The sequence below is a fragment of the Dermacentor andersoni genome, chromosome 1 (genome assembly GCF_023375885.2).
Source record: "Dermacentor andersoni chromosome 1, qqDerAnde1_hic_scaffold, whole genome shotgun sequence".
In the NCBI taxonomy this organism is placed as follows: Eukaryota; Metazoa; Arthropoda; class Arachnida; order Ixodida; family Ixodidae; genus Dermacentor; species Dermacentor andersoni.
The window spans coordinates 349,318,922-349,379,869 of NC_092814.1; the positions used below are offsets into that span (position 1 = coordinate 349,318,922).

A 60,948-nucleotide genomic window follows, 5' to 3' on the forward strand; every position below is an offset into this window, starting at 1 on the left:
GGAAATGATTTTGCTGTCACTTGGATTGTTTATCGAGCGGTAAACAACGCAGTCATCTGCGTACAATCCTAGGTTCGACTGGATGTTTTTAGCAATATATTTAATAAAAATCGCATTTTATTCGCAATTTATTAAACTGCGAGAGAGAGCTCTTTACAGTAAAAAAAAAATGAAAGAGAGGTTTGCTGGCGTAAAAGTGTTTTTGCCAGCATGCAAATCCGAAAGAGAGGGGAGATGCATACAGGAGGCCACCTTTATTTGTAGATACTGTGATGCGATTTATTCATCCATGTGTAGGTGGTTGTTATAACGATTCTGCTTACTTCACGACCAAGATCCGCCAAATGTGGGCGAAAATAAACATGAATGTCAAGCTCATGCCTAACGCGATAATAGGACTGGGCAATTTGATCGACTAAGCTCGCAGTATAGCTCTCAATATTTAAATCTTAATTTTTTTTTCACCCGATCACTCAATTAATCATCGAGTGTAAAGCCTCGAAATAACACAGTGGCTGTGAGAAACGGTGTAATGGAAAGTTGCGGATGGATTTTGACTAGACTTGGTTTACTAAGTGCACATGCGTATACTATAACTACGCACAGCAGTGTTCTTACACCTCCCCCCGATGGGATTGCGGCCGTCGTCGCCATGAATCGAACCCTTGACCTAGTGTTCAGAAAGCAGAATGTCATTGCCACACAGCCACCGCGACAGGTATTCCGACGATTCAATGAACTGTCACTGTATATGTGGGCGAAATGGGCTCAGTGTCCCCACACAACATTTCAGTGAAGTTGTCCCTGCTTTCTTCTTCTTTTTTTCAGTGTCCAGATAAAAACTATAATGTCTCTTTTGGCTGGCGAAACATTTTTTTTTTTTTTTCATCATTTTGCACTATTCCTTTTCTTCAACATTATTTTGCCTGCCGTCAGCGTAGACAGAAAAGCAAAGTAGAAAACGCTGATCAGAACGCGTCTCACGTGTGAATACATGTATGAGCACGACGTTCAATCGTTCCGTTGTCGGTTCGTGATCAGTGTGCAGTAAAACAAAGAAAAAGAACACACGTTTCATAACTTTCATAAGGTCATTGCTTCAAACGATAGGCGAATCAGAAAGCGCCACAACGCATTGCTGTTGCTTTCGACCTGCTCGCCTTTAAACTTGTGCTGATAGCACGTGGCGTGCTCCCAACATGCATGCAGCTGGCGAGCATCTACTATACCTGCGCGTGCATTAGTGAGCGCCAGCTGCACCCGACTCAACAAATATAGCGAATGAAAAGAAAACAGCGAGATTGAACTAGAAGTAGGAGGAGGCACGCGTGGTATTTAGAAGAACGGAGCCCTCTGCGTAACGGAAAAGGTTGACGTTAACGAAGAAACAGAAAACCGTCGTTCTCTCTCTCTCTCTCTCTCTCTCGGACATGGAGCTTCTGAATGGGATGATAGTGTTATTCGCTATGGAGGTGTTCGAACCATGTATTGTGAATATTTTTTTTTCTTTTGTTTCGTGCTAGCTCTTTCGCGGTAAGCAGGTCCTGCCTGGCCTCGTTCCGGGCCTCTTATTAGAGAAGAAAATCTCTCTCCGGTGGTGGGACTGCACCAGGGGCCACGAGCACAATATCCCCATGCTCCATATTCATTAGGCCACGGACGTATTCTTCTTTTTTTTCTCTCTTTTTATGTAACATGTAAAAGTAGCAACAGGCGTACAAACGTCTTTCGCGCAAGCGTAAGCTAAACTACTTCGAGAGGGTGCGTGCGCGTCACGTCCCATATAGCAACAATTTGCAATGAACAGCTACAGCACTTGCGTGCGCGGTAGAACGGCACCAGCCTTGCTGCTTCGTTCTTTCTTGCTTACGCGTAGTGGGTGTAACGGTTCTTGGGCGCTTCGTCGCAGGGTAAAACTGGTTCTGGAAGCTTGGTATGGAGATCTCGGAGCGAACGAATAGTTGTCATAGTAACAACTTAATTTCGGGCAAGTTGGCCCATGCGGATGGAATATTGACGCATTGCGATGAGACGCGGACAGAAACGGGGACCGCTCCGGTCCCTTCGTGTAATTTTTCTGTCGTCCGAGCACGCTGCGCCAACATATACCTTCAGCGATTGCGAAGAGTACTCAACTTAAGACTAATGCGCGCGTTGCTGCACCTGGGTTTCCGTTTCGGGACGCTGCGCCTATTTGCAGCGGCTGTCCGGACGAATCTCTCGGAAGGCGCGAAGAGTCCCCAGCGTGAATGCGCCCCAGTGCGCTCAAGTTCGCCGACGACTCGCAGCTGGACGACAAAATGGCGGACGTGGAAACCCTCGCGACGATAACCGCTTAGGTCGCAACGGTCAGCCACCGCTCGATCTGCTGCACCGCAGGAAATGTGACGGACGCGCGACCAACTTTGCCAAATCACTTCGCCTTTTGAACATCTCCAATTCGGCGTATAAGTTCAAAACTAAGGCAAATGACGTACCAGACGGCAGATATTAAATGCGGCACCTGTGCGACCTTGCGGGGTCACAGCCAAATTTCCAGCGACGCTATTTCTTTCCGGCAGTTGCATTGGTCGTTTCGGTTACCAGTAATTAAATCGCGCACTTTAAAACGTCGTTCGCTTATGAGTCGTAGCGTAAACTCAATTTATTGCAAATTTGTCGTCCTCGGCGGCGCATTTTGTTCTGTCAGGGCACCGGAATAAAATGGCGTATACGGCGCTCTTGTAGCGCAGTAGTTAACGCACGCTTGCACACTCTGTTTTACAAGCCCTTCAGACATGACGTTTCCAAGAAATGTGAAGTCAGTTCCACTCCCGATTCTCCCAGGACACCATGGAAACCTACGACGCGCCTCTTGTCGCACGTAAAAATTGCGAGAAAACGAGAATTCAGTAAATATTGCCAAAACTCATATTTGCACCAGAAACTTTCTCAACTTTTGGCACGCAATCCCTACATATACCCCGCCATTTTCACAGAATGTGAACTCAGTGTCGCGTACAGCTAGTTCTTCCCGGACCTTGAGAAACATTGCAGATTGCGGCCATGAAACGCTTTCGAGTACTCTCCTTAGAAATATTTTGCAAAGCCGGCAACCAATTGGCATTCTCCAAACTACACCTGCAGATAACCCAGAAAGCGTCCTCTCGAAGTTATTTCAGGATATTCATCAAACTTCATAAGCTGTTCGTTAAGTACGCTTCTCACGTTCTGGAACACTTGTTCGGGTAAATTTTCATAAAGGCTGTACATATCTTGCACAGTTCTAACGTTGTTATTACATCAGGAGCACGCAGCATCCCTGGTAATAAGCACGCTCGGTTTAATTATTCCACCATGCAGAGACTCTTTCGCTGCTGACAGAGGCGTCCACATTGAAAGCGAATGGCTGCGTTGCATCTTAGCCAAGAGGAAGGAACCTAATTTGCATTATTATTAGTTTTAGCACTTGAGGACACAGCATACCAATGCATTTGACCGTGTGCGTGATAGAGGGGAGAAAAAAAAAGTACTGTGAAGGCGACCCATATGCGGCAGCCGCCGCGGCCGCGAGCATAGCTCTTTTAACAGATAGCTCACTCATCTCCAATACATGGAGATGAGTGAAAGACACGTGGCTTGGCGTATGTCTAACAACTTAAACAAAGAAAAAGCGTGAGAAATGCCAAAATAGAGAAATTCTGGATGCCAAAACGCCGTGCATTCGTTTGTCCTCCTCCGAATGTTCACGAGCACGCGCACCAATGTCATGACCTCTTTCGAGCGACGCTAACGCGCCATTACCTTTTCCTTCTTCTGTCTTGAGCGCCTGCCAGGTTTCTCTCCCTAGTTTGCGTTAAACGCTAATGACTGTCCCCGTCTCGTCTCGAAGAAGCGACCATTGACAACGTTTCCAACGCGTACGCAAGCTTCCACAGGCTCAAGTCAATTGCTCAAAAAGCTGTCTGATCGCCTGTTCCAAATAACGAGGTTGCATGCACACGCGCAAGTCCCTTCCGCGTTGAGCGCCGGCCCGATTTCTTTGCCTCATTTGCTTTCGGCGCAGACGATCTATCTTCAGTGCAGCACAATGAGTCGAGCATTTACAAGCGTTTCCAGCGTGCAGCCCAGTTTCTGGGTGCAGTCCATAGCTGACACGTGCGTCTCTGTTCGGGAATCTTAGAAGACAATGCAGCGAATGTAATGTGCCATTTTCGGCAGCTCCTTTCGTAGCTGTGCCTGACGTAAGTAAATTTGTGGTAGTAAAACGACAGCCGAATGATCGACTGAGATTTGTTAATCGCCATCGCACTCAACTACTTTGGAGCACAAACTGCAACTGCGGAATAGGACGAAGCCGGTAAGCGCCTTATGCCAATGCACTTACCAGGATACGCAAGACTAGCATTGATTTATTTCGGCGTATTCTTCGTCAGACTCAAATCGCGAAGAATATTTGTCTTGCACTTGTATCGTTACACTTAGTCCCTCGATACCCGAGGGAGGCATGGGGGGAAATATTAGGCGGAAAGCAAAGCCATTTTCATATCGTAAAATTAAAATAGCGCACAAAGGGACGCAGGAAAGACAACACAAGCACTCGTGTTGTTCAGTCTTGTCCGCGTGTTTTTTCGCACGCCTTTAATTTTTCCTATATACCATGAACCAACTAGCCCAGCAGCAAACCTTGTGAAGCCATTGCCGTTTGCGCGCATCATTAGGGAAGTGATACATCTCGAACCTGGTGTATAGTTTCAGGATTTTTATTAAGTGTGCTCGCATTTAGCACTGACAGATGTCGATTTCGCAGTATATTAGCGATTTCAAAATTTTTTTTAAAATTTAACTTGTGAGGTTATCACACGTTTCCTGACGTCCGCTGACGCTATTAGTGCGTTGTCGAAAATGGCAAGTTCAGTCCCCTTTTAAAATTTAAAATCTGTCTCTTACAGTTTCAAAGACACGGTATACGATTCGCTAAAACATCCTGCTATATTGTCTAGTCTCCGAACCTTTTCAGCATAATTTGTAGGTAGAAATGGCAGTATATAATAAGTTATCATTGAAAAAGTTTGCCTTTAGCTGATTCAGTTTAGTTATTGCACGTACACGCGTTTCCGAACTACATCATTTTATTTGAGATGTTAACCACTTATCAGGTGTTGAAATCACCGTAATGTTAGGATTGTATCTATTAAGGTTAAGAGGAAGCTTCAGCTCGGGCCCAACTCTGATGCGACCTATTCAAATACATGTAGAACGCAAAAACGCTTTTCTGAGATAACCCTGTCACCGATTTTAAGGAAATGTGTTGTATTTGAGAGAGAAAGTTAAATTCTAGTGACTGTTGGAAGCGGAATTTCGATTTAGAGCCTGAATTTCGTTAAAAGAATTTTAAAGATTTCGCAAGTTCGAAAAAGATAGACATGCGAAGTTTATAAATTAATAGCTCTGCATCAAGAACAAATATCACGGTTCTGTAAGCGGCATCCGTTAGATCATTCAAAGCGGACTAATTCGATATGTTAATTGATATCTTACATGAATTTGTTACGTTTTGTACAAGGGTTCTGCAAAAGCTGCATTTCCATATCACTGAATTTTTTCAGATTCATGTGTAACATATTAATTTTGTCCGCTTTAGATGTACTATCAGATGCAATTCACAGAATTGTGCTATCATTCTTCCTTGCTGAGTTACAGAGTTGTAAACCTAATAGTTTCGTTATCGAAAATTTTATATTGTTGCCAAACCTTAATAAGAAATGAACGACCTAAATAAAATATTCGAAACCAACGGCCACAAGATCGTAAGTTTTTATTTCAAATGGAAGAAACCTAGTCAAATTTGATGCACTGGTTGTTGAGAGAAACGAATTCTCCTTTTACATGTACTTAGATAGGCGCACCCGAGCTAAAGATCATGCGCCGTGCGTCATTTTTGGTCACTGTTACGTTAGCAGACGGCAGTTATAGTAGCAGTTTACAAAATGACCAAAAGCCATAATAGAACCAGTCAATATTTGCCCACTTGTAGTCGAGTTTATTTTCTTATATTATTCAGGTGTTCTTTTTTATAATCTTTAGCGGTGTTCTCAGTACAAATGGTTGTAGTCCCAAATGCTTTCCAACACGGCAGCAAGCATGCTTTCTCGTTCATAATTTAAAACCAGCTCTTAATGAACAGATTTTTTACACATTAGAAGAGTAACTAACTAATAGCACATACGAAAATTCATTTCCCTTTTTCTTTTTCTGCTTTTTTTCTGTAGTGACCTGAGTTTGTGCATGCCTGCCAGTCTATTTCGGGATAATTAAAATGACCGTCAGATGTAACAGGATGCGTTAGGTGAGCGGAGTTCCACAAAATCTGAATGATTCGTTCATGTCACCGACTACATGTATAGCTTACTAGACACGTCAGGAGGACGCTACGCAATTCTTACTGCGTCGTTTGGTGCACAGGCGTGTGTTGCGTCGTACTTGAAAAGACAACAGTTTTCGAGAAAGTAGAGTTTATTTCTGGTGACAGAAGGCGAGCGATCGAGAAAGGTGACAACGTTATCGAAAGCAAAGCCCCAGGTTTAGGAAAGCGCGGATGATGTGTTTACCTCACCCGCCGTGGTTGCTCAGTGACTATGGTGTTGGGCTGCTGAGCACGAGGTCGCGGGATCGAATCCCGGCCACGGCGGCCGCATTTCGATGGGGGCGAAATGCGAAAACACCCGTGTACTTAGATTTAGGCGCACGTTAAAGAACCCCAGGTGGTCGAAATTTCCGGAGTCCTCCGCTACGGCGTGCCTCATAATCAGAAAGTGGTTTTGGCACGTAAAACCCCATAATTAAATGTGTTTACCTCGGCTTGTGTACAGTTCGCATAAAAACGAAATTCTTCCTAAATAGCCTATTTTAATAGCAGCAGCGCTACTGAGACGAAGACGCGAGGACGTACAAAGACGACATATAAATTGCACAATCACTTGAATATACGGTCAGATTTAACCTTCCATCCCGCTGGCGCTTTTGATTTCTCCTGATTAGGTACCGATCGTTTGTCGTTGCAAACTCGCTTATTGTTTTCCTCGTGTCGTTCCATTTGTCCGTTGACTGTACGGCAAAGCCTCTGAAGACTGTCTTATTCCTCCGAATTCTCTTATTTAGGTCAGCTGCAAGTACGTATATGGTTGGGATTGCTTCATCACGAGAGTTTCAAACCGAGCATGAGATAATTCAAAGATCTCATTTGCGCTGCTGACAGCCTCGCGGGCAAGTAGTCCGTGAGCTGAAAGCGTCAATCCTTCCGTATAGTATTTCATCGGCAGTCACCTCTCTGCGCCGGTTGTGGTTTTCGAATGTTCTGATATAGTATGCGCGATATTTTCACTTATTTTTATAATTATGCTCTGACGTGAGAATTTCTAGAATGACACACAACCTAATATCAGGATGTCACCTACTGATAAAATGCATGCGTTACTATATGACAGGTCACCCCGGCGCACGCTGTACAAAGCGTACTTAAGCGATCTTTTTTGTTTTTGTTTATTTCTTTCCTTTTTTTTTCTTCGATACCTGCCACAAAATGGGAGGTTTGGCCATGAGCCCGCTATCGCAAAATCACAGCTAACGCGCAAACTTTAATGGTGAAATGTACCATGGCATAGGCGTTGCAACGTGCCTTTTATTGTGTGCTACTATATACGCAGCCAGCATGATATACAGCGGCGCAGGATGTCGCACGTACTTTGGAACGCGTTACGCGTCGTTCTTTACCGACTGCACGCATGGCAACAGACGCACATTTATTGCGGTCTTCGTTACTTCCCTCTGATTACGAGAAACTAACACCATCAGCCTGCAAACCTGCCTCTCTCGAGCGCCTCCCCGCCACTAGTCGTAGTGCAGATTCTAGTTTGCCGTTGTGCACTAAGTTGATGAATCGCCTACTTTTTTTTTTTTTGGTGTTGCTTTCTTTTTTCGGCTGCCGCTTTTATTTTTGTGCTGAGGCGTATTTTATTGGAAGTTAGTAAAAAAAAAAAATGTTTACTTCTGAAGACCTGACGTTCCAGTTGAGGCTGCTGTATATTCAAAGCTTAATTTGTTGATAGAGGCAGTTGATAACAGTTGTTTAATTTTATTATGCTGAGAAAACGAACCAGGAAACTGACCCGTAAATATTACCTTAACGACGTGGATAGCAACGGAGAAAAGGATGATGAGTGCAAATTCAGAGATGCGGAAACATTGTACTGCATATGAGCAATGGAGGGGAAGCCAGAATAGGAACAAAATTGAAAGTTCAGTATAAAATCAGACGCATGAAACCTTATGGTTATTCAAAGTGCAGTCCAAAGTCACATCAGCATCTGAGAACGGAGTATTATAGAAAAAAAATTGCTCATGATTATTTGTCTGCAGCGAGTAAAAATAGCGCAGAAACCATTGAGCATCTTTTGTTGGCGCGTCGAAGTATCGATCGAGAAGTAAATGGTCTAGTTATGTTGTTCCAGGGCTTATATTTTGAATATATTCAGGAAAGATTATTGAATCTGCAGTGGGAAATAGTGAAAGACGACAGGAAACAGTTACATTATTGACACACTTACATCGTCAACTTTTTCCGGTGACCATTTTTCACCGTCTAATAACCGTTAAGTAATAAGGGCGTCATGTTACAATGTATGTTTTTTTTTTGGCACCTTCGAACATCTTTGTTTTGGAAAAGTTACAAAATTTGCTCCAGCTACGTCACTACAGAGGAATTATCTGCCCAGGCCCACATCATTGTGAAGAAAAACCAAACTCCCCCATCTCATTTCCTAAGATAAACTAAACACATAGATAACTTCTTATGATCACAAAGTTTACGGCACACGTCTATATTGAAGACATGATGAGGATCGTCCTAACAGTCTAATTATGTCTTTCTACGTTTCGAAATCAAAATAACTTCCGTCAAATTATTCCTTAAATTCGCCTCATTACGCAAGCGGAACGGTGAAGTGCGGCTCGGGCTGTGCAGCCTCTCTGGCACGTAGCGTGGCGGCGTCAAATGAAGCACCGCCACGCCGCGCTGCAGCAACTTGTCTCGTTAAAAAAAACTAAATTAAATTATGGGGTTTTACGCGCCAAAACCACTTCCTGATTATGAGGCACGCCGTAGTGGAGGGCTCCGGAAATTTCGACCACCTGGGGTTCTTTAACGTGCACCTAAATCTAAGTACACGGGTGTTTTCGCATTTCGCCCCCATAGAAATGCGGCCGCCGTAGCCGGGATTCGATCCCGCGACCTCGTGCTCAGCAGCCCAACACCATAGCCACTGAGCAACCACGGCGGTTAGCATGTCTCGTCCCGGCCACTGAAGTGATTGTGCGTCCAGCCGGGAGTAGTGCAGATCGCCCGTCGGAATCGACTCGTCGGAAGAGGAAAGCGCGACGGCAGCTTCATTTTAAGCCACGCTTCGACTTCGCAAGCGGCTTGTACAGCGAGTTGCGCTTCGCGTTGCCGCATGCGTAATTAAATAAATTTAACGGATAATTTGAGACCAGTCATTTCGGTCTACACGGCCATACTGAAATGCAAAAAACACGGAATTAGAGCTTTCTTTTGATAATTGCCTTTAACTTTCCAATATAAACGTCTACTGTAAAGTTTATTTAATAACTCAATTCATGTAATTAGTTTAATAAGTGAGTGTATTGCACGTGAAAATCGGTAGCTGGAATTTCATTACATATATAATAACCCTTTCTGTCGGGTATAGCGTGTATTTCACGTGACGGGTGCACAGCGAGCGGTTCGCTGGATGGATGGATGGATGGATGGATGGATGGATGGATGGATGGATGGATGGATGGATGGATGGATGGATGGATGGATGGATGGATGGATGGATGGATGGATGGATGGATGGATGGATGGATGGATGGATGGATGGATGGATGGATGGATGGATGGATGGATGGATGGATGGATGGATGGATGGATGGATGGATGGATGGATGGATGGATGGATGGATGGATGGATGGATGGATGGATGGATGGATGGATGGATGGATGGATGGATGGATGGATGGATGGATGGATGGATGGATGGATGGATGGATGGATGGATGGATGGATGGATGGATGGATGGATGGATGGATGGATGGATGGATGGATGGATGGATGGATGGATGGATGGATGGATGGATGGATGGATGGATGGATGGATGGATGGATGGATGGATGGATGGATGGATGGATGGATGGATGGATGGATGGATGGATGGATGGATGGATGGATGGATGGATGGATGGATGGATGGATGGATGGATGGATGGATGGATGGATGGATGGATGGATGGATGGATGGATGGATGGATGGATGGATGGATGGATGGATGGATGGATGGATGGATGGATGGATGGATGGATGGATGGATGGATGGATGGATGGATGGATGGATGGATGGATGGATGGATGGATGGATGGATGGATGGATGGATGGATGGATGGATGGATGGATGGATGGATGGATGGATGGATGGATGGATGGATGGATGGATGGATGGATGGATGGATGGATGGATGGATGGATGGATGGATGGATGGATGGATGGATGGATGGATGGATGGATGGATGGATGGATGGATGGATGGATGGATGGATGGATGGATGGATGGATGGATGGATGGATGGATGGATGGATGGATGGATGGATGGATGGATGGATGGATGGATGGATGGATGGATGGATGGATGGATGGATGGATGGATGGATGGATGGATGGATGGATGGATGGATGGATGGATGGATGGATGGATGGATGGATGGATGGATGGATGGATGGATGGATGGATGGATGGATGGATGGATGGATGGATGGATGGATGGATGGATGGATGGATGGATGGATGGATGGATGGATGGATGGATGGATGGATGGATGGATGGATGGATGGATGGATGGATGGATGGATGGATGGATGGATGGATGGATGGATGGATGGATGGATGGATGGATGGATGGATGGATGGATGGATGGATGGATGGATGGATGGATGGATGGATGGATGGATGGATGGATGGATGGATGGATGGATGGATGGATGGATGGATGGATGGATGGATGGATGGATGGATGGATGGATGGATGGATGGATGGATGGATGGATGGATGGATGGATGGATGGATGGATGGATGGATGGATGGATGGATGGATGGATGGATGGATGGATGGATGGATGGATGGATGGATGGATGGATGGATGGATGGATGGATGGATGGATGGATGGATGGATGGATGGATGGATGGATGGATGGATGGATGGATGGATGGATGGATGGATGGATGGATGGATGGATGGATGGATGGATGGATGGATGGATGGATGGATGGATGGATGGATGGATGGATGGATGGATGGATGGATGGATGGATGGATGGATGGATGGATGGATGGATGGATGGATGGATGGATGGATGGATGGATGGATGGATGGATGGATGGATGGATGGATGGATGGATGGATGGATGGATGGATGGATGGATGGATGGATGGATGGATGGATGGATGGATGGATGGATGGATGGATGGATGGATGGATGGATGGATGGATGGATGGATGGATGGATGGATGGATGGATGGATGGATGGATGGATGGATGGATGGATGGATGGATGGATGGATGGATGGATGGATGGATGGATGGATGGATGGATGGATGGATGGATGGATGGATGGATGGATGGATGGATGGATGGATGGATGGATGGATGGATGGATGGATGGATGGATGGATGGATGTTATGAGCATCCCCTTTTGAACGGGGCGGTGAGTGTCGCCACCAAGCTCTTTCTATTACACTGCCTAATGTTCTACCTATATTAAAGAAAGAAAAAAAAGAGAAAGAAAAAAAAACACGATGAACTCCCACAACCAAATTTTCTGACCCCCTATTACGAACTTTGCTTTTGTACATCTCCGTTTTCTGTCGTTTCCCTACTTTTCTTCCACCAATCTTCCTATCGCCTCTTACTAATCTCTATTGCGGACATGTTTACTCTTCCCCTGCTCTCGCGGAACCAAAGGGCATCAAGGAGGCCAGTGGTGCCTAAATCGACCGCTTGGCAGACGTGTTCACATTCTATTAAAACATGCTCCATCGTTTCCCTAGCTTCACCGCAGCAAAGTGTAGGGTCTTCACGCCACCTGGCGCACGCTCCTGGGCAGGCAGGTGGACACAATGGGAACGTCGCTTGTGCTCGCTCCCACAGCATAGCTAAACATACTTGGCCGCGCGCGCCCCTGAGGCGAGTCCGGGTTTGCAAGGCGCCACGCAACTCGGAAGATGGCAGTTGATAGCTAGCCATCCTCGCTATTGCGGCGTTTTGCTGTCTTCCCGGTGCCAGTCTCCTATAGATGCTCACGTGGCAATACGGCGCGTACGTAAGCCCCCCTCGCTAAGTTCACAAATTCCCACAATGTGCTGCTTGTAGTTGCCAAATCCGTATGCTCTCACTGCTCGCCCATCATACGGTGGAAGACAGAGTCGCCGAGAAGTGGTTGTTGTACGGCACGCTGTAAGTTACAAAGCGCTCGTATGAGAACGTCCGGAATGAAAGTTACCTAAAACCAGCGCTAATACCTGTGAGCGGCGCCAAATGCATTACTCAGCGCGCTCATATACCGCGCTCCATCGCGGTTGTTGCGTAGAATGCACAAGTGGCATCTTTCTACAGCACTGTTGGACGGGGCCGGAACCGACATGACTGCTGAGCGTCTTCCCGACCGGACCAGCGATGTCCAGCAGTGCAAGAACTCCAAGCAAGTCATGGACAAGTGTTGGGGTGTGCCAGTGACAATGGCCGCTGCCGCGTTCGTGGTCTTCATGCCCCTGGCGTGCTACGGACTCCTCTTCGTCTTATTCATAGAAAAGTTTTCTACCAACCGGGAAGGCGCTTCGTGGCCAGCCAGTGGCCTCGAAATCACCGCACACCTCTCAGGCAAGCCGACGAGTTTTGCTTTTTTGCTTGCTCTTTATATCAGAAATTTTACAAAGGATTGTATTGGCGTTCTTACTCAAATATACTGGGTGCGTTTCTTTTTTTTTTCCATATAAAGTTCCTTTTTTAAGTTGCGCTGTGGCGGATAGCACAATTATATCCTTGAACCAGTCGAAGAGGCGGACATTGCAAAATCAATTAAACTGCATCATCGGCTAATTAACAAAATTTTACGAAATCAGCTTAAACCTAATTATTGCGCGTATGGCAATTTACGAATTTTACCTGGTGAGCTTACAAGGCATGTCACTTGGAACGAATTCTCAGAATTGCATTGGTCTCGAGATATGCGTCCTGGCGTTGACCTGCACTGTTGTTCCATTTACAGTTTTAACAAAGCGCCGTTTTATGCATCGAGACACAGAAGAGAACTGCAATCACAGTGTATTTATTCGCACAGTTTGGGAATGGATAGCTGGAAACTGGTGTCACCCGCACGGTTTTTCCCAACCATGATGCGCCTTGCGAATTCACCGGCTATGTAACCGGCTATATGTAAATACATATAGGTTACAGAAAATACAGAAACAGGTCATTCGTATCATTGCGCATGCCCCGTTTAGTGCTCACACTCAACCTCTTTTCGAATCATTAAAAGTAACACCAATTAATGACCTATACAATTCATTGCTAAGTAAACGATATGAAAGAAAACGGAAAAATCATGACGCATTCTTTGATGACACAGCTAACTTACGGCCCAAAGCTAATTACTACCCAACACGTAACAACGACGTCTGGTATGTGCCATCCTTTCGTACTAATTATGGTCGTCAAATGCTCCGACATATAATTCCAACTCTTCTTAATCGACGCAATGAGCACTGAGGACCTAACGATATGGTTTTCTTTTCGCTTTTTGTTTTTACTGCAAGTTTGCGCCTCCTTTCTCCCTTTTTCTTTTCTTATTGTTATTCTTCGTTTTGCATTCTTTAGTGTTCCTGAGCTTTTCGTGTTAATTCTGCCGCCTTCATTTATTTGTTATTACAAGAGGATGTTCACTAATTTTTATTGAATGTGATGTTTACCTATGCACTGTAGTCTTTTTTTTTTTTATTGTTCTGTCCGTGTTCTGTTGCTGCCGGTTTTTTATGTACGGGGGTGCGCCCCTCTGTCAAGCCAGTCATAGGCTTTTTGGGTGCACCCCTAACATCTCTGATGTTGAAATAAAGGTATTTGTATTTGTATGTACAATTCGTAGATTGCAATGGTGCCGTGAAATATAAAGTTCGAAAGCTAATCAGTGAAATATCGTTAAGTGGCCGATTATGCATTTCAATTTCACGTGCAAATGTGTCGGCGTCATTGCGTAATCCCGCTCAAGGACAAGAACGGTGCCATCTGCCAAATGCAAATTTTTGAAACTTTGTTTTAAGAGAACACCGGGCATATATTTTGTTGACTGGGGATTTGACGGAGCTCATAAGCCAGAAGAGAGAGAGAAGAAACTTTATTAATGAATGGCCGGCAGTTTCGTTGTGGTGGCCTCAGGTGGCGGCTCCAAGTCCTTGGACACGGGCGGCATCTTTGGCTTGCCGGACGGCCCAGAGCTGGTCTGCCAACTCTGAACTTTTGAGAGCCGCCTCCCAGCGGTGGCGACGCCGATGGAGAAGGTCCCCGGCGGGCCCCGCAGCTGGGGCGGCGTCGGGGAGAAGCGAGCTCGAGGCTTCCCGTACTGTGGTAACGGCCGCGATTACGGACGCGTCGCGAACGGATGTGGTCCCATTACCGTGGTTGCCGGCACATTCCCAGAGCATATGTCGCAGCGTTGCTCGCTGTCCGCAAGCTTTACATGCATCTGTTGGATATAAACCTGGGTAGATGTGATGTAGGACCGCGGGGCTAGGGTAGCTGTCTGTCTGGAGCAAGCGTAAAGTTACGGCCTCATTCCTGTTTAACTTGTCGTGTGGTGGCGGGAATGTGCGTCTTTGGAGTCTGTAGTGTTGGGTGAGATCTCTGAACGTGGTCAGGCGATCGCCCCACGCCCATTGTGATTCTTGTTGCCGCATTTCTGTTGTAGTGTCCCGATCAGGCAGATCCGATGCCCCGCTCTCGGGGGCGGGGGCGGCGGCCACATAATCTACGGCGGCTCGGCGTGTGAGACCTCGAGCCGTGGTGTGGGCCGCCTCGTTGCCCGCGAGTGGGACATCGGTGTGTGCCGGGGTCCAGAGGAGGAAAACTGTAGAATTTTGGGGTTGCGAGGGCGATGACGAGTCGCCGTCGTCATAAATTTGGAGTATGCGGACCGCTTCCCGCGAGACGCGACCGCGCGCGAAGCCGCGAATTTCCGCCTGCGAGTCGCTGATCACGATCGCAGCGCTAGGCACCGTGGCCAGTGCTAGGGCTATTGCGGCTTCTTCGGCCGCCTCCGTGTGTCCCGTGGTCACTGTAGCGCTCGCGAGGCACTTTCCCGTGCGGTCTACAACCGCGATCGCGTGTGCGCTTTTCTCTCCTTCATATCGCGCAGCGTCTACGTACACCGCCTCGTTGCTGTTGCCAAACTAATAATAAATAAGCCAGAAGCCAAATAATAATAAATAAGCCAGAAGAAAATGCTATGTTGTGTGTGTGCTGATGTATACAGATATGCCACATAATACGAAAGAACGAAAAAAAAATAAAGAACGGAAATGACTCGTATTCTTGAAAGTGAAAATCCTCTCATCCCATATATGTGACTACCAGCTGCCACCCAGCTACGGCAACCATGTAGCTTGAAATCGCGTGTGTCCGCCATTGGACATTGGCACTACGCCGCGCGCATTGCTGTAGATGTACAGCACCAGTTGCAAAGGAGAACAAACTTTCTTGAAGAGAGTGCAGATAACGTAATTCCTTGCCGGCACCGCAGCAGTGGTGCTGGCTGCTAATATCAGAAAACGTGCGGTAACCCCTGATGTAGAAATGACCTGATATTGACTGATTATATTTTTGCTCATTTGCTTTTGCGCACGTGCCGCAATTGCGTAAGTATTAAGCCTCTGTCAGTGCTCAAGGCACGTTCAGTCCGCATTGTGAAAATCCCGCTATTTCCCCTCATTACACCTTCTTTCTCCCTCAAGACGGTAGCACAGCTTACGAGATATCGTTCCCGAAATTTCCTGAAAAATGGGCTGGTGTTCCCGTCATTTCTTTAATTTGTAGCATTATACGGCGCGCCGGTCCAAACATTTAATGGGAAGCCAAAAATTACCTTTCCCAATACGCGCAGTTTAAGCCCTTTCTGTGCGCGCTTCCTAGATGCGATCAAGATTACAGTGGCGAAATTTCTAGTGACGCAACTTCTAAATAAAATGAAAATCAATTACGTATGTCCGCGATAAGAACAATCTACATTCTACAAGCCCGCGTCGGCTTTCGCCGTTCCCCATACGCGACACGTAGAGAGGAGACGTTAAACCTAGGCCAGAAAGGCCCATGCCTATACTAAAATGGGGACAACAAGCCATAGGGCATGCCCTGGCAAGCACCCTACCTACGAGGATGGCAGGGGACTAAAGGTGGCACCAAAACGAGGAGATGCGCCACTCGTGCGCTAAATCATGCACACGCAGCCTTCCCCATCCGCTGCCTGTGACGACATTAAAGGGTTCATTATGCCCTGCCGGGCATCACGCAAAAAAATTAAGCGGTACCTCCTTGAATAGAAACTTTCGAAGATATGCATTACATGGCGGCCGCCGTGGTGCGGAATGTATATGTTCGGCACTGTAAATATGTGAATTTCTGTGCTCGTACTGCTCACGCATATATAAATGAATAAATAACGCATACTACCATCAGCACAACCCCTCCACACATCATTACCACGCATTACCACATTCCACACTACGCCGACGGCCACATAATGCTACGCATATCTTGGACATGTTCCCGTTCAGGGAAGTTACGCTTCACTTTATTTTTTTTTCGGAACAAGGCCCTACCTTGCGCACTGCAGGACAGAACTACGCAGAACACCAGTGTCTTTTAGAGGTGTTCTTTTCTTTTTATGCTATCTCCACACTGGTGAAATTCTTAGGTACATGCAATGTGGACATACACCTTGAGTACCGAATGGCTCAGATTCTACCATTTCATTGTGTGCCATGCCGTAGTTAATTATTAGAGTCATAATTGAAGTTTAGTTCTTTAACCGATAAGTAATTGAATAAGGTAATGTGTCTTCATCGCACGCTGGTGGTGTTGACAGAAACCGAGATTACTGCTAAACTGTAAGTTCATTTTCGCATGTGATAGGGAGTGCGGAGTGCACGTGCGAACTGAAATAACCAACGGTGAGAATAGATATCGGGCAGTTCCACAGTGTCAAATACATTTATCTCGTTGCTATTGCTTGGCGCAACAAAGACTGGACGGTTAAATAAAGGAATACATTAGCAAGTATACACTGGGCATCGGCTGAACCTGCCTATTGTGACGTTTCCATTGCTCGTGCGAAATGAACAGCACATAACTGCCGTACGTAATTCAAGCTCGCAATACTTGGCTAGTTTTACGCCAGTTTTGTACGAGCCCTCCCCGCCCCCCCCCCCCCCCCCCGATCGCCCCCACCCCCTAAAAAAGCACGTAAAATGTCAGCGCCGCTTCCTCTTCCGGTAATGCAATCCGAAAAACTGGGGGGCCAACAACCACGGGCTCAGATGATGACGAATATTAGCTAATATCATAGTTTCAATCCCTCCTGCATAGCTATAGGAGACGTAACTGTAGGCCAACAGAGTAAAGCGACGCTTTTTGGCTCAATGGCTGCGCATACTGATTGCACAGAAAGGAACAGCGCGAACAGGCACAATCCAGTCTTTGTTTTTAAGCTCGTTATTTCTTTCTGCGAAATTTGAGGCCAGACAGCTTGCCCGTGTCGCCTGCCAAAACCACGTGGCCGTCGCATCGTCGTCTATATGTCACGCTGCACCGACGCCAGCAATCGGCATTTGCGAAATACCGTATATTTCCACGACGTTGCCTGCCAGCTTCTTCGTCCCGGAAGCCAGACAGGCCGCCCGCCGAGTCGGTACAGCCTTTCTTCACGTACTACGGCTCCCTCCACTCCTGGCTTAATGCCGCGATCACTCACAAGGCGAACGCGAGCTCTTGCAGGCGAGAGGAAGACGAGAAAAAAAAAACTAGTCATGCGAATCGCTCTACAGCACGCGTTTTATCTGAGAGAGAGAAAAAAAAAAACGAAAGAACAAGCAAAGAAGAAAAGTAACGCAACAATGGCATGGACTGCGATGCGCGCTGTAGGCGAAGAGAGGAGGAAGGAAGAAAAAAAAAGGCGATGCACTGTTGCGACATAGCACGCGTTTGAAGGTGCGTCGTGCCAAACTAAATAGAGAAAATTGGCTTTGATTTAGAACGCGTGCCCATTGTCGACAGGGTCCTTTTGTGGGCCGTGCCAAGTAGGTTGCAAAAAAATGCTTCTGGAGTGCAGATGACGCTCCAATATGTACTGCAGCCGAAGACGCCATCTTACCATGGGAATCAAAGGCCATTCGGTGGCTAGCTCATAGGAAGTTTATACGCTGCTCATTCGCAATAATGTGCAAACTCCGCGTCTTCACGAAACCTAAAACCGGCTTCGAGAGGATAGATGAACACTGACAACTTTTATTAGCACGAAGTTCCCATGCAACTCAAAAAGACAATGTTAGCCTCCAGCAGCGGGCTGTTATTATTTGAATTTTTTAGAGAACATTTCTCAGGTCTGCAGTAAATTTGTGAATAACAAATGAACGCACGCTTTGCGCAAGGACTGCGAGGTGCGGCCTCATTTTTACCATGAAAAAAGAAAGAGCTTGAGCATGGCTGTGCCTGTCCTCACAGGTCTCTGCAACGACTGCACTCCAGTAATTATTTTTTGTAATCGCCTTAAACGTCTCTTGCTTAGCATGTCACACAAGCGGGAGTTGTTCATTGTCGCGTTAGCGTTGGTTTTGTGTTGTTCTATGGTGGTATGGTGGAAAGGCGTTTTTAAGTCATGCCGGGTTTCTCGGTAGCTCCTATGTAAATACATGGGAAAGAAAAAAAAACGTTTTTCTCGGCATCCACTACACACCAAAGTCGATACGGATTGTTGCATCGAAATGAAACACTTAAAATATATCGACAGTTCGAAGCATAGTTTTTATTTATATCGCCAATGTATTTACAAAAATAGTTGAAACGCACTTAATTGTAAGAGAAAAAAAAACAGACGTCAAATATCTAACTCAGCAACAGAAATGATATCACAATTCTGCAAATTGCACCTTAAAGATGCATCTACAGTGGACAAAAGTGAAGCTATATATGTCGGTCTGGAAATATCTCTACATTGAGTGTAGCACTCATGTAGAACCCTCGTAAATATTGTGACAGTATAACGTAAGCTGTAGGCGCATATATCAAGTTTGTCCGCTTGTGACTGCACAACAGATGTGAAGTAGCAAGCCCTGCATATAGCAAGACCGATATCTTCAGTTTTCCTTAAGCTCTTTCTTAGTAACAGATGCAGTTTACAGCGATGTCGTCTTTTTATGCAGATTTACGCAATTATAAACACTGTGCCTCCATTTTTCTTTTACTCGTTTATTTTCGGGAATCATTTCGAAAGTCATCAAGCACTATACATCAAAATTCTGCTTTCTGTTGTCGGCATAATTAAGCATTCTCCTTTCTTAAATGCGATCGCTTTCATTTGAATCGATCCAGCAGTTGTCTAGCAAGAGCCTTTCTCATTTTCACATGTACTTAAATAGAGAAACCGAAGTTAGCTCCGAGGTGAAACTTCCTCTTAATGACATTGCATGCATATCGCAGTGCGTAAAATCCACTCCGCTACTTCACAAAGTCTAAATTTTGCATTGCATAAAATATATCACGTTAGTGTAGGGCGTTTAAATTTACTTATTATCAATAATAGGCATCATCTAGTATCATCGGGCTCTCTTAGGACAGCCTTTATTGGGCTTTAGAAAACTATTGTGTAGTTGTTCTGTTCTTTAGAAATGCTCCTGAGAATGCGGCATCCCTCTCTCTCTCTCTCTCTCTCTCTCTCTCTCTCTCTCTCTCTCTCACACACACACACGCACACACACACACACACACACACACACACACACACTTGGGGCATTCCTGTACATCAAGTAATTGCCTGTGCGATGATGATGCTCAACCCGTGTGCAACCACTTGCAGCGCTCTTCGTGTATGCGCTGCAACGCCGCATCAAGATGCACACCATCGTCTTGCTGAGCACCCTCGTCTCCTTTGTGGGCATCGTGGCTTCCGCATACTCCCCCGACATCGCGTGGATGACGGTCACCTTCGGCGCGGCGTACGGTGAGAGTTGACCCTACCTGTTTTCGCTCGGGTGAGCGTGTCGGTATAGAGGTATAGTGCACTGGAAAGGGTTACTGTATTCAGGGAGGGCCCATGGCTGAGGCTCCTTTTTATAGACGTCACTAGGTGGCCCCACTTCAGCAGGGGCTGTGCGGAAGCTGCCGTGTTTCTCCCGACATGCTCTGCGTTACGCCGGTCGGGCTTGCGAATGTTTGCAGCTTTATATTTATTCAAGGCCCTGGCATGCTCCGAGGTGGAGTATTGCGTGAGGCGGTCTAAGAAAGGCTAAACGTATGGAAATGGAGAGCGAGCCAACTCGTTACATAAAATTGAGCAGTATGAGATAAAGTGTTATACAATAGTCAGCCGTGTAAGTCGCATTTGCTGCTTACACATTGTTAGGCTGCAGAAAATCAACAACTGTGGAAATGCACATACAATTCTTCCAATTGCGTGTCACACATAAAAAGAAAATTATAAATGAAAGCCTATTCCTTCGTATGCAGATTTCGCTCAGACAATAATACATGGAGATTCTGTAAAGAGACTGGCTACTTGATTTCTATAAGTCTCAGGGTCAACACTCTATTGGAGATAGCAAATGTAATCAATAATGAAATGTTTGTTTGCCTAATTACTCAAGTATTTAGGTAATACGAGTAATGCAAACCAACATCACACTTAGTTTTACTTAGTTAATTGTTATATTACTCAATTCACTAATTCATTTGAAATTATTTCAGTAATATAATGAATGAGTCAATGAATTTTTATTACACTTTGCACTTACATGAGTTTTTTCAAAGTTGTATGGTTAAGAGTATTTCTGTGCTTTATATTGCATTCATATCTTTATATAGCGGCAACAACCCCTGTGTATAATTCAAACTGGAACACCTCAGGGAAAACCAAGTCCAAGTCTTTAAACGAATGCGTCGTTTGAACTACATAACCTACACACAAAGAATCACTAACCACACAAAGTTGGACACGCACGCCAGCGGCGCACTACCAGCACAACTGACAACGGCGAGAATGAGCGGCGGTCCAACCTTATGCGACGGATGTTGGCGGCGGCGCTGCTGTCGCGTGGGCTGGCATCCAAGCGCCGGACCTTTCCACACTTTCCGCCTGACGGCAATGTATGGCGCGTGCCGTCCCTGAACACCCTTCGAGTGCACTGTAATATAGGTACCGCTTGGCTTCAGTAAGCATTATGCCAATGTACGGCGGTGATCACAACTTCTATTTTATCAAATATAACAAATCTATTATAGTACTGTTGTGAGTGGCACCTTAGTTCAATTAGGACTTATGAATGTTATCCACATCCTGCTCCGGGTCCCTAAACTATATAATCCAAAAAAAAGCTTCCACGTTTTGAAGCTTATCTTGTCGTGAAACCATAATCGTCACCTACATTGACTGCCCTTCATTTCTTTAACGCCCTGCGCGCCCATGCAGTACTTTCAGTTCACCAATGGCATGGGAGTTATCAGCGTGACATAGCATTCTGGACAGGAAAGTAGCGAGAGCAGAGTTCTCAAGCGGGAAACGCATGAAAGACAGATTACGATTATTATTGCTCAGGTACGTACAAGATACACTCCAAAGGGTGTAAGCTAGTTACAGATTGTACACTCTTAGGCAAAGTTACACCCTTTGGCTTGCCCCTTCTGCCACACAACAATAATCGTTATCTGCCTTGATGCGTTTCCTTTCTTTAATGCTGCGAGCCCGGTACTTTCCAGTAACGAACGGCACGCGCGTTATCAGCATAGAACAGTTTACACCCTTTGGAGTGCCCCTTCTGATAACGCGCGTGCCGTTCGTTACTGGAAAGTTCCGGGCTCGCAGCGTTAAAGAAAGGAAACGCATCAAGGCAGATAACGATTATTGTTGTGTGGCAGAAGGGGCAAGCCAAAGGGTGTAACTTTGCCTAAGAGTGTATGGCGAGCTACACTCTTCAAAATGTTTGCACCCTTTGGAGTTTATCCCGTCCCGCAACGATAATCGTCATCTGCCTTGCTTGCGTTTCGTTTCTTGAAAACTCGGCGCTCGCTGCTTTCCTGTAGAGAATGTTATGTCCCATTGATAACGCGCATGTCGTTCATGGCTTGGAAGTACCGAGCTCGCAGCGTTAAAAAAAGAAAAGGTGCGCAAGACAGATGATGATTATCGTTGTGGGACAAGATAAGCCTCAAAGGGTGCAAAGTTTTTGAACAGTGTAAACTAAGAGGTTAATAATGAAAGGACCGAGCAACACACTTCTAGGCAAAGTTACACCCTTTGGGGTGTATCTCTTTCACACAACAATAATCGGGATCTGCCTTGCTTGCGCTTCCTTTCTTGAAAACGCCGCGCCCGCTACTTTCCTGTCAGGAATGTATGCCATGCTGATAACGCGCATGCCGCTATTTACTGGGAAGTACCGGGCTCACCGCGTTAACGAAAGGAAATGTGGACAAGACAAATGACGATAATCTTTATGTGGCAAAAGAGTGTAATTTTGCTTAATAGTGCACTTTTAAGCAAAATTACACCCTTTGGGTCGTATCTTGCCCCGCAACAATAATCGTCATCTGTGTTGTCCGCAGTTCCTTCCTTTAACGCTGCGAGCCCGGTACTTCCAACTCACGAACGGCATGCGCGCTATCAGCATGACAGAGCATTCTCGATAGGAAAGTAGCGAGCGCCGCGTTTTCAAGAAAGGAAACTCAAGCAAGACATGACGATTATTGTTGTGTGGCAAGATACGACCCAAAGGGTGTAAATTTGTTTAAGAGTGCCGTGCAACGAACGAAGGCAGAAACGAGATAGGCGCAAGCTACAGACTTTGAAGATCGCAGTGTAGCTTAGAAATCAAACGTGAGTATATTATAAAGGTAAGCAGGTAGCGCGTGGAATTGCGTGGACCACGTACTGCATGGACGAGAGAAGCTCTAGCCCATTGGAACAACAGAAAGTGGGACAAGGGACGTGAAACAGAGGCCAGCTAAGCAGATTCAAATGGGATTAGGAAAGTGCACAAAGGGAGTTGGGCTCATGCAGGGCAGTGGTAATTGGATACCTCAGGAAAATTCTCTGGCCCTTCAGCCGACATAATACTACCAATAGTACTAATGTTGCCAGTACAAGTCCATGAGGCTGATACTTGGAAGATAAAAGAGAAGCCTGAGAGAAGGCTAACAATGGCGCAGCGACCAATGGAAGGGAAAAAATGACAGGCGTAACATTAAAAGACAGGAAGATAGCGGTCAGGATTGGAGAGCTAACCGGGGTAGCCTATATCTTCTAGCTGAAGTTAAGTGCAATGAATGTAGTTGTGCAAGGTCATGTAATGCGTAGAGCAGAAAACCGTTGGTCAGTTGGAATCACAGAATGGGTGTCTAGGTAAAGGAAGCGCAGTCGTGGAGGGCAGAGAACAAGGTGGTGTGATGAAATTAGAATTTTTTTAGGCATGAAATGGAACAAGCTGGCGCAAGACGGGTAACTGGAGACCGATGGGAAAGGCCTTTGACCTGCAGCGGACATGAGATAGGTTGCTGCTGGTACGACCTAATAAGGAAATTAGTAATGAACAGTTTCATTATCAGTGCCATCCCTTCTCCTCTCAATGCTCGGATACGGCTTCTGCAATAGTGTTTATATAAATGACGCCAATGCCTGTTCGTTTAGAACCAAAATTTATTCACTAATTATTATTTTAGTTGTACTTTTCAAATAAATTAAACATCTGAATAATACTTAGTTGTTGCAAATATAATTTTAACGCATTCCAGAGAAGTTCTCCCAGAGTGAACGCCGTATTAGTTGCTTTATCCATGTTCTTGTTTTGATTAATTTCGCCGTATACGGCTGCTCATTGTCCCGTCATGCATGCTATTGCTACTTCCGTTCTGTTTGCTGCTGCTTTAAAATATTTACAGCTCAGCATTTTTCTCATTTACTAGTGGATCATGTCGCATCGTTATTTCCTTGAGTTCGGGATCTCCTCAGCATAAGTGAATGACCTTAAGGAACAAATGTGTTTCAGTGGTAGTGCGAGCTAAATGGACGTTCAACAGTAATTTGGCGATTCCAATAAACATTTTAAAAATTTGTAGCACTATCCTCGTTCTTTGTCATCTACATCACAGTTTAACTTAATCGACGTATGTTATTTTGTTTCGCATGAGCTCTACCCGATAATTTGTTCTTCGCAGGAGGTATGACTTTTCAAATACGAGCAGAAATTATTAAAAAACACATACAATGCGAGCGTTTCTTTTGGCAGCCTTGTATATGCTTGTCTTTCTTGAGATCCATTACCTTTTCGAAAGAACTGTTCGCTTAGGGCTTCTACAATATGATCAGGCTGTGCGCTAACTGCTTTTAACGGCGCATTACAGGGCAGAGGTCACGAGTCTGACGCGGCGCGTAGCCGCGAGCTTTCGCCTTCTGTTGTTCATTTCTTGACCGAGGTAGTTGGAGAAGTATGGGAGAGGCCTTTGTCCTGCAGTGGGCATAACCAGGCTGCTGCTGCTGCTGCTGCTGCTGCTGCTGATGATGATGATGATGATGATGATGATGATTTCTGTTTTTGCTTGTTAACACGCTGGAGCTCTGCCTGGTGGGGTCCTTGTTTTCTATTAGTTTCTGCTGTCACGTAAGTACTGACGTGAAAAACAGAGACAATGGAAGCTTAATTCCCTGGTCGCTAACTTTATTGATTGATTGATTATTTCACTGATTGATAATCGGTCACTTTATCGATCGGGTGGTTGATACCACCATACATATCTCGGTCATAATTTGGCTTTCTTTTTCTTTTCTTTTTTGCAGGATTAGGAATGGGGACATTCATAATATCAGCCGGCGTATATGTCCTATATTATTTCCAAAAATACCAAGCCATGGCAACATCCATCGTGTACATAGCGTGGGCATTGGCTGAACTCACCGGCCAGTTCGTGCTCGCTCACCTGACCGATGTGTACGGCCTCGAGGGGGCGCTGCTCCTCATCGGAGGACTCGTGATGCAGGCGACGCCCATCGTCCTGTTGGCGAGAAATCCGGGGGCGATCACGCTGCCGCCGTTGCGAGGAAAGTCTTACTCTTTCGAAAACGGCGACACCAAGCCTGGCTGTGTGTCTAACAAAAGCGACACGGTTTCGACTGAACAAAGGTGGGTGGGTGGGTGGGTGGGTGGATGGGTGGGTGGGTGGATGGATGGATGGATGGATGGATGGATGGATGGATGGATGGATGGATGGATGGATGGATGGATGGATGGATGGATGCATGCATGCATGCTATGAGCGTCCCCTTTGGGACGAGATGGTGGGTTGCGCCACCAAGCTCTTGTTATTATATTGCCTAATGTTCGACCTACGTTAAAAAATAAAAAAGGAAAGGAAAAAAACCCTACGATGAATTCCCATCACCAAACTTTCTGAATCCCTATTGTGAACTTTGTATTTGCACGCCTCCTTTGTTTGCCGTTTCCCTACTTTTCTTTCGGCAATCTTCGAATCGCCGCTTACTAATCTCGCCTACTGTGGACATGTTTACTTTCCCCCTGCTCTCGCTGAACCCAAGGGCTTCAAAGAGTCCAGTCGTGCCTAAATCAACCGCCGGGCAGACGTCTTCACATTCTAATAAAACATGCTCCATCGTTTCCCTAGCTTTAGCGCAGCAAGCACATGCTTTTTCTTCCTTCTTATATCTCGCTTCATAGGTGCGCGTTCTAAGGCATCCTGATCTCGCTTCGAAAAGTAATGAGTTTCCTATTGAGTTATCATAAATTACTTGGCATTACCGAGTAGCATTACTTAGCAGCGCCACTCGGCGTTAGGTTAGTTTGCTGTGCGATCCCTCCAAGCGCACGCAAGGTCAAGCGTGCACTGGAGCCAGTCTTTCCTACTACTTTTTACATGTGCATGGTTGTTTGGGCTGGGAATGTACAGGAGCATTATTTGCATTTGTTATGAGCCATAGAGAAATGTATTCGCAAGTTCCTGAAAAAAAGAAAGAAAAAGAAAGAGGCTGACGGCGCACCTAACTGGCGCCTGCGTAACGGAGTTGTGTGTGATGAAGTCGGAGAGAAAGTGTACCACTGCAGTGACAAGTATAGCGACCGCAGTTCAAATATGGAGCAGAAAATGAGAAAATATCAGGACCCGTTGACCACTCAATATCTGTGAGCATTGAAAAGTTTGCTCTAAAACACGGATCAACTGCGCCCACAGCGGCAAGCTAATGTCCGCCAGTTTCAATGCTGAAGTAAGAAGCCCCGTTAAAATTTTCCGGGCCTAAATTTAAAAAAAAGCTTTCCGTTCGTAAGGGCTGTTTGCGATTGCCCGGCCACGTTCGCGTAATATGTTTTGCCGCAACGAGTGACTGGCATCCGGTCTTACGAAAAGTGAAATGTATCGTAAGAACGTTTTGGGGAGTACTAGAACAGTTCGGTACAAGGCGTTTTTCAGGCAGGCAGATCATGCCGCATCAGTCCCAAGCGTGACGCAATGCGAATTTAGCCCAGGGCTTATTTCGAAACCTATTGTATGAGCAAACGGGCTCTAGGAGCCGTAAGCGCTCGTCGAATCCGTGGAGCCTTAATGTCTGTCGTGTTCTAACATCCTGAACCATGCACCGAATGCACAACCTTCCCTGTCGTAAAATTTAATTTGTCTTTGATCGGCCCGCTTCACGATTGTTACGTTCGGTATCCGGATTGACCGCCGCCTTACGTAATATATTTGGTATTTTGATTTGTCTGCGCGTTTATTATAAACCACTCCATTCTACGAACTGCTTTTGGTAAATAGACGAGGACTACCACAACAACGAACACGACGACGACGATGATGGTGATGATAGTGATGATGATGATTTTAAGGGCGTGCTGTTTGAAACGGGCGGTGACAATGGTCACCGAGCTTGAGGTATTCAGGTTTTACTGCATCTCCTGCAGTCTAGCGGCTTTGCTATCTCTACTTTATGTTCATTGTCTTCACTGAAACGTCTATCTCTATATATGTTTCCAGTTACCTTATTCAAAACTGCTGCCGTCTGTCGGCAGCGTGGCCCAACTAGATGACGGAGTCAATATTGAAGGATTAAGTGCGCTCGCCGTGATGCAACGTTTAAACGACCAGCACAGGTTCCTGTCGGACAGGATATTTTCTTCGTTTTTGTTGTTGTTGTTGTTGTTTTCACTTCTTGAGTAAGGAAAAAAAGTAAGGAGCATGTAAGCCACTGTCCGCAATTGCACAGAAGCGACCTCAGTAAGTTAGCTCTCTCTCTGATGAGCCGTTTTCCGTTTCCCCTGTGTCGACTAGCAAACCGCATAACCTGGAATTAGGAACTTAAAGTGGGGCTTCGTGAGTGCCGCACCTCACATCGACGCGGCGCCCCGTGAGCTTTAGTATTGCAAAGACGCAAGCAGTGACATAGTTCGCCAGATGCAACTAATAACTAATATGAGCCGAGTAAAGCGAGAAAATCATAAAACGCGTCCTGCAGGATCTAACCGAACAGGATCGGGCAAGACCGAACACTTTTCTCACTATAGCAAGTTTCTAACCACATTCTGCGGTTCCTTTGTGCCACCCCGTTCTGAAAATAGCAATTAAGGAACGACTTTCCGATCACTGATCATTTCAAGACGCGCTGATATAACAAGCTGAAAGCGGAGTCGGCGTTTGCACAACAATTAGACTATTCCAGTGGGCAACGCAGTTCATTCGCAAAACGTTTTCCCCTCCACAGGAACGCTTCAAAATGTCGGCGGTTTCCACACGCTTCCATTCGTCGCACGCAGTTTCGAGAGAGTTTTCGGCCGTGACAAAGAGCGCCGCACGAGGTATAGGCGTGTACAGACTATTTCTACCAGGCATTTTAGAACAATATCCTGTGCGATAAGTTGTTTGGGAGTATAAAGCACTTTCCCGTATGAACTGCGCCTGTTTTCAGCTCGCAGCCGTCAGTGGCGCTGATTATCGACGTCGTGCAAGGACGTCCATAATCCGTTACAGGAATACGTATTTTTACAAGGTTAATATACACGTTTTGAGCAGGATAAAGAAGAATATCAAGGAGATGTGTACAAATTGCTAGAACCAAAGCATGTATAGCATGCCTAATTAACACGAGGAGGCTAGGTGACTATTTGTCACCGAACCGTTTCAAAAGAATGCCAATAAATTTTAATCATCATAATAATAATTACTCACTATGGCACCCTACTCTGTGTTACTTCTAGTGCGTAGCTTTCTAGCCAGTGTGAAGCCTGGAACTAAGTAGGCTAGAAATGGAGCCTTTATCTGACGTAGTGAAGCAATTGCATGACTTCGACAGTCGCATTCTAAATCAGTGTGTGTCGTGTGGGTATAACAAACCCTGAGCCAAGATTCACAAAAGTTTCGGTTCGTGAGTGCCATTTGCCATTGGTCGTCACCCTTCGTTAATGATATGTCCAGCATCAGTACTGGCATGAATTTTTTTCTTGTGGAAACTTCAAGCGTAAGAGATTTTTGCGAATGCGGGCCCTGAATTATGCGCAACTCTGATGCAACTCTTCCCATGCCAACACTCCCCTCCTCGTAGCTCAGAGACATGACTTTGCAGAGCAATTGTAAGAGTGAATTACAAATGTGTCTTTCCAAACACTCCTGAACAGTTCAAGTGTCACGGACGAAGAAATACTTATTTTGGGGCCTTGAGCTGTCTGATGAGAATAAAATGAGCCATCACCGAGCTATGTCAACATTTTCGTATTTGCTGCACAATTCAGAAAGAAAGGTAATAGTGCAGGTGCCTATATTTTACGTTTGCTCGAGCGCTCTTTCTTAAGTGTTTTTTTTTTTAATTCGATGGTGGACTTCTGTTAATTCTGCTTTACGATGTTAGCATACTGTGCTCCCAGGTTTTCGTCGCCCTTGTTTGGTTGCGCCACGACCCTGGAATAAAATAAAAAATAGTCATTTGACTCAAACCAAGGTTCTGCTGCAGAAGAACAATTTTCCGATTGTTTTTGTTCAGAGGCAAATTTCTCGGAAAAATATGATGTCAGATAAGTCCACAAACTTAGTAGACATTGTTCAGGCTTGTAAATATCTATTTTTCTCGTTTCCGCTAACATCCTACCCCATTAACTGAGACTCAGAGCCACGTATTATATATAAGAGCATCCGTTAGAGATCATGCCGACCAATGAGTGGTTTACATATGTTACGTAAGAATGTTCGAAGCTGAACGTTTCCTCACGAGCCACAATGTAAACGAGTGACGAGCGATATTACATATTTTCTGTAAGCTACCAGCAACTTTAGAACACGGATGTGTTAAGCTCGGAATGTGGCACAAAGAAATCTAGCGCAAACGACACATTCACGTGTGATGACGTAGAAAATAAAAAAATGTAAAGACATCGCACAAAAGAAAACGAGAATGAGCCAAAAGCATGACAAGCTTTGCATTCGAAGTCATTGGCTATAAATTTACAAAGAGAAAGGATGAGCGAATGGCAGTAATCGTGATTTAATACATCGGCTGAGACTAGTTTACTTACGTATAGTTTGGCCTTAAGAAGCTATGGTAAGGATGGATATGGTGACATCTACACGTCTTCCGAAGCATTGCCACCGGCTTCGTACGCTGCTATTGTAAGCAGAGGCAGCGGAGGCCAGCTAATGCAAGCAATAGACACGTCGTCACCTCATCAAGCACTGGGGATTGCGGAAAGCCGCTGTGGATATATGTGACCCGAGCTTTCTGACTGGCAGCGTCTGCCTGAACGTGTCCTGGGAAAGACGTCCAGACAATGCGCACAGAGCACGCGAACATGTCGACCCTGCTGCATACACTTTGTCTGCGAAAGGCGGTACGCTGAAAACCTTGAGGAAGTCTTTACCGCTTAGGAGGACTCAATATATACAACAAAAAAATACGCGCTCGTATATCTAAACGTTTTTTTTTTTTTCCGCCTGACAGCTCCACGAGTCAAACTGAGCTTTCATCCAATGTCCAATGCAGGAGGAAGGCCTCTCCCGCAGATCTCAAATTACCCCAGTCTTGGGACCACTCGCTTCATCTTATGCTTTGAGCCTTATGAATAGAGCATTAATCAGCGCTAATCAAAAATAGCTTAAGATAGGTAACACATGAAAAATGCACAGGAGCGAAGCCGTAGTGAAGGGATCCGGATAAGTTTGGCTACCTGTGGTTTTTAACGTATACATACAAAGTACATTAGACAAGCGTTTTTGCATTCCTTCCTCATCAGAATACGGCCGCAGTGGTCGGGAATCGAAACCGCGGCCTAGTACTCAGCATCAAAATGGCATAGCCACTTGTCCACCACAGCGGGTACTCGGCGCTTATTTCTATGTCGGCTAACGTAGCAGATATTGATCCCAACTGATGCGCATTGTGCTTCTGATGTAAATATTTTACTACGTGTGATGTGTCTTCCACAAAAGGTCGGAGCGACAACAAGGTGCACAACCCGAAGAGGTGCCAGCGTCCTTGGAGGAGCCGTGCACCGTGAGGCATGCCCTGGGAATCTTCCGCGAGCCCAGCTTCTACGTCCTCGCGCTAACTGTGGCCGCCGGAGACTACACGATTTCCGAGTTCAGCAAGACTATCGTGGACTACGGCATCGACAAGGGCATCGACCTCGCCAGGGCGAGGCAGCTGATCACCTATTCACCCGTGGGACAGCTTCTGGGTCGCTTCCTGGTGCCGGCGCTGGCCGAAGTCACTCCGATCGGCCGGCGTCCGCTGTACGCGCTCAGCTTCGTACTGGCGGCCGCTTGCATGGCGGCGGTGCCGCACGTGTTCAGCTTTCCGGCCATGGTCGCACTGACCGTGGTGGAGGGGATTGCGGTGGGCTACATCATTCTCATCAAGCTGGTGCTCGTGGCCGACTTCCTGGGCGTCGAGCGAACGGCGGCCGCGTGCGGTGTCATCGGAGTGGTCACCATTCCGGTGTCCCTGGTCAGCCCACGAATAACGGGTGAGTGGAATGTTTGTCACTAGAGTTCGCGAAACGTTATAGGGCTTGTCCGCAAACCTAATGCGGTTTGCAAAATGCTCAAACCTACGCGAAGCGAGGCTTTTGTGAAGCGGCGAACTAAATCCCTGTAAAACCATATGTCACGCGTACGAGTCTGTTTATTGTCATTTTAGGCATCGTGAAATCTCGCGAAACTATTATATTTAGCAAAACACCACTCACACGCCATGTCCAAATGCAAAGAGCAATTCAGCTGGATGCCCACTGTGGCAATTTGAATTCAATTCTAATTCCAATGTCCTTAGAAGTGGCGACCAAGCCTGCCCCGCTAAGGATTCCAATGAATGACCATAGTTACTGAGTCTGGCGGAGTAGCGAAGTATTCGTGCGGTTACCCCAAAATTAGAAAAGTAACCGAAACCCGCGTCCGACGCGAACTTCACGCGACTACGCTGAGTTCGCAAATAACTGCTCTAAAAGTACCAAAGGGTTTTCAGCTTTCGTTGAAACCAGCTACTTTCCGAATGTCTAGCCGTAGCGTTAACAGATGGAACATCATATTAAGAAATGCCTCATTAGACCTAACACGCGTCGTTGTCCATCCCTACAAATCACCTTGCAAAGCACTAGTTAACACAGAACGACAACTGCGCGCCGTGCACTCCGTGAGTCTTTAAGAAATCGCTTTACCTAATATCTATGACCTAATACCTAATAACTATGAGGTAAGAAAGAAAGCTGAAATTTACTCAAAAAAGGCCAACCCACCGTGGTTGCTTAGCAGATTTGGCGTTGCGCTGGTAAGCACAATATCGCGAGATCAAATACCGGCCGCGGCGGCCGCATTTCGATGGGGTTAAATGCAAAAGCGCCCTTGTACCATGCATTGGGTGCCCGTTAAAGAAAGCTAGGTGGTTGAAATTAATCCGGAGTCATTCACTGTGGCGTGCCTAGTAATCAGATCGTGGTTTTGTCACGTAAAACGCGAGACCTTTTATTTCTAAAAAAATGTAGAAAAGTTACTCCTTGGCAAGGTTGTCCTTGCATCGCCTCCGCAACGTAAAATTCGTGCTTTCGTTCACACAAAACCACCTTCTAACAACATCGGAATATTTCAGCCCACTAACATAGTCAATGTTTCTAATGCGACTTTATCTGACCTGTAACTGCTGTATTCACTCGCGGTTTAAATTTTTGCCCGGTGACTGGCAGCTATAGGCAGTTGCAGCTAGGGAAGGACTTAGACAACTTCGCGAAACTTGAGGCTACAAGAATTTTTGTCGCGAACGGCCAGTGTCCAGTGACATGCGATGCCATGGGCACTGAACTCCGCATGCACAACGTAACAAATTTCTTGATTTGCACATTTTGGTACTAAAACGGGATATCCTGGCAGGCTTAATAAAAAACGTACCTTATTTAACCAAAACCTCTCAATTCTTGAAAATAAAGCCGTATAAACAGTACAATTAAGCTTGCACAGACATCATCCAGTCAGCCGATAAAGGTGCTGCTTCAGTGACAATATCGATGATTATGTTGCTGAAGCCCACAGTCGACTGCATGACAAAATTTATTTATGAGCGCCTTGACAACGATCCCGCGTATTATTTTGAGGAAATACTTGCTGCCAGCACCAGGGAACTAGTCAAAGACAACAAAATTATTGAAAAAGCGATAGGCTCCCTAGTCCCTCTCAGCCCCGTTCGGGGACGATTTCCAAACCTACTGAAAATGCACAAACCAAACAATCCATGTCGCTCTGTTGCGTCTGGTATCACAGAATCACTTTCCAGCTTCGTTGCCAGCATCCAATACGATAACTGCACCTACTCTTTGTATAAATGTAATAGACGCTAACCACTTCTGATCTGACATCATTGACTTAGACGCGCCTCTTCGTTCATTGCTTGTAGCACGAGACGTGACCTCGCTTTATGCTAGAATTGACGGTATAATAATGACGGCATCCAAGTGGCATTGCAGGCTCGTGACCATACGGTTCCAGATAAAACGATGAACAGCACTGCACTAGCCATATTACTAGAATCAATCCTGACGCTAAGCAACTACGATTTTGATGACACACGCTTTATGTAAGGAAGTGTAACCTCAATGGCAACGAAAATAAGACCTAACTATGCTAATGTAGTTATGGACCAATTTAAACAGATTTTTTTTTTGGCACACGTTTATGAAAACCATGCTGCTGCCAGCCTTTCATTGACGACGTATTTTCAACCTGGCACCATGTAGGTACAGAACTAGGGCCTTTTATTGTAGACTTCAACAATGCTCACCCGGTTATCGCTTTCTCGAAATCATACTCAAGCACATCAACCAGTCTCCGTCACGTCACAGGTACATGGGTTACCTCCATCCTACAGTAAGGGTCCTTCATCTATGCCTCAATCTACTGACCCTAGCAGGCATGAAGATTTACACATATCACTTCGGAGTCCAACCTCTGAGCCTTTGTCTCACAAGAAATATCCCTATCTCTTTTCACTATCTGCTGGAAGTGCTTTTAGGCAGTAAGGCAGTGCTTTTAGGCGGTAAGAGCTGTTGCTCAATCCTTCGCTTAGTGCTGTTACGTCTCTGACGTACGGGGTGATCATTCTTATGTTTCCCGAAATTTTTAACAATCACCTGCTTCAGATGACATAATTCTAGTCTTGTGCTGCAGTATTCGGAGAGGCGGACACTATTTTCACGATAAATTAAGACATATATTCAACTAATTAAATATTAGCTAGTTCACCGCCCGTATTGCAATTTAGGAATTGTAGCCGGTAAGTTTGCAAGGCGTATTCACTTGGAATGAATTTCCAGAATCACACCAGCATGGAGATATGCGCCTTCAAACTCGCCGTAAAACTGCGCTGTTTTAAAGAAAACGCTGTTTTATGCATTGAAGCAAAAAAGTAACTCGAACGCCCATGAATGTCGTCCCGCTCTTAGGGAATTAATATCGCGAAACTAGTGTAATCCTGGAAATTAATTTCGAGGGGATACGTGTTGGAAGCTCGCCGGCTACAATTCGTTAATTGCAATATGTGCCATAAAGTAATTAATTAGGAAGTTGATTAGTGAAAATTTTGTTTAGTTAGTTCAATATGTGTTTAGACTTTTTGCACTAGTAATGTCCGCCGCTTCGAATAATACCGCTCAAGGACAAGAATTACGCTATCTGACACAGGGTATTTTTTTTTAATTCCGTAAATCTTTTAAATGATCACCCTGTATGTATATAGCGGGCGGTTTGTTTTTAGAAGGCCCGAAATTTTAAATATAGCAGAATTCTAACCCTTTACCTAAATTGCTCAATGAGGTGGCCATTACTTCTATGATAAATCAAAATGCCTAGTTAACTAATTAACATAATTACCGTAACTAACTTCTTATTTAATGATTTTATGGCACGTATTTCAATCAACGAATTATAGTCGGTAAATTCGCAAGGCGTATCCATTTGGAATTACTTCTCTGTACTGCACCAGTTTCGAGATATTAATTTTCGATGTGGTCCAGCGAAATGCTTAGGCGGTCCAATTACTTGCCTGCTTCAATGCATGAAACAGCGTTTTCATAAAAGAATTAACTGGAACGCCAATGCATTTCGTCGGACACTTTGAAAATCACTATCTCGAAACTGGTGCAGTCCTGAGAATTCGTTTCAAGTGAACTCAACGGCTATAAACCGTAGACTTAAATGTGTCGTAATGCAACAAATTAAGAAAGTCTATTAGCGTAAATATGTTGATTATTTCACGAAGTATTTTGATCTCTCGCAGAACTAATGGCCGCCCCATCCAGTAATTTAGATCGCGGGTTAGAATTGTGCTATCTGCCACAGGCAATTTTTAAAAATTTTGAACCTTATAAAAAATATACCCGGTATACGGCAAGACACTAACCTCGGGTTACAAAACATAGGCAGTCGCCGTATACTACGTACACAGCAGCTGCGGACGCTAAGCTAAAACTGTGTGATGTCTCTAATGTTTACCGCATAAATGGCCGAGTAGCCTGAGCACTGATCTGGCATCTATATTTGCAACTGCAACATGCGTTTTCAATACAATTGTGCACTTTACATCGCCATGACGAAATTGTGCAAGAGAAAGTAACAAGTGACAGTAACTGCGGGTGATCGGAATGTTAGACGGGACGGGTCGCATCACTGGCCAGTCCTGTATATGGCACCGAGTAACTTGCTTTTCCATTTCTCAAGTACTCGTAGCGTCGGTCCGAGGATGATGCATACTATATAGTAGTCACTGAAAAAAGAGAACTGTAGGGTCGAATTACGAATAATGATTTTTCGCGTGACAGTGAAAAAACAGCGCATACGCGACAGATGACACTCTCAAAGTCGCCACTTAAAGCCAGTGATTATCATCCAAGACGTGCTCTATCGGCCTTTAGTTGTCGACTGAATGCATGTTACTCTCTACAAGCTGTCATGGAGGTATTTTAATTAGTAAACAGTATGCATAGCTCGAATTGACGCCCGAAAGCACTTTTCATTCAGAAATCCTATGGGCTACATCCGAACTGCTGCGTACGACAGTTATAGAAATTTCGGAGTTTCCTCACTTCGTCTCAAAATCAGTGATAAGTGCGTAAGGCGTGGAAGCAAGATGGACCAATGGGGAATTACGCGCGAGCAGCTCGAGAAACGGCCAGATAAGGAAATAAAAGAAAAGAAAAAACGAATTTGCGCGCGGGGGGGGGCGGGAACACCACGAGTGCACGACACAACGAGTTATACGCAAATATTCCTGTTGAGAAAATTAATATTCACAGACACAGCAGATGCCGTTCTATAGCTCGAGGTGCACAGCGGCGAGCTGCGGATGCGTATCCTCACGACGACAAAAAGAGCAAGCGCACTGTACAGACAAGCTTTAAATTACAAGTCATTGAATGACTGTATGTTCCAGTGTAATCGATCGGTTAATGCGCTCCACCTCCAGTGCCAGCCAACGGCCGCGCCGTCGCCTTGTCACTTTCTCGCAGCCGCAAAGACAGTCATTGAGTGGAATGGACTCTTTGAAAACACATTTTTGAGAGCGCTGCCTTCCGCGCGCACTCGATACGCTACAATTATCACCAAACTTTATGGCGCCGCCTCCAGACCCGCACCTCTTCCCTGCCCTTATTTCCTTTCCCGCGTCCTCCCGGGAGCAAACACCCCCTCCTGCGCTCAACGCGCTCGCCCCCATGCTACCCTTACCCACATTCTCAATGAATGCCCGCGGCGGACCCTCTCCGGCGAGGCCAGGAGCTCCTGACCATCTGGGAGGAATGGGAAACTGAACTGCACTCGACGGACCCGGCCAGGCCACTGACCCACGTCATGGAACTCCATGAATTCACAAACGTGTAGTGCAGTGGGGTCGTTTGGGTACCCTGGGACCTACGTGCCCGGATCCCTTGGTCAAATAAAGTTGTTCTTCTCTCTCTCTCGCGGCCCGCCTTCACTTCACATTCTTTTTCGTGTTTCGCGCCGAAACATTGGAACTGTGAAAAAAAAATGACTTGGGGAAAATGTATACCAAGCTGGGAACTGTTGCATACAATGTTTCCGGATACGCTGCACAATTCGACATTCTACGTCATACAGTTAGGCGAGTATGGTTATAAATTTAGGCAATTAGGTTTTACTAATTTTCCAACAACAGTGATAGAACGATTCACAAGTGTGCGCGAGGCGACTGCTAAGAAAACCTCGTTAGTCCGATCGTCCTGTCACGTAGTTCTTCTTTTTTTTCCGAGAAAGTAGTGCCAGTGAGCGCCACCTCTGTTCTGCGTAGTAAAATTAATATAAATTATTGCATAAAACCTGAGCATACATATAATACCTGCTCATAGGTGTCTCCACCGCCTCTTAATGGGATAGCCCGATTTTTTCCCCTCTATTTTCATTGATTTAGCCATTCGATATGCACAACTGAGTGTGTGCGCCTACGCTTGCCTATCGTCTGTAAGGGTTATGTGCCACCGTAACGCGGGAAGTACGGAATCCCTAAATGCAACAAGAGGTCTGTCGTACTTAGCTGTGCGTGCTCCTGTCATCGATATTGTTCTCTCGACATCGACTTCGTCCTAGTCATGGCAATGCTGCGTATAGGCCTCCGACACGGTGCATCTGTCTGATTTGGCGCTTGCGTTTCAACATAGCTTGCGAGAGGTGTAGTTGGTAAACATAAATAATGCGCGTAATTTAATTGGTGACCTTTCTGGTGGATAAACACATACTGTGCATGAGATTATACGTTACATGGTATGAAAGTAAACGCAATTGATTACGCCGCTCTTATTGTATTGCGTTTAATTAACTGATTCGCAAAGATTCGCTTCAAACAGATTCCAACACGTGTACTTGGTGTGATTTTTTTTTTACCGTATATGGTCCTTCCCACGCCGTGCTGCACCTTCGAGCACCACGAAAAATAGCATCAGGTTAAACTGGAGCGAAAACAACTCAGTATCAACCGGAACACCAGGCTGTGTTTTTCACGTTCGCCGGAGCTCGTGACGTCGGTTTCATTAAGACATCATGTGACAAGGATAGGCATATTTAGAAATAGTATGACTGTTGCCCGTTGCCGTGCACAGTAATCGGCACCCTTTTATGAAAACTCGCGAGGTCCTTGTTGTGGCGTAGTGCCACGTGAAATGATCGAGACGGTACTATACAAAATACATTTTCGTTTTGCACCCACGGTGTCCAATAGGGTACGATTATCTTTTGCACGGGGGAGTAGTAAAGGGTGGTGCAGGTGAATTCCAGGAAATAAGAGTACAATGCGCTACGCCAATTCACTCACTTGTGTTCCCTTTCTTATTTTTTGTTTCTTTCTTTCTTTCTTTCTTTTTAGTCATCCGAGCCACCATTTATACCGACCACAATTCACTGCACTTTTGTTTGCTTGTCTACTTTGCAGGAGTGTTTCGCGACATGGCAGGATCGTACGACGGCTTTTACCGGATGCTTGGAGCCGTCAACCTAGCCACCGCCGCTGTGTTCGCTGCTTTTATCTTGTGGAACTGGCGCCGCAAAACCGCCGAGCACAGCAAAGACAGCAATTCGGATAAGTGCTCGGCAACGGGGCTGTGAATCTGTTCGTCGAATGCGGAACTTTTCGGGTCGTCCGTTCCTGGCATTTCCCGCGCTTATAGGAAACAGAACCACCCCCTTCGGAGGAGTACCTAGGCTAGAACTTAGCACCGCCATTTAAGTGTGGGAAAGGTTAGTTAAATTGTGACGTCTCGACGACTGTGCGCGGGAGCGAGTGCACGGGCGACCTTGCACGCCCTCATTTTCTTTTTTTTTTTTTTTGTGACAGCGACGTTTCTACATTTCGTGTCTCTTTCGAGATTTTGTGCCCAATGTGACGCACTCGCGTACTCTCAACACGTCTCGAGTTTTCTGCGAGATATGCCTCCAAGGTGCAGGAAGTCTGTCTACAATGCTATAAAGAAGTGCGTGACCGATGGTGGAATCGAACATCTGTACTTCAACACCAAATTCCCAATGCTGTCACCATTAGACCACGATCTCAGGCACGCTTCTCTCGTGCCAAAGTCGCGCTTTGAAACGCCGGGCGTGTTAGTCAGCTACCCGTTTCTCGCATTTTGTACTCCTTATTCATGATCATCATCACTTGTTCTGAAAAAGAAAAAAAGAATCACACAAAAGTGTAGGCAAACATCTGGATCCCAAACCAACGGCTAGTTAGGATCTATTCAGTGCCATACGCAGTAAAAAAACACACTCACAAACAGGGCATACAGTGGGTACACCAGGATAGAAACAGAGCGGAATGTAGGTTAAGAAGGTACACTACAATACAAAGATGACATCAGGTGGGATACTAGGTTGTAGCAGAAAGGGAAACTAAAGTTATGCCATACCGGAAGTGTTAGTTATAAAATACGTTTCTGAAGAAACGTGGAAGTCGGCATTAGGTTTAATCTCAACACGAAGATTTTTACAAATGATAAATCCACCACTGCAAGTCCTTCTTTTCCCGCATACATTTTTCTATAGTGGGTGCAAGCAATTACCGTTGAGTGAGAGGGACAGTTAGGAACAGTACTCTAATGTATCACATAGCTGCGCTAAAATCTAATAATAAATCAAAATCAATACATGCTTGAAGCAACGAAAGAGACAGCAGCGACACTGACTGGAGCGCCTGGCTCGTCGACCGACAGCTCGTACTGGTGGACTGGGCGAAGAAAGCCAAGCAGGCCCAGGGCCTTACTTGAGCCCGATCCCTCAGCCACCTCCGCCCTTCTCCCTCTCCCTTTCAATAAAGTTTGTCACCACCACCACTAAAGAGATTTAACACTGGGACTGAAAAACTTCACGAACCCAACTGCCATTTTTTTGCAGTTATTCGATCAAAATATTGGCGACCAACACTACCCCAGTACGCAATACAGTAAGGCAGATGGCTAATAAGAATATAGCAATATAAATTAAACATAGTATATGGAATGTATAGTATTGGCAACATTCGTACAGTCGGTATCACACTTTGGATAATTTATTACACAGTGTGTCAATGTGACGTTTCCACCAAAAGCGTTCATCTAACATCACCCTCAAGTATTGAACATAATCTACGCGCTCAATAACTTTGGAGCGTATATTGAGCAACATATATATATATATATATATATATATATATATATATATATATATATATATATATATATTACTATTGTCAGTCAATGCTTTTTAAGCGCAATGAAAGACAATGTGCTTGATTTTCTTCATATTTACCGTAAGTTTGTTGGCCAATTGCGAAAGCCTCGACTGATGACTAATGTGCAAGATAAGAGCAGTGCCCTCGGCACATATCAGTCCTGTAAAATATTTCAACAGTAGGAAAATAATTTGCATACGACGAAAACACTATCGGGTCATGTAACGGACCCCTAGGGAATGCCTGTTTCCAAAGCACTGAATGTGGAGCGGGTGTTCGATAAAGAAACATGCTGCTCTCTTATTAATTCAGAATTCAGGCATGACACCACGGAAACCATGTAGCATCCTTAAACAAAATCACGCGCTTTTTTAATAATAAATGCAAAACTACGATTACCGTCATGCTGTCATTTAATCTTGAGTTTATCAAGTCTGTGAAGTACAAAACAGCTGTAGCAGGGGAGCCAGCTGACTACTTGTAAGAATAGATTCACGCTCTAGAAGTGTCATCACACGCTTCGCCGCCAGTTTTTCCAATACCGTATAACGCACCTTAAGACATAAATTGGACGATAGTTTTTGATGTTAGAGCGATCCCCGCTCTGATAAACTGGAGTGACCTCAGTTAATTTTATTAGTTCAGGGTACGTGGAAGTAAGAGACGAAAGAACAAGCATTTTGCTGGTGGGGCGGGGGGAGGGGGGGGGGGGCAAGGGTTCATAGAATCTTTAAAGAGTGCATTAATACTGACGGTGGAATACCACCGCCACATAATATGTACTTCGAAGGCATTCACTACTAAGACAAATTCAAAAGCAGTGATTTAAAAAAAACTGAATGAACTGTTCGTGCGTGATATCGGTGATGTGAATTGAATGGTTGGGCGTAATTTAATGAGGTCGGTACCAATGGATCAAAAATGTGTGTTAAAATACATAACTATGCTATCAGTTGATCTTCCCGAAGCTACCACATCTACATTGATGTAGTGGGCAGCAGCTGGTTTATGATAGGATGTTGTTTTGAGACCGTTTTTTTTTTTTTGTCTCCTTTAATCTGCCTCTCTTTCGAAGTGTGTGCATTTTAAGTTATTTTTCTGCCACCCCTTACCCCTTCCCCAGTGCAGGGTAGTTGGCAAACTGTTTATGTATCTTCCGGTTAACCTGCCTGCCTTTGCCATCTCATATATATATATATATATATATATATATATATTTGATAGCATAGGCAGCCAACAAAGACACCAAGGACAATGCAGGGGCCATTCCTTGTACTTACTAAATGTAATAAAGAAATGATAAATGGCCCACCAGTATTGCATGAAAACAGAAATTGTGATCACCAGTGTTGGAATCGCACCGCTGGCACGAGTTGTTGGGGTCTCGGTGCTGACGCCCGTTATTGCCAATGGGTCGCAAGCCCCAAGGGTAGCGTTGGCCTGGCGGCCTGGGGCACTGGAAGCATCCGAAGGTCCCGGCAAAGCAAGAGAAGACTGGTAACAGAACAACTTGTTTATTCTAACATAGCAAAAGAGCGGCCGGTCAGGTCGACCGAAGTGGAGACGGGAGAGCACGTAACTCAACAGTACAAATCGGAGCCTCTCTCCTGGCGTCCGGGGGCAGCTGCTCTTATACCCTCGGCGTCGCGGTCCAAAAGAGAAGGTCACGGGATGAAGGTCACGGGATGAAGGTCACGGGACGGCGGAGCATGACCCCACGACGGCGCGAACTGTCGAGCCGAGAGACCTGCTGAACCGAGTGTAGTGACGCATCGCCAACCTTCACTTGGGGAGCTCCGCTCCCCTGATGCCGCGCTTTGACAAGCGTGGGCACACACACACACACACACACGAAGACACGTGGCACTGAAACACGCCTGGACACGCTTGGCGGGTAGGCGTTGCGGCGGCGTCGGACGGGCCAAAATGTCCGCCGCTTTGAACAAAGCCCCGGCGTCCGTTGCAACCGCGCCGGCATTACCGCGCGTTGTAGGCGAAACGTAACAGACCGCCCCGCCGGGGGAAGGAGATCCCGAAGGTCAGGGGACTGCATCCGCTGTCCGGAGGGATGTCGCTCGATGATGCTCATAACCGAAGTTGGGCGTCCTTGGGCGTTTCTTGAGCGCAGCGCACAGAGAAGGCCTCGTTCTCACGTTCAGGTGCACACAGGACACTGCAAAGTGACTTCGGGAGAGTTGACATTTTTGTTCTCGTTTCCGGCAAGCGTTAGAACCACGCCAAAAGTCAACCGCTCAGTCAGCAAGCACGGCACAACCCTCACTAAGCCCTGCCAGGCTCTTTCCCCTTTTATACTGCTGCCTAGTTCCTTACAGTAGTTTAGCAGCACTCAGAACGCGTCCACAAATCGGAAAATTGCACTAGAAAGCACATCATCACTTTGAAACACTACACAAAAACAATAGGTTAAAAATCCTGCCTCAGGAAGAAAAACATCAGTAACAAGCAATTTTGAGGCTGATTCCCACGTTAGGGGCTTCGACTTAAGCCATCGGCGTTACCGTTGAGACTCCCCTTTTTGTAACGCACCTCAAAGGAATATTGTTGCAAAGCGAGGCTCCAGCGCAGGAGGCGGCCATTTTTGGGAGAGATGGTCTGCAGCCATTGGAGAGGGCAGTGATCCGTCTCAATGATAAACCTCGAGCCAGCTAGGTAACATGACAATTTCTGAACGGCCCACACGATACACGCACACTCTTTCTCGGTGGCGCTATACGCCTGCTCACGACTGGTCAGCTTACGACTAGCATACAGGACGGGGTGTTCTACTTCTCCATTTTCCCGTTGGCACAGTACAACGCCCATGCCTCGCTCACTAGCATCACACTGAACAACGAACCCTTTTGTGTAGTCGGGCGATCGTAGCACAGGCTGGCTTGTTAGGGCGCTCTTTAGGGCGCTAAAAGCTCTTTCCTTTGTCTCATCCCAGACGACTGTTTGCGGCTCTGTCTTTCTTAGAGCATCCGTCAAGGGAGCCGCGATATCAGAGTACCTGGGGATGTACCTCTGATAGTAGCCGGCGACACCTAAGAACGACCGAATATCGGTCTTCGTACGCGGTTGCGGGAAGTCTCGCACAGCGGCCACCTTTATTTCAGAGGGGCGGCGACGACCCCGACCAATCACGTGTCCGAGGTAGACAACCTCGGCCTGTGCTAACTGGCACTTGGGAGCCTTGACTGTCAAGCCCGCATCGCGCAGGCGGGTTAGCACTGCCCGCAAGTGGGCCATATGCTCAGGCCAGGATGCGGAGAATATCGCTACGTCGTCTAGATACGGTAAAGCGAATTCTTGCTGTCCCCGCAACACTTTATCCATGAGGCTTGAAAAGCAGTATGGCGCGTTCTTCAAACCAAAACTCAAAACTTTAGGACGGAATGTCCCCATTGGTGAAATGAACGCCGCATACCTACTAGCCTCTTCTGTAAGTGGAACCTGCCAATAACCCCTGACAAGATCTAGGGTGGAAATAAACTGAGCGCTACTCACTCTCTCAAGGCGCTCCTCGATGTTAGGGATCGGATAAATTTGATCCTTAGTGATGGAATTAAGCCTGCGGTAGTCGACGCAAGGACGAGGTTCCTTGCCCGGTACCTCAACTAAAATCAAAGGGGAGGTATAATCACTCTCACCCGCTTCAATAACACCGAGCTGTAGCATTTTCTTTACCTCAGCCTCCATAATATCGCTCTGGCGGGGTGACACCCGGTACGCCTTGGATCGTACTGGCTCTGGGGAGGTAAGTTCTATGTCATGAGTAAGGACAGAAGTCTTACCAGGCCTCTCAGAGAACAGACCTTGAAACTCTTGTAAGAGCTGGTGTAGTTCGGTTTTCTGCTCAGGCGACAGCGATGCTTTACTTATTAAGTCACTAATGACTTGATCGGTGTCTTTCCTGTTCGTCACTGAGCCTAGTCCCGGAAGCTCGACCGGAAGCTCTTCTAACTTTCCCGCATCGGGAATTTCCTCTCCAGTATCTGGTGCCTTTAACGCTACAGGCTCAATTTTATCCCGTTCGGGCGTGCTCTGAATACCAGCTTGCTGCGCCTCTGACCCTTTTTCATCGTTCAACAACGTCGGCCCCGCAACTACCGCCTTTGCAGCGAGCTCCCGAACCTTCGATCTGGTTAAGGCCTGAACGCTAGCCTCACCAAACAAAAGCCCCTTCTCGCGCAGGAGGTGATCGGACCTGTTCGAAAATAGGTACGGGTACTGGGGGGGGCAGCATAGATGACACTGCGGCCTCCGTCTCAAGTGCTCCGAAAGGTCCTTCAATAAGCACTTTTGCTACCGGCAGACACACGCTATGAGCTTCCACTGCTTGCTTGATCCATGCGCACTCGCCCGTGAACATATCGGGTTCTACGTAAGAGGGGTGAACTACATCCATTGTAGCTGCGGAATCGCGAAGCACTCGGCACTCTTTCCCGTTCACGAGGAGGTCTCGCATGTAAGGCTCGAGAAGCTTCATGTTCTCGTCAGTGCTGCATATAGACAAAAACACGACTTGTGTTTTTGTTTCTGGACACTGCGCCGAAAAGTGACCCGGCTTCTGGCACGTATAACAAACGCGCGCTTGCCTCATCTCGAACCGCTTTCTGCGTTCGGCTTCGGTTGCCGCCGTCTCCTTACGTTCGGTCGGACTGCTTTCACTCGCATCCGCACTACGTGTGTCCCCCTTTGCTCTCATGGGCGTGAACTTTGGCCTCTCAAACTTGGAGCCAAATTCACCCTTTTGACCGTCCTTAGCTCCACGAGCCCGACGCGTCACAAACTCCTCGGCTAACTCAGCGGCTCTAGCCACCGTACTAACGTCTGGCCTATCCAAGACCCAGTACCGCACGTTCTCAGGTAACCGACTATAAAACTGTTCTAGCCCGAAACACTGCAGAACTTTCTCGTGGTCACCAAACGCTTTCTCTTCTTTGAGCCACTCCTGCATGTTTGACATAAGCCTGTACGCAAACTCTGTATATGACTCACTTCTGCCTTTCTCATTTTCCCGAAACTTCCGACGGAACGCCTCCGCTGACAGCCGGTACTTTTTTAGCAGACTCGATTTCACTTTGTCGAAATCCTCTGCCTCCTCTCTCTCCAAGCGAGCGACTACGTCGGCCGCCTCGCCGGGTAGCAAAGTGAGCAAGCGCTGTGGCCACGTTTCCCGAGAGAACCCCTGCTTCTCGCACGTTCGCTCAAAGTTAACCAGGAACAAACCAATGTCCTCTCCAAGCTTAAACGGCCGCATCAGGTCAGTCATTTTGAACAATACTCGTTCTCCTGCACCGTCTGCCTGACTTCCATTACGAGCGCGTTCCATCTCTAACTCGAGACGCTTCATTTCCAAAGCGTGTTGACGGTCGCGCTCTTCTTTTTCTTTCTCTTTCTGTTCTTTTCGTTCACGCTCATCTTTCTCTTTCTGTTCTTTTCGTTCACGCTCATCTTTCTCTTTCTGTTCTTTAAGTTCACGCTCCTGTCTTTTTGCCGTCTCCCTCTCCTCAATGGTCTCAAGGCATTCCGACAGCTCGTCATCCTCAGCTTCTAACTCAAGAATAGCCCTTAGCAGTTCTGGTTTTCTGAGTTTGTCTGAGACATCCAGACCCAACTCTCTCGCAAGCTCCAACAATTTCGGTTTGCGCAACGACTTCAAATCCATGGCTGCTCTGAATGCTGCTTTCTCTACTGCCTACTATTGTCTTGCCGCAAACTAACCCGGTAGCAACGACAACCACAATTACCAGCTCTGTTTCTGACACTAACAAAAGCCTGGCAAAACTCAGAAGAAGAAAGTCCCGCACTCACCAAACCTTGCAGCCAAGACTTCAGCGCAGTCGTTCCGCTGCAGGCAACCAGTCATCACACAGGGCTCGTTGCGCTGCTCCCGGATGGTCGTTGTGCTGCTCAGCATACAGTCAACCGCATCTCTTCGCTGCTGGCCTCCGTTGTCGCGATCTCACCGCTGGCAACCAGATGTTGGAATCGCACCGCTGGCACGAGTTGTTGGGGTCTCGGTGCTGACGCCCGTTATTGCCAATGGGTCGCAAGCCCCAAGGGTAGCGTTGGCCTGGCGGCCTGGGGCACTGGAAGCATCCGAAGGTCCCGGCAAAGCAAGAGAAGACTGGTAACAGAACAACTTGTTTATTCTAACATAGCAAAAGAGCGGCCGGTCAGGTCGACCGAAGTGGAGACGGGAGAGCACGTAACTCAACAGTACAAATCGGAGCCTCTCTCCTGGCGTCCGGGGGCAGCTGCTCTTATACCCTCGGCGTCGCGGTCCAAAAGAGAAGGTCACGGGATGAAGGTCACGGGATGAAGGTCACGGGACGGCGGAGCATGACCCCACGACGGCGCGAACTGTCGAGCCGAGAGACCTGCTGAACCGAGTGTAGTGACGCATCGCCAACCTTCACTTGGGGAGCTCCGCTCCCCTGATGCCGCGCTTTGACAAGCGTGGGCACACACACACACGAAGACACGTGGCACTGAAACACGCCTGGACACGCTTGGCGGGTAGGCGTTGCGGCGGCGTCGGACGGGCCAAAATGTCCGCCGCTTTGAACAAAGCCCCGGCGTCCGTTGCAACCGCGCCGGCATTACCGCGCGTTGTAGGCGAAACGTAACACCAGATGTTTTCCTAGCGCTCAATACACTTCCTTATTGTATCAGTTTCTGTTAAATGGACTTTTTATGAAAAACAACTGACAAGTCATTCCACTCTGTGAAGATGGATGACCAACGAAGCCGTAGCACATCCCGAAGGATTAGACAACGGTATAAGCAATTACTTGCATGATTTGGTGATGGTAGTGACGACACCTTCGTGATTACTGTGATATACAATAACTGGTTGGATTACAACTTAGGCAGAATCTTGGCGAAAGTTGAATCTATACTCGACCGTTGTTGAGTAGTTGAGTGACTTGGATTGGTGTAAAAAAAAGAAGAAAGGGGGTTAACCGAGCACCCCTATTTTTATTAGCCATATCATAAGAAGCCAACAAACCTGGATTGGTGTGGCACTTCAAACCAAACTCTTCTATAGCACAAAATGAGTGAACCATTTTGATATACTGATATGCCATTAAAGAAAATGGAGAGTTCAAAAAGAACCAAACAATACCGTCCAGCGACTGATGTTGCTAAGCTGTCCAACAAGACGCATTACCCAGTTGGCGTCTGCTCGTCGCTCGAGACTGGGACCCTGGCCAACCGGCACAGGCGGTGTTGGCACAGGCGGTGTATCACATTGCTCCAAAACTAGGGAGCGGCTTCCCCTTGGCCGATGGGCGCCGTCATGCGCTTTCTGGAGTCTGGACATTCTGTTGCGCGGTGCCGACCAGCGAACACCAATTTTTTACTGCTAGGGAATGAACAGTTTTTTGTTTACGAAGACGTGTTTGTTTCTTGTCTGGTTTTCAAGTGTCCACATTGATGTCTCCAGCGATGATCACAGTGAAAGTGTCATCACGGCTAACCCACGCAAAGTGCGTGGTCATGAATTTCTCGATATCACGCCTGCATGTGCCTGGAGATATATACACATAGTGTTTCTCACAATTCCGTCTTTCGTTTGTACGGCACAGACATCCCCACAGTCGGTGAAATTGTCCTTTTTCGAGTAAAGAGTGTATAGGTTGAACAAACATTTTGTCCTTTGCGTTATTAAAGGGTCCCTCTCCAGGCCCCATAGCAAATTTTGGTTATACGCTGGTAGTTGTTCCGTGTCCTCTAGGGAGCGTTCTGCCGCAAAAATTTTTCAAATCGGCTGATTAATAGCCGAGCTAGAAATATTTCAGTGCCGCGAACCTATGATTTCGGTAGGCGGGCTCCACTGCCAAGCAAGAAGCTCTCTCCACCCGCCCCGTTCAGCCTACGCAAGCGAAATTCCTTCCCTGCGTTCTCCCATACCGAACCTCGTGGATCACGTGACGCATACGTCACAGACTCCGCCTTCATTCTTTTTTTTTTTTTTGCTCCTCGCTTTTTTTTTTCGGCGCTACGCACTTCCGCTGACGGCGTCACGCGCGAGCTGTTGTTAGGGTGCCTCGATGTCCTCCTCTCCCGCCGCTCCGTTCCGGAGCGGCGGGCGAGGAGGACATCGAGGCACCCTAGCTATTGTATCGTTCGCGCAGCGCACTATTTTGCGCGATGTGCACAAGGAAACATGACTAGCGGTATAATTCAATGCTACACGAATACTGCGGCAAAACAAGCGGATCGCAGAGCATGATCACGCGCTGGAATACGGTAGATATGGTGCGAAGTAAAACAAAAAAAACAGGCTGACATTCCGTTTGTGTGTCTTATTTCTCAACTTCAATTCGTCAATTCAAGCAACAGATCGCACAGATAACAGATGTTGTCTTGAATAATTCTCGAAGTCACGTGTCATCACGAGCAACGTCACACTGCCGACACGACTACTTGGGCGCAGGGGCACGAGTACGTCACCGTCCGGCTTGGAGCGCGGCGGCCGCGAGGAGAAGGAAAAACGGCGTTCGATTTGAAATTTCAGATCTTTCCGCGGCGCGTAGCGATGTAAAACTTTGCAGACACGGTCGTTATCGCGCAATGTATGCTCTGTGCTTGTCAGCTCAATATGACCAGACTTGGTGAGTGGCCCTTTAAGGCTGCCACCAGTTGTTCGGGGACGCGGTTTTGGCGACCTTCATCAGCGTCTGATTGGACCTCGAACCAGGTTGACCCTAGGAGAATGTTGGGCAGGGAAGACGAGGTGATGTAAAAACAATAGCAGAAGTTCAATGCATCGTTACGGTTGAGCAGTTCACTCCAAGACAAAAAGTACAAAAAACGTTCGACGTACGTACTCTTGCACGCAAAGGCGAGAAGTCCACGTGGCGTCTCGCTGGCCTTCTTATGACCTTCGCCATCCGGGCAACCTCATTCTCTCTTGCTCTCTGGTAGAGGGCCTTGTCAGCACACTGGTCAGCCCACACAGAGGAATGCGGAGAGAAAGCACTCACTGGCGCATTGGTGGTGAGCGTAGGTCACGTCGGGTCAACATGCTGGTCAGCCCACACATAGGAATTCGGAGAGAAACCACTTCCTGGCGTAGAGGGGGTGAGCGTAGGGCGAATGAGAGTGAGATTTGCATAATCCCGTCGCACGCACCTGACGGACAAGTCTTTTCATGTTGACGACAGCGACGAATAGGCACGTCGAGTCTCAAGCGCTTGGCATCCATTCCATTTATCGTTGCACACAGTGAACCCTAACAGCGTATATGGCAACGCCTCCAGCTCGCGAGTCAATGTGCTGTTCACAAACAATTCCAGTAAACCCATCGACTTGAAACAATGCATCTTGATTTATTTCAGTTATTATTATTATTATTATTATTATTATTATTATTATTATTATTATTATTATTATTATTATTATTATTATTATTATTGAGGGACTGCTTGAAGCCGGCTTCACCTCCACCGCGAGTTGGCCGGGATTGCACCACCTCCAGGAACGGCCCAGATTTTTGTCCACGGACACGACAGACGCATTGGGGGCACTGCTGGGCACTATCGAAGATACATGTACCTTAGGCACTATCTTAGATACTATTTAGGTATATTGTATCTGTGTCATGATAAGTCTGGCTAGATGTGTATCAGTATCTGTGTTTCCGATACATGAAATAATGTATTGTTGCACATATTTTTACCTACGCCTTTGCTTCTACATTATATAGACCTATAAGAAATTTGCGAATGTATCGAAGTGTGCAAATGGAAAGTATCGTATCGCATATAATAATTGCGGTAGTACCTTGTACCTGTATCTCAAATACTTGTTTCCCGAGTATCTTGTATCGTAGCATGATACAACTGCAAAGTGCCTTTGCCAAGCCCTGTAGAGGTATACAGCTTCGTAGTAAAGAACACAGTGCGGAGCTTTTGTGATACGAGTTCTCAAAAGCTTGAGCAGACACCGAAACAAAAGGGAAGGAAGTAAAACTTAGTACTACAATCATGATTGTATGGCGCGTATTGTATTGACTGTATTGTATTGTCCACCAACTCGCCCTGTTCGTTGCTTTGCTAAATGAATAGTAAAAATAAACATGCGGTAGTTGTTTACGCAACAATAATAAAAAAACGCACTCAAAATAACAATACGATATCGCAGGCAAGACAAAGAAAATTATCAGGCGCGTATATTTCACCCGCTATATTTGTATATAATGAATACGTGCGCGCGTGAAATCATTTGAAGTCAAGCATTTTTTGATGAAAATACGTAACAGCTACGGTGTCGACTGCAGTACGGGTAAATTACGTGTAGCATGCAGCGACTGAAGCAGGCTGTTTGAACATGAGGAATGGGACAGTGGTGTTCCACGCCTCAGAAGCAAGTTTAGTCGCAGCTGTACTGCAAAACAGAAGAGAAAGGAATGTAATTTGTGCTTTCCTCGTGATAACGGAACGTTTATCTTTCGGTGGAGATAAATGAGCTAGCAGACTGCCATGTAGCATGAATTTGAACATTTGCAAAGGAGGCACAATTTTCCCAGTTCTTTTATTTTTTATTTTTTTGATGCTGCTGCAGAGGTCGAATTTAGGGACGCGGTTGCCTTTCTTCGATGACGTCGAAAAGTGAAAACACACGACCGTGTATTGAGAATTCCGTGAGCGTTGAAAGAACCGCAGGTAGTTGAAGGTATTGCTTACAGCTTACGTCACACGGCAACAGCGACAGGAAGAGTTTGATGTTTAGGGGGGTTGCCATCAGTATTATGGTCGGAGCGGAGATAGCCGCTCCGACGCAAATTCTCATTTGGCCTCCCCACCAGATGCGTTCGATTTGTACAGTCTAGACAAGAGATATATCCTATAAGAAATGTTTAAAAAAGATATATACATTTTTTAAGAGGAATGTTGCAGCACGTGTGCGCGCCAGGCAGATGGTTCGCCGCAGACATTCTGCCAGGCCTGTACGAGTTCAAAGAAGCCAGGAACGTGCGTCGAAATTACGGAATGAGCGATTTTAAATCCACCCTCTCAATTCACGGTTTTTGACGACATTGTTTCACACAAAAGCAGCATATCATTGTAATAGCAATACCAATGCAAGCTGTGTCGCGTACACTCGATGCATGGGGTACAACGTCGAAGTGCCCTTTTTCACTCCAGCCATTAACAGGCTTGCGGAATCGAGCAGTCCTGGTCTCGTGGCACTGAGGCAGCTGCGAGAAACTTACCGTCCATACATTGGTCGTGAAAAAGAAGTACCAGCTAATTAGGTGAAAAACCTGCGCCTGCCTGTCCTGTTAAGGCAACCGAGAAACATGGCAGGGAGCTATATACTAGACAGTCCGTTTTCGCACACCGAAAAGGTGCACAAGACGCATGATGGTCGGCTTTAACCGTCTTATACTCTGACGCGTCGTTTCCTGTGTGTCTACCGTTCATTGGCGAGCCTTGCAAAACTTGGCGACTTTTTTTTTTTCGTTTACGCACACCACGTGAAAACATGTGGCGAGGCGCGGGCCTATATTTGCGTTATAGGTGAGCGAGCGGAGGCAAGCTGCTTTCCTCGGAAGTTCTCCGATTACGAGATCACACAAAAAAAGCAACCGAGAAAACTTTAATAATAATAATAATAATAATAATAATAATAATAATAATAACACTGTAGGGATAACTCGCATCGAGCGTTGTGAGCGCAGAGTGCTAAAGAAAGGCTGCGTTCATAATCATGATAATTATGGTTGGGGTTCAAGATAATCACCAAAGGGGGTAAATGGTTGAGAGTTTTATTTTTCGTCGCAAAAGTTACTTTTCTTACTACGAAATTTTTTTTTCCTCCCGTGACGCTTTCAGTGCATTTTGAGGTGAACTGAGCCTGATGTTCTGTCGGTCACAGGAACTCGCCGTCGAGGCGTACAGGTCTCGCAAACTTGGTTGCTCCAACTGATTGCGCACCCGCGGCATTTTGAGGGCGTGTGCGCGGACGTCAAACAAACGCTATCGTCAGACGGCCCGCGCCTGCACGACATGTATAGGGCAACGGCCGTAGTGTCACCAAGGACGCCCCGCACAGAGCGTCATTGAATGCTCGCATCCTTCTTATGGCCGTCATCACGCAACGATCTCCGGAAAACACACGACCCACCGGCGGGCCGACATCTGCCAATGCCAGCGAACGGTCGCCTCCGCACTCTCTGCCGATTGCCAATCCTTTCGGCTTGATCTCACTCGAACGCCTCAGCGCAACTCTTTGCAGTGTGGCGTGTTGGGGGCCGCCTCACCCACGGTTGTTCTGACACAGCCGGATATCTTGAAACACTTCCGCTGCTTTTTGCGCAAACTGCGGAAAACTGATGGACTTGGAAACTCCTGGTTTTATTGATTCACTGACTGATCTTAACGTGCCAAAGCTGTTCGCGGGTTGCGAGGGTATTCTCAAAGGCCCCTGGTTGTCACTAGGTGGCACTGGTTTTGGAGTTTTATGAACGGACACGGTTCGAGGATCTGAAGCTGAACCATGCGTCACAGATGTGGCACATAATACTGGACTCAGACGCCTGTCATAGGGGCTAATATAAAACATCGCTACTGCTTCTGTAAACTCTATGCTGCCTCTGTATAATATCGCGCAGCATTATGGAGGCTTATGCTAAGGTGCCAACCGATGACGCGTGTGCAGTGATGTGTCCGCAGAACCGGTGAAAGAAAAGTGGAGATTATATTGATGAGCTCCCGTACAGCCTCAATAAAGATGTCTGGAAAGTCAATGTCACTAATTAAATTTAATAATTAACAAGGTTATCACTTTATTTTAAACATATATAGTAGTGGAAGTAGTAGTAGAAGTAGTAGTAGTGGTAGTAGCAGTAGTAGTAGTAGACAGCAAATAGTAGCAGCAGCAGCAAACTCCAGGCGTCGCTTCAGGCAGAGAGGATGGCGTTAGTTGCAGAATTCAAGCGCAGAAATTGAGGAAAATGAACATAATCACAAAAAGATGCTGCCAGTGGTCTCCCTTATCAGCACACACCGACTCTCTTGTGTAGTCCTTTCTTTTTTTCGCATGTTGGGGTGGAAAACACGCAGGTGAAAAATATATCGCGTTTTGTTGGTCCTGTTTCACGTACTTACACAACTATAATATGTGAACACCATTTGAGCACCGTCACGTATGCTTATTGCCAACCCACTGCGAGCAACGCTTGACGGCCATGAACCACACGGGGAATGCCCCCTCTTCGTCCCCTGGGACGGGTCTACTGCTTTCAGAGACTCTGGGAGCTTCCGTTGCGAGGACACAGGGTGCCTGTTTGTCTAATCGGTCCTCGCCCGCCATACAGGGCTTAAATTCTCCCTTCAGTGAAGGGAGGAGGGGAGGGAGGCTCATAAGGTGGCGACCACCATAGGCGTGCACACTCACATACGCTCATATACAGGATGTTTGAGCGAACAGTTTCAAACTTTTTCAAAGGTTGCCTGTGGCAGATAGCTCAATTCTAGTTTATGAACCGGTATACTAGAAGCGGCGGACACTGCTTGTACAAAAAATTGAAATGCAAAATAGAATAACTTTAGCTAATTATCTTACGACCCATATTGCAATTTACAAATTGTAGCAGTGGGCTTCGCAAGGCGAATCCACTTGGAGCGAATTCTCAGGAAGACACCAGTTTCGAGATATAAATTCCCGAACTTTGCGGAGAAATGCATTGGCGTTCAAGTTACTCGTGTGCTTGAAACGACGTTTTTTTAACAAATTAACTGGAACGCCAACGCATTTCTGCGCAATGTTCGGGTACTTATATCTCGAAACTGGTGTCATCTCGAAAATTCGTTCCAAGTAGATCCGCCTTGCGAACTTCCTGGCTAGAATTTGGAAATTGCAATATGGTCCTTAATGGAATTAGCTAAAAACGTAATTAGTGAATTTTTATTAATTCGTTGACTTTGCATTTCAATTTTTTGTGCATGTATTGTCCGCCGCTTCGAGTAGACCATCTCATGAACGAATTGTGATATGTGCCACAGGAAACGTTTGGCCATTTTAGAAAGTGTTCGCTGAAACACCCTAAGTATATATATATATATATATATATATATATATATATATATATATATATATATATAAACGAGAGGAAAGGGGGTTAACCGAGGGGCCAGGTATTTATTAGTCATAAGAACCCAACAGACACTTACACCAAGGACAACATAGGGGAAATTACTTTTGCTTAATAAATGAAATAAAGAAATGATAAATTAATGGAAATGAAAGTGTGAAAGTGGATGAAAAAACTACTTGCCGCATGTGGGAAACGATCCCACAACCTTCGCATTTCGCGTGCGATGCTCTACCAATTGAGCTACCGCGGCGCCGTTTCAACATCCACTTTCTTGGGTATTTATGTTTCCTAGCAGAACCCTGGTAGTGTTAGCCAGCGCCACCACTCTTATATATATATATATATATATATATATATATATATATAGAGAGAGAGAGAGAGAGAGAGAGAGAGAGAGGCACGACTGGTGGCAGAGTCAGAGACCGGAGTTCCAGGTTGGAGATGTTCTTGAGGAGCCGACTCCTCCTCCAATTGTAAAGGGGTGTATTTAATAATGCACCTGGTATCGTCAAGCGCAACCCAGAAGTTAGGCGGCGTAGAGCAGGAACCGCTGGATAGCCGAGCGGCTTCCTCTCGTGCCAAGCCCTGGCTGGCCTTGTGCATGTGTTCTTTTTCTTCCTTACAATGTGTGTGTGCGTGCGTGCGTGCGTGCGTGCGTGCTTTGTATGCAGAGCTCAGTGATTTTTTTTTTTCGTTCTTTCCGTTTCTGCTACGCCATCAACTGACGTATTCGCTCCTTTCATTGCCGATTACCTTGTTTCGGAGCAACGCTACCAGCTTCTTCACCTGCTTGCTCAATTTCGTTCTTCATTCGACGTCACTCAACCTACTCCGGGCCGCATTCGACCGTCCGCCACGACATCGACATTGGCTCCAACGCGCCATTGCGGCAGCGATGGTCGTACCATGCACGTAGCCAATGAGCGTCAGGTCATCAGTGAGGCCGTCGATTACATGCTTCAGCGCGGCGTCATTTGACCTTCCAATAGTCCGTGGGCATCACGGGTGGTTCTCGTCATAAAAAAAAAAATATGCTTGCATTGGGTTCTGCGTTGACTATCGTCGTCTTAACAAGATAACACGAACAAACGCGTACCTTCTACCGCGCATTGACGACGCTCTGGACAGCTTGCCAGGCGCTGAATGCTTCTCTTCGTTGGATTTACGCTCGGGCTACTGGCGGGTTCCGATGTCAGCAGTTGATCGCTTAATGTTGATCGCTTAACGAATAATGCGAAATTTGAGCGCAGCTCTGCAAGTGTTGTCATTACGCGATATATTGGTTGGCGCGGAGAATCTGTCACGCGCGGCACGTTGCAAACAGATCGAAGTGTAGGACGAGTGCCGCACTAAATTGGAGATCGCGAGAGGAAGCGCGTGGGTGACGCGTAGACGCGATTCACAGCGGCCGCCGCGGACGAATGCCCCAGACGATGCGCGCTACTGTGGAGCCATCTCGTAGCCATCGTCGCCGCACTACGCTTTTCTTCTCACGCTTTCGCCACGCCCTCTTCCTACGCTGTCCACCTCATAGTTCCGCCCCCACCTCTCCTTTCCACCTCGCGTCTTTCATACCCGCTGGGCTTCACATTCGCTCTTTCATCCTGTGCTCGTTCGCTCGGTTACGCCGACACTCGCCGCAAGAGCTGCGTTCTAAAATGTTCGTTGAAGAAGAGCAAGTATGTGCACATTGCCACATACTCAGTGACGCAAGTTGGCCCTCTGATTGGTTTCCAACCCTGTTCCCTCGGCACAGGAGCCCGATGCGCTACCCATTCGACCATAGACCCTACGCTCCCATTCGACCACGCTCGCTGTAGATGCGGGACTGGGCAGGTACCACTGTTCGAAGAAACTCTGACGCCGACGTGAAGTACTGGATATGTTCCACTCGGTCTGTGCTAGTCCTCAGTGATGTCAACTTGGGTCACTGGGTATGTGCCAGTAGGTGTGTGCCGCGCTCTTCAATGAATGTCTTTGACGCCAACTTTGCAACTAGATATGTGCCACTAGGAATGTGCCTTAAATTTATCCTATGCCGAGCGGAACCTAACCCACGTCACAAGGCTCCCTCAAGTACAGCAACCCGATGCATTACCAGATTCCACCACAAATGCACTGGGTAGCAGCCGCTTTTCAATGAACGCCTTTCAGGCCAACTCTTTAGCGCAAGCTGCGCCATGAATGCAACGGGTAGGTGCTGCTCTTCAATGGACCTCTCGCCAACTTGGATCACTGAGTATGTGCCACTTAGTGTGCTGCAAGGATGGAGGAAGAGAAAAAAAACTAGGAGGGAGCGTCACGTGATTCTGCTAGCTCGGCAAGCCAACCTCCTCTGAAGCCGCCCCTCCCGCTCGCCGGGGTACTGGATATGAACCCCGGCGAGCGCGGTGCCTTTTCGGTAGGAATAGGCCCACATTGTTGCCGGACCATTCGTGTTTGTTTGGTATGTGGTAACAATTAGTGGCTTAGCGGCCCCTGTCGTCAGAGGCACCGAGGCGCGTAGGAAGTACAACGCGTGGGTTTCTGCTTCCACGGGCGCCATTCTTCGCTTCAACCGTGCTGCCTTGAAGCGTGGAGAAAGACTGCGGAGCTAGATCCACGGCGGCATAATTTTCAAAGCAACTCTTGCGCTTACCGCTACAGTTAGTCGGCGCTCTCACCTCGAAAACTGTCCAGAGTATGCCGGCCCGAGACTGGTCTATTGTTTCGTCAATCCAGCTGTTGTGTACCTGAAATTTGGGTGCGTATTTTCTTGCAAATTTTTGTTCCGCTGTCTAGCACCTATGTAGGATGAGACGAGATCTCTCGCGGGATAGTTATTTGTCCCGTGTTTGCTTAGTAAAAGGTTCTGTTGTGCGTCTTTCGTTGTGAAATAAATAAATAGCATTACCCTGCAGCGTAAACGTCGAAGTCGTCGCCTTTCCTTGAGATTTACGTGGACTATTTTGTAACATAGTGTAGTGCGACGGTCTTACGCTGTTGAGACGTGCCTATTCAGTTCTTGTCGGTCTATTGAAAGGCAGAAGGTATTGAGCAGAACAACAGCGTTGACTGGGACCATCTGCCATAACAGTGGGCCTCAAATATGGTCGGTTTCATCGTCTCGCCATTCCATCGTTGTTCACAGGATGTGGCAATTTTTTTCACTCGGGAAAGCAGTCGCTGAGGACCCTGGAAGCTCGCTTGAGCGCCTGCACATGTTTCCAGGGGCGAAAGACATATTGTTTCCCAGAAGATGCCCCCAAACGCGACGAATCGCCATCGGAATGGCGGCTTGGTTGCCTTCACACGTTTGCAGGGCGATATGTTTCATCGTTTCCCTGAAACCGTCCCAAAACGCGACTAGTCGTCCTTTAGGTGGTCGTGGGGGGTTGTTGGGCATAATGCCGACGCATAATGCCGACGACGTTCGCTACAGCATTGGCGCATGACTGCTGCTTGCTTAAGCAGTGAGCCGCGTGGTGGTTCGGTGCTTTACCTGACTGACGTAACGAAGACTCGACTGCTTCACACACTTGAATTCCTTCACTCAACCTCGGCGTGCGTTTGCCACGCCGTCTATGTGCGCATATTCCAAAACCCCCGCAGCAGACACAACCAAAGCCGGCTGACTAAAGCTACCGCTTGCCTGTCACGTGAGAGCCGATTTCGCATCATCGCATTCCTCTAATTTTTTTTTGTATGACTAGGCTTCAAAATTGTCACGTGACGCTCCCTCCTAGTATTTTCCTTTCTCCATGGCTGCAAGCGAAGTAATAATTCTCAGCTTCCGCAGGCACCGGCGCGCCATGCTTTTCGTCTCGGAGGCCACGCGGGAACTTCGTGGCAGTGCCACTAGATGGCGCTGCATGTCTAGAGAGGAAATCAGGAAAGAAGCAATTTATGATAATTCAGAGGGAGCCTCATTACTTTTCGAAGCGAGATCAAGATGCCTTAGAACACGCACCTACAAAGCGAGATATACGAAAGAAGAAGAAGCGTGTGATTGCTGTGGATGAGCTAGGGAAACGATGGAGCATGTTTTGTTCGAATGGGAAGATATCTGCCCAGTAGTCGATTTGGGCGCCTCAGGCCTCCTTGAAGGCTTGGGTTCAGCTAGAACAGGAGTAAGTAAACATGTCCGCAATAGAGATTAGTAAGAGGCAACTGGGATATTGCCGGAAGAAAAGTAGGCAAACGACAAGAAACGGAAGCGCACAAAAAACAAAGTTCCCAGTAGGGGTTGAGAAAGTTTGGTGATGGGAATGTTCCATGATTTTTCGTTCATTTCGTCTTTTTTTTAAACATAGGCAGGACATTAGGCAATATTGCGCCACCAAGCCCTTGGTGCTGTGGATTGCGTGGGCTTGCGTTGGATGCTGTGGGCGTTCCAAAGGGAACGCCCACAGCATTCATCCATCCATCCATACGAAGCGTGAGAGAAGACACGGGTTGCCGCATAATGCGTTTCTCCCCGTTAGCACGCACCTGTGCGCCATGCATTTCGGAGGCCACGCGCATGGCGGCGGCGGTGCTAGATGGCGCCGAGTGTTCTGAGGTTGTTCATATTACAAATGTTATTTTATAATCGTGCTAATGAGTGTAATAAATAAATTATGTTTATTATTTATCATCGCAGGAGTGATGACAGGCCCCCAGAGCTGGGAACGTTCCCGAAAACTGGCGCAGTCCGCAAAGGTCAAAGGTCTGCGCGGAGTCCCACGACTTATATTCACTAGTGAATTTTTTTTACCCTAGAGTTCAATCAGGGCACCCCCTTGTCCTGTGCTTATATCCTTCCTCTGTGCCTTCAACAAATCTGATAAATTTGGCTTTAATTCTGTGTTTTTATTTCTGTGGCAATCTGCTGCTAGAATGAGGATGGGTGTTACAAATCATTTAGCCTGCTACAAAATCTGCTCCAAAACACTCTTGACGATTCCCAGTGCTCTATCTGCAGAAACGTAAGTACAGTATGCCGCAGGTGAATAAACGCTTCTCGTACCCTGTATGCCTGGTCATCTTTTGCGACACTGAGGCCCTTCTGTAAAATAAATTACTGAATATTAAAGTACCTGTTACCTAGGCATGCGCCAACAAAACAACCATTGTTGCTATTTGAAACACCTTGCAATCAACGGCATGTTCGGGCCTCGGTGGAGCCTGATTTGCGGTCGGGCCGTGTCGGATCGGGTAGGGGAAAGTATTTTCCGGGTCGGGTCGGGGCCAGGTCTCGCTTTGAGCAACTGGGCTGGGATCAGGCGGGTAAACGTTTACAAGTACCGCGCCCGGGCCGGCCCCGCGTCAGGAATCACGGTCCGTACAGTGCTCTAGACATTGAAGTCGCGGTTAAACAATGGAACCCTCTTCCAAGCTGCTGACACGTTACGGCAGCAGGCACCGCGGCGCATCGAAAGTACCCCTGGTAAAGGGCTTCCGAAATACAGTTTGTAACATTCTTATATAACAATTCTATGTAAAGGACAACAATACTAAAATAATAGACACGTGTCAAAGACGAATTTCAATACTACTTTTGTTTCACTTTCCTACTTTTGCTAAGCATGCAAGAAATATTTACAGAAATGTCCAGTTATACACCAGAACAACTACTTCGGCGGCATTTAAGGTAGTTAGTCTCGCCTTCGTCAGTGTCTGTGTCGTTGATAAGCAGTAGCTAGTGATTTCATAATTTCGTATGTACTCTTGCTACTGCGGTAGCCATGTATGTATATGCTGTATTTTGCAGTCACCACTACGACTGAGAATGTATCAATGATATTTGCCACAGCAGTATTAATAGAATTGGGCCTATTGGGTCTACTAATAGAATATAGGTGTTGCCGCAAGCCATGCACGTGAAAGCGGTCAGTTCAAGGCAGACGCGTTTAACGCACAGTATGCGCACTATGGGCTCAGAAGAAATGTGACGCGTTCATTCCATACCTAAACGGCGCGTACAAAATGCGCGCCTCGCAAAGTGCGACGCGGTGTGCAAAGAGAAATGCACATAACTCTATAGGCTCCATCTGCAACGCCTAAGTCGCTGAAGCTGGACGGTGTTCTGCGCCACTAGACTCGCGAACAACTTTCGGTCGCGTGGCTGCTGCACATGTGTTACCACGCCAAGTAGTCCGACAGTGTTTGACAGTGCTTTTCGTTGCTGGGAACAGACGCTGAATCCCCGCCACTTCCACGTGCGACGGTTTCGCGTTTGCCCAGATGCGGAAGGGAGAAGCCGCAAAATAAGCGAACTTTGACACCAGCGGTGCGTTCTGTTTTATTTAACTGTTGCTGATAAGGTGTTTATCTTTTCGCCTCCCCAGTCTATATAATGTGGATGAAAACGCGGGATTCCTTTCAGAAGCGCTCTCACTTGTGCGCGCTTTGCCACCGTAGCTTTCGGTTCATAGCTACGGAAAGTTGCCCGCAATCGACCCTTTTCGGGAAGCAGTTTGCTCTAGAGAAACGAGATGGCGCTTTTGGCGGCGCACCGCACGTTGGCTCAGCGAAAGCGCACGAATACGAAACCATCATCTCTTCTGCCTTGCTTCTGCGCGATCAGCTGTCAAAAGCAGCTGGGTTTTCGATAACGCGCTCTGCTCCATTCAGGCTGCAAAATAGGGAACGGTGGACTGAAGTTTCCAGTTGTGGGCTGCAAAAATTGTTACTGGCATATTAAGGAATGGAATGAACCTGTGTGACCAAGTTTCTACATAAGCACTGCCTGTGTTTACGGCTCTTCGCGATGCACGGTCTCCCTCGAA

General features: G+C 46.6%; 1 protein-coding gene across 2 annotated transcripts; it reads left to right on the forward strand.

Annotated features, from left to right (window-relative positions):
- Positions 1-20,219: 20,219 nt before the first annotated feature.
- On the forward strand, positions 20,220-59,254 carry LOC126516480 (monocarboxylate transporter 12-like). 2 transcript variants are annotated; one of them, XM_055064035.2, is made up of 4 exons: positions 20,220-20,361; positions 25,186-25,528; positions 30,825-31,360; positions 58,821-59,254. In XM_055064035.2, the coding sequence occupies exons 1-4, from the start codon at positions 20,253-20,255 to the stop codon at positions 58,937-58,939; spliced, it is 1,107 nt and encodes a 368-aa protein (XP_054920010.1). In that variant the 5' UTR covers positions 20,220-20,252; the 3' UTR covers positions 58,940-59,254. The 2 variants fall into 2 exon arrangements, with proteins under 2 accessions (XP_054920010.1, XP_050022565.1); XM_050166608.3 differs by lacking the exon at positions 58,821-59,254 and adding an exon at positions 38,314-39,711.
- Positions 59,255-60,948: the final 1,694 nt, after the last annotated feature.

Excerpts from the sequence above, each read along its gene's own strand:
- LOC126516480 (XM_050166608.3), top strand. The coding sequence starts at position 20,253 with ATGCACACCATCGTCTTGCTGAGCACCCTCGTCTCCTTTGTGGGCATC. Across the intron at positions 20,362-25,185 it reads CACCTTCGGCGCGGCGTACG|GATTAGGAATGGGGACATTC; the intron begins GTGAGAGTTGAC and ends TCTTTTTTGCAG. Across the intron at positions 31,361-38,313 it reads GGTCAGCCCACGAATAACGG|GAGTGTTTCGCGACATGGCA; the intron begins GTGAGTGGAATG and ends TCTACTTTGCAG.